The 60,948-nt window shown below is 41.0% G+C and overlaps 1 protein-coding gene across 4 annotated transcripts; it reads right to left on the bottom strand.

Moving 5' to 3' along the window:
• Positions 1–5,832: 5,832 nt before the first annotated feature.
• Positions 5,833–60,677, bottom strand: LOC118224347 (FERM and PDZ domain-containing protein 4-like). Of its 4 annotated transcripts, none has more exons than XM_035411795.1 (17): positions 60,186–60,677; positions 35,840–35,956; positions 27,614–27,774; positions 25,509–25,611; positions 23,569–23,614; positions 20,811–20,915; positions 19,594–19,701; positions 18,660–18,791; positions 17,548–17,667; positions 16,827–16,963; positions 15,786–15,912; positions 15,254–15,343; positions 13,864–14,046; positions 11,477–11,615; positions 10,204–11,247; positions 8,656–9,840; positions 5,833–7,800 (listed from the first exon to the last, which is right to left on the bottom strand). In XM_035411795.1, the coding sequence occupies exons 1-17, from the start codon at positions 60,224–60,226 to the stop codon at positions 6,521–6,523; spliced, it is 5,118 nt and encodes a 1,705-aa protein (XP_035267686.1). In that variant the 5' UTR covers positions 60,227–60,677; the 3' UTR covers positions 5,833–6,520. The 4 variants fall into 4 exon arrangements, with proteins under 4 accessions (XP_035267686.1, XP_035267690.1, XP_035267689.1 ...); XM_035411800.1 differs by having other exon boundaries at positions 7,669–7,805; XM_035411799.1 differs by lacking the exons at positions 35,840–35,956; positions 60,186–60,677 and adding an exon at positions 35,328–35,797.
• Between the last annotated feature and the right edge of the window lie 271 nt (positions 60,678–60,948).

Here is a 60,948-nt window from a genome sequence, read left to right on the forward strand (position 1 = left end):
CATTCGACTCAGTTTTCATGACAGAGACATGATGTCCTTCAATGTCAGGATGGGAGTTGGTCAGGGCTTCCAGTATGAAGTCCCATAGGATTGCAGTCCAGCTGGACAGAGCTGTTTGTATTCTGGCTACTTCTTGTCCATTTCAGGAATGTTAGTCAGTCTGGCAATTTACTCATTTTATAATCCCACTTAAAACATGAGAACGAAAAAAGGTAACCAATGCTATTTCAAGTCATATGTGAATTCTGATTCACATTTTAAAAGGTTAGTAACATGTGAAATGGTGAAGATTCTCAGTGTGACATATTTCCTCAGTGTGACATATTTTCATTTCACATGTGGAAATTTAATTTTTTAAATGTATGTATGTAATGCAATTTTCTCAGATATAATGTTACCAGAGACTAAAATACATATCTTTCAAAGGCCTTGATAGCTGCAACAGTTTGTGCAAATGGACTGAGACAATTCCTCATGATTACTGTTTGGAATCTAATGACTGTCACTCTTCTTCATTGGAGCAAACCGATTCCTGGGGAACAGTGACAAGATGTGTAGCTCTTGTATTTTCATTGTGCTCATTTCTCCATTTTGAATCACAGACCACAATCATTTATGAAGCGTGTACAGATCAGTAACTCATATACTGTATAAAATTTTCTATAAGACTAAGAAACATTCTGACATACATGCAATTTATGTTACTGATTGCATAAACTGACTTACGGCATTTATTTATTTCCCATGATATGATATGCATGATTGTTACCAACATAATTTTGTTTGTTAGTTTGTTAATGCAAATCATTTTTAATTCTTTCTCCATTAGTGGTGTTTCAATTTAAAACAAATTATTCCAAATTTACTATGTTGCATATGCCATTACCAGTCAAACAAAACTGTATTTTAGGATTTGAGGTGGTTATACTGTTGAGAAAAATTAGCCTATTGAGTTATTAAAGCAGTAGGCTACTCATAATGCAATGTGTATATTGCACTTGAGTCATATAATTTTGGCCTATTGTTCACTTGCTAGTGGACTGTCATTATTATGACTTCAATGGAAGATCATGTATAATCTCTAATTCAATATTTTACTGACACCTTGTGGACATGAGTGTAAAAGTACCACTATTATGTTGACATATTTCAAATTTCACATTTAAAACACTTACCATTATGTGCTTGCTGTTCTATATTCAAAGAAAATCCTTTGAAAAAAGGAACATATAATCTGATTAGTTGATACGGTTTGAATCACACATTCTCTTGTAAAGTATATAAAGTATATAAGCACAATGCAGATTTCTTTGTTTTTAAATTATGCCTTTATAGTACTAATAAACTCATTTCTTTGTCCACTGGGACACCAAACATGTCATGCAAGGAGCCATTGGAAGATCTCATTGTGCACCTGCAATCCCTTCTGGTCAGTTGGCTGGCCACAGTCTGCCTGAATATATTGCCTGAGAAGTGTCATTCTCCAAATGAATGTGATGGTAATCGTAAGTGGTGACTATTGTGCATTTTCATTACCACAATGCGTATATGGTGGAATACCAAGGGTTCTTAACATTGTATTAGCTTTTCCCAATGATGATGCAGTCAGCGTTCCTCCTTGTTTACCAGCTATGATTTGTGAGCAATATGTCTCTCTTCCAAGAAGTAGTAGCTCTCCTGTTGTAGTGTGTCGATTGTAGGATGTAAAATAGTCACTGGCTCTCCAGTAATACTGTGTGGTATTGTAGGGTGCAAAATAGTCATTGTTTCTCAAGTAGCGCTGTGTGGCCTCTCGGGTGTAAAATAATGGCTGGCTCTCTCATAATATTGTGTGGCCTGTAGGGTGTAAACGAGTCACCATTACTCTTGTAGTTCTGTGTGGATGTAACATTCAGTGGCTTTCTCCTATATTACTGTCTGTGTAGTCAATGTGGTGTAAAATAACCACTGGATCTCCTCTAATACCGTGTGGTCTCTATGATGTAAAATGGCCACTGGCTCTCATTTAGTACTGTGGGCCTGTGCTCTGTTAAATAGCCACAGACTGATGTGTAGGAGCACTGGATACACTTCAGTTGCGGTGCTCCTCATGTAGGTGAGAATTACAGGCTTGTGTGACGCAACTGACCGATCAAAATTATGGAGAACGTCCACTGTGACAGCAAACACATCATGCTTGCGGCCAATGGGACACCCATGTCTCACTGGGCAATAGCAACCACTTCTGGTTGTCAGTTGGGGTGTCCATAGCCTGCCTAAATGTAGTGCCTGGGCAGTGTCCTCCTCCAAATGAATGTGAGTGTAATCGTTACTGGTGGGTATCCCAAAACAGAAGAAGAATATGTTCTATTTGCACTAATTTCGGTCTCTGTTCTGTGATCACTTCTTACACCAACTCGTCCTTTATTGCATTCAGCCCACAGTAAGCCTCCTCCCACTCCATGTTTTCTCTGCAGATAAGATGGAAAATTTCAACAAGCTCTCCAAAGACGTATCTTTGGAACCATAATAAGATATTTTGGGATCAGTCTCAGACATTCTTGTTTGTGCCTATTTTTATCTTTGACTTGTGTCAGATTCATTTTCCCACAATAAGCAAGACCAGTGCAGGCTTTTAGATTAGAATATTTTATAAATATTTAACTTGACTCTTGACTCTGCTGTGTTAAATACAGGTTATATCTTAAACTTTGTTTCAACTGTTCACAATATTTGAGACAGTATCTTTTTGAGATGGAGGAATTATGAAGAAAGTTTTGTTGCACACCTCCCTGAGTTGATATCCACAGTTACACTGGAAATAAACAGCTTATAGTAATAAGGCAGAACATTGTCTGAAAAAAAGATTATTTTAAGATATTTTTTAAATATAGCTTAACAGTTATGGTTACATAACTTACTGACTGTAAAGGGTGACATTACCTTCATCCCTTCTGTTGAAACAAGTGCTTTCAGTCAATCTGCTGTCTTGTCTTGCTCCTGTAGCTTGTAAATCATTTAGTATGCTCTGATCGAAACTGAATAAATGATTCAAAATTATGGTTTGGTACTCAAAGTAATTGAGTGCTGCTGACCTTTTGTAACACTTCAAGCATATTGTCTACATTTGGAAAGACGTAAATTTTCCTTGTGTTGTTATTTCTAGAATATTCCTTTTGTCTCACTGTTTCTGGGTCTGGGTAAAAATGAGAAATAGATTATTAGAAAATTAGCCTGCTAATTTCTTTGCTTACATAGGTCATTTATACAAAAAACCAGGCACGGGTCCCAAAACAAATCCTTGAGGGACTCCACTTCCTGTGAAGCATCAGCAACATTCTCAAGAAAATAGGAGTAAAGTGTGCCAACTCACTTCAGAAAGTCCCAGTCCCAAAATAATGTATCACTGATGAGGCCTTAGGTCTCAAATGCACAACATTTCCAAATGAAAACATTAAGAGAAAAAAAGAGAAACCACTTGTTTATAGAAATGTAGGGCTTTATTTCCTACATCATGTTGAGTGGGACAACTGCAATGAATAAAGACATGCATTTTAACATTTGTTTTTAGCAGTAGTGCCTTACTCCTTGGGAGAGAATATAATGCAGACTGTTGGGAAAACTGCTCTCTACCCAGAAGCACTGTTGTCATTTTTGAAAATGTATAAATGCTATACTAGCTGGAACATTGTGCGTTTTGTTATTCTTTTACGTGGATGTTGTTCTCTGGTTGGAGTGTGTTCCTTCATCATCCCTCAGGGTGGTTGACCAGGCTACAGCGCATAACTCTGTCATTATAGATTTGTCATGTGAATCGGAATTGAAAGGGGGTTTTGCAACTCGAGGCCTGGAACTGAGCGATTGAGGACTCACTATTCCTTTTTCAGTTTGCTCAGTTCTTTTTTTGATGCAAACAATGCATACCGCAAGTCTGTAGTAGGATGGTAGGGCACAGAGCAGATGTGCTTCACTCCTGTAGACCTCAGGAATGTGGAAAACTCTACTGAGCAAAATTGAAGGTTGATGTCACTTATGAGGATGTGTGTAATTATGTTGCACCAGAACATGCCTTTCCACACCTATTTCATTTCAGCAGTCGTTGTACTGCAAATGAGGTGAACATCTGGTCTCTTGGAGTGAGGATCCACTGTTACCATGTACATTAGACTTCCAAACAAACCCTACAAGTCAATGTGAATCCTCTCCCAAGAACTCCCTGACCATATCTAGGGGTGGAGAGATGCTCTGTGTTCACTACCAAGTGTAAATTCTTGGTTCCCTGGCAACAGCCCTGTGAGGCAGTGCATTGTGTATTCCCACTGTCTCCTTAGCTAATTCTGCAGTGCCAAGGGAAGATATCACCCAAGGGTCTGGCCTCAGTCCAAGCAGAAGGCAGGAACTTAAGGAGATAGTTAACAGGAACCATTACATAATTGGTTTCCATCCAGACCAAACTTTCCTGATCCAGCACCATATCACTACAGGCCCAAGTTGTCAAGCTACATTTTCATCAGGTGCCTGAAGTTAGGTGAGAGACGATGAGAGACACAATGCTGGAAATGGAGGTTATTAAAGAATCAAACAATGAATGGTCCAGTCATATTGTGCTGGTGCCCAAGCCAAACAGAAGCATCTGTTTTTCATCTGATTTTCACAAACAAAATTAAGTATCCAAGTTTGACACATATCCAATGCCCAGGTTTGACAGACTGATCAAATGTCTGGGGAGAATGAGGTTCAAAGGTACTCTGAACCTCACCAAAGACTTATTAGCAGGTTTTCTCTCTGCCTTCCTCATACCTGAGGGCCTGCTCCAGTACACAGGTCTTCCTCCTGGCTTGCATGGGGCACTACTACCTTCCACAGACTCATGGACCCAATGCTACAGCCCCTCCATCAAAATGCTACTGCCAACCTTGATGGCGTGGTCGTCCATGGTGAAGATTTGGTGAGTCTCCAGGCCCGACTGATGTGCTTGGGGGCAGAGTGGGAAACGGGCAGGGCCACGCAGGTCAGTCTGGAGGCAAAGTCGTCACTCGCGATGCTCAGGTTCGAGAGCGAATAAATGAACCATAAGCCTTTGCATCTCATAGGCCTTCACCGGGGGTTAAAATGTTACATTTTACATATGTGTGTTTTTATTAACATAATTAATCAATACTAATTAATATTATCCATAGTTCATAATTACTAATATCGCAGTTTAGTTGGGAGGGGGGCCAGGCTCTCCTCTCTCTCTCTCTCCCTCTCTCTCTCTCTCTTTCTTTAAAACAGTAAATTTAACCTTATTTGGGAGACCACTGAACATAACAAATGACGATTTGTTAAGCTGAAGGTTTACACCAAGTCATGTGATATGGATGTGACTTAGAACATACATCTCGTTGTGCGAACAGACTCCCCTCCTGCACAATAAAGAATACGGACCATTTATAGCTCCTGCCTAATGGTTTTTCCTTGGAACCTAACAAGGGTAAACTGCAAATCCCTGCAGGTGCAAATTAGGATTTGGTCTGGCACCCAGCATGGCAACGTCAGTGCCCTGTCCAGGAGGGATACTGCGTGGGCTTTAATTGCACTCTCAGAATGTTACATGCCAATGGTAAGGCTGCAACCCGGGCAGGAATTTTTCCATCTGCTAATAAGCCTCTCTCTCTTTTCACATAAGAAGAAAAGCTCATTAGGTCGCCATTCGTGAATGAATAAATGTTTTGTTTCAATTAGCTCTGCAATAGCATACAAGTATGGCACAGTATGCTTTGTAATAATTTTCACACTGTGAACTCACTTTTGAAAGTTTAACTCTGCTACAATAAAATGAAGATCAAACAAAAAGACAAAATGAACTTGAGGTTGCAATTATTTAAATACTTTAATGAGTTTAAGTAGTTCTGAAAGAAACAATGACATTTGTGAACAAGTGCAACTAATCAAAAAACAATGTGGACTTGTAATAGTGTGGTCAGTGAAATGTATGAAAAAGTTGGCATCAACTAGATTTTTAAATCTATTTAGATTAATGTAGGGCTATTGAACATGAAAAAAAAGTTAAAAAAAAATATTATATTTTCAATTATTGTTGCTATTGTAAAATCTAATTTCCATATGCATATATTTGTATATATATATATATAATTTATCTCATCTGAATTGTTTAAAAATCAACATTTTAATTTCTGAATTAAAATATACAATATAAAGCAATATTGTATGAAGAAATATGAGACAGCATCTGCTCAGTCCAAGTTCTGTCTTTTGTGCGTTGCATTAGATAAAAGCATTATAATGAGGCAACATATGTGAATACACAAGGAAGGATTATATATTCTGCTTCATATGTGGACTTATCTTGCTCTCTAAAGAAGGGTGAAGACTTCATTTTTTACATATCTATAGTATTGTATAGAATTAAATTTTGTTTACATATAAAACAAAATATACAAGGGGCAAGAAGTATTACAGCAGTTCACATTGTGGGGGTAAGGTAAACCCACATGTCTGAGTATGGCTTTGCAAAAGTTCAAGAGAACAGCACAGCTTTTTAAACAGTTTTTTGTTTAGTGTTAAGGAGCGTCTTAAGGGAACGTGTCAACGCATTTACCATGGCGGGTATGGCGGTGGATTGGTGCGCCAGAGCTGCGTCGCCGCGGTCGCGGTCGCCGTCGCCGGGGTCGCTGGCCGAGGCCAGCTCGACAGCCTCCAGCAGGGAGATGTAGTTGGCGACGACCTGGTCCACCGTGGCGGCCACCTGTCGCTGCTGCTCCTCCGACCGCATCGCGCTCATCAGGCGCATGCAGGCATCGGTCAGACCGCAGAGCACCCCGAAGCTACCGGTCGCGGCCGCGAGCGTCTCCGCGGCGCCGGGGCGGGCCCCGGCCATCTTCCCGCAGGCGGCGCCCAGCTCTTTGGACCGCGCCGAGAGCAGCCGCTCGTGGGGGCTCGCGCCGGGCGGCTCGGGCGGGGCCGGCGCGACCTCGCCCACTCCGGAGCGCACCAGGGCCACGAGCTCGCTGGCGTCCCGCCGCAGGGCCGAGAGCTCGCCGGGAGAGGCGCACACCCCGCCCTTCAGCTCGCCCACGCGGGCCAGTCTGGAGGCGAAGCCGTCGCTCCCGACGCTCGGGTCCGAGGGCGAGGAACCGGAGGGGGCTCCCTCCTCCGCGTCTCTTTGGGGTTCACCGGCGGCAACCGGTAGCCGCGGTAACGGTTCCTCGTCCTCGTCTTCGTCTTCGGCGCTCCCGCCCGCGTTTCCGTGGAAGCAGCGGCCGAAGGGCCCGTGGCACTTCCAGGCGCCCGCGTCTCGTTTCGGCAAACCTCTGAGCCGCCCGGCACCCTTGGGCGCCGGTGGCACGGCGGAGGCTCTGCCGCGGTCCCGGCCGGCCGCCGGGCGGGTGGAGAAGGAGCTCTGGGAGCGGCTCTTGAGCAGCCTCTTCCCGACGGGCCTCTTTCGCGGCCTCGAGTCGGGCGAGCGCGGGGACCGCAAACACTTACCGCCGATGGCCGCCCTGGTCTTCTCCAGCAGGGCGTCGAAGCTCCTGGAACCCGCGGGCCTGCTGCTGGGACTCCGCCTCAGCCCCCTGCCTCTTTGGCTGGGGGGCCTCTGGCTGTCGGTCCCGGGGTTGCGGTGGGGAGGGAGGCTCGCGGGCGGCAGCGCGGCGCGGTTCTGCTCGGGGGGGTTGGAGGGCTCCCGCTTCGGCGCGCCAGGGGGATCTGCGCTGACGTCGGATGGCGGCGGCGATGGCGGTGGAGCGGCGTAGGCGGAGGGCTGCTGGGAAAAGGCCGAAGGCGTGCCTCCTCTTGGTGCTGAGCTGAGCTCTGTGCAAGCTACACTAGGGGTAGTAGAGAAAGAGAGAGAACCGTTAAGCATCTCCCTGAAAACACACTTTGATTCACGGTCCTGCTCACTGAGGGCCTCAATGCTTCCTCAGGGGGGAGTGGGGGGACACCCTTTCGTACCTAATTCTGTAAGCACTGATATGGGATCTTTTCAGCCAGGACTTATTCACCTACTGGACCAAAACAACCTTCATCTCTCATTTCTAGGTCGTATGTTGAGACTATACATAGATTTCAGAACAAGCAAATCCAACCTTCTCTTCAGTTTAATGGGCAGGCTGAACCCCTGGGTCAAATACATATTTGTTTTGGATTCAAATACTTTTCTACGCTTTACTGATCTTGTCTGGTTTATTGGAACCAATGAAATACTCTCAGAAAGTGCAAACCCCGCCTTCTGGTCATATTAGCAGGCTCAATAACACCAGGCAAGATCACAGAAAAGTATTTGAATCCAAAACAAATATGTATTTGACCCTGCTCTAGTAGGGTGGCAGAGTGCTATATTTCAGGACATTTCCTACTTTCAAGGCTGCGAAAGTGATCTTACGGTTCCTTTAGTTGCTTCCTAGGCCTGATGCATTTGATTCATGATTAGCCCCTTAAAGTATTTTTTCAAAATTCAGAATTCAAAAGTCAGTGTTCTAGAACTCCAGCAGTGATTGTTACATCAGCATTAGAAAGTTCAGGCAGGAACATTCTAATAACACATTTGTGATCTTAGACCTTAAAGGGTTAAGGAGTTGAACTGCCTGTACACCTCGCTCCCCTCCTTGGAGGTATTTTTAACACTAGCACACTTCACGCAGAGATGAGTGAAAAGATTACTCCATGTGGCTGTACCTGTGGTTTCTTTAATCTTCGGCTTCCGGTGACAGCCTTCCCTCACAGTGCCAAACGTGGGGTCGGAGCCGATGGCGTTGGAGTGCGCGTTTGGCAGCATTTTCCGGAGGAGGGCGGGGTCAGCGTTGGGGTGCAGGTCCCTAGTCGGGGGCCCGTGGCTGGGGGTGCCGGGGGCCTTGTCCTCGGGGAGCAGCGGGCGCTTGCCGGGCGTGTCCGGGGCACAGAGGGGCGAGTCCACGGGCGTGGCGCAGCTGCTGCTCCCCGTGCTGCAGCCGGCGTCCAGGGAGGAGCACTGGGAGCTCTGCAGGGAGTGGTGGCCCTCCGCCTGCATGCAGGAGACGCGCTTCACCAGGTGGTACTCGCACAGCCGCGCCGCGGACTGCGGCCTGGCCTGCTGCTGCTCGTCGCCCAGCAGCCCGCCCTGCCCGGGGACGGCCGACGGATCTTGGGTCGGGGGGGCGTTGGGACCCGGCCCCTGGTCCTCGCCCGGGCCACCGCGGCCGCGGGTGCCGGACTCCGACGCGGCGTCCCGGGCCTCCGTTCTGCCGCCGCGGCAGTCCTGAGCGCCCTCGGGCAGCGGCTGCCACCGCTGGCTCTTCTCCCGAAACGAGGTGCGCTCCAGGTCGAAGTGGTTCAGCCGGTGGGTTTCCCTGGCGCTGAAGGTGTTGTACTTGCCCGCCGCGCGCTGCTCCTCGGCGTTGGGGTACGGGGTCCTGCCGGCCTGCCTCCTGCCGGCGGCGATGGTGCCGCTCGCGTCGGCCTCGCCCGCCCTCCCCCGCCGCCTGCCGTCGCCCCCTGCCGCCGCCAGCGTGCCCATCTGCATCTTGCTGAAGTAGTCGGTCACGGACTTGGTTTCCATGGTTTCGGGCTCCATCTCGATGTCGTCCGAGTGGAGGATCTGTTTGGAAGGCACGGATGCGGGCGGGGTCCCGGCGTCTTGGCGGCCCGGGGCGCTGTGGGCCGTCTTGGGGACCAGGTCTCCCTCGCACAGGGAAACGGGAAACTCGGTTTTCTCCTCCAGAAGCGGCTGGTAGCCCTCGGAGGTGGTGACCAGCAGACGCATGGAGCCTTCGCAGAGCTTCTGAGCCGCAGCCAGCTCCGAGCTCTCCGTCATTTCCGAGGAGTTAGTCTCGTTCCCGGAGTCAGAAGAGGACTCTGGGCTGAAGGCCCGAGACAGTGCTACACCTATATGACAACAAAAACAGAATTAAGATTACCAACCAAAAGCACATCATATACACATTTGTTTAAAAAATTATGATTTTATTCATTAAATCTATCGAGGGGTTCTGAATTAAGTGATCTAAATTTCATAATAAAAAGTCCAAAAAACGTGTTCCAAAGGCTGTGTAAACCTCCAAGGACACTTTAAAAAAGTATAAAACAAATACATAATAATAGTATATCAAATAGATTTTTGAATTGGTGCAATCATTTGAAATCGTTTCAATAGCTGAAGCACTAAAAAATTGCAAAAAGGGTGTTTTTAATGGGAAACTAAGCCAGGTGGCATATTGTCAACCAAAAATGTTAAGATAGTGTGAGAACCTGAATTTGTATTAGACTGTGGGTGAGCGTGTTCCTCCGACGCTGCCAGGGCCTCCAGGGCCTGTAACGTGGAGACCACGGCGTCGTCCAGGGCCTTCTCCTGGCCTTCGCCTTGAGTGGGCACGGCGTCGATCAGAGACACGGGGATGTCCTCGCGTGGGCAGGGGCCCGTCTCCTCGGGCCCCCGGGGGCCGTGGTGCTCCTCCTCGTCGGAGCTGTCCCTGAAGCCGGGCGGCGGGGCGGCGATGGCCAGGTTGAGGGAGTCCAGGAGGACGTCGCTGTCCTCCTCGTCTCCCTCCGGCGGCGGGAGGGAGGTCAGGTCGATGATGTCGTCGCTGGAGCCCGAGAGCTTGAGGAAGGTGGATTTGGTCTTCTCCGCCTCCTCGTCCTCCTCTCCCGCGCCCGCCCCTCCCCCCACCGCCACCAGGTCCTCCTCACAGCTCCCTTCGTCCTCGTCCTCCGCGTCGTCCGTGGTCTCGGCGTAGCAGATGTCCCGCAGCAGAGGCTCCTCGATGCCCTCTGCCGTCCCAAAGATTTTGGCCTCCCCGATATTGCTGTAGATTGCATGGGGTGCGTACTGAAAGCCTTCCCCGTCCATAGATGGATCCATGGCCTTAAATTCCTCATTGTTCTGGAGGAAAATGGTTCTGTGCTCATCCAAGATCTCAGGACACTCATCCAACAGCCTGTGGTACCCAAGGTTCTGTGGGTTTACGCTATCTAAAGGGGGGTCTCCGAATATGAAGGACACCTTGGCGCTCCTGGGAGAGTCCTGGGGTTTGTGTCTGGGCAAAGACAAAAATGGCTGGGGGTGCATACTATGGCCTGCCCTGTTCGCCCATTCACCCATGTGCAAAGCATGCTGGGACTGCTGGACCTCTGTAAAATAAATGTTTTCATTTCCTGTGCAATCAGGGGACTCGTGCTCTTTGTGATACGGTTCTCTCATGCCCATTTGAACATTGGGGTTCTCACAACCACTAAATGAGGTGCTGTACGTCCACTCAATAGCTTGGTAGTTGTATTTGCTCTTGGGATCTTGGCCTGCAGTATAAAAGCAACAAAATAACTAGTACCAATATATGGTGTTCACATCAGGACATTATCACAGGTGTAGCAATAAAAAAAAACATGTTTGTACCAGTTAATCATACTGCACTACAACATACAAGTCCTAAAGATCACTGACGGTTATAGTCCAGCAATATAAAAAATGAATTCTACAGCATCACGACAGGGTGTGGATTGACTGTGCTTCAGAAATAACACCCACCCGTCTCCAGACTCCCTGCGCTGGTGCTGTTGGCCATGTTGAAGATGGAGCGACGGGAGTCCACCAGCAGTCTATAGTAGCCAGCGGTCAAACATGCCAGATTCATGGCGTCGCAGGACTCCATTATCAGGGTGATGGGCTGTAAAACAGCATTGAGAAGATGAGCATGCCACAGACATAGGGCATTCTGATTGGTGCTTGGTTATAAAAATGCACGTTAAAGAAGTGTGGTAACCAGGCTTGGTTCCCCCAGGCACTATGACAAGTTGAAGCTGTAAGGGCTTCCGGAACCTTACAGAAATGAAATATACAAATATAATGAAAATATATTGTAATAAGATGACCAAAATATTGTAGCACTTCACATACATACATATGGGAAAAATATATTGCTGTCAAGCCATGGAAAAAGGTGGACCCAAGTCCAGAGAAACACATGAGACAGAGGATAAACAGAAGACTTTTAATCAGGAGAACCAAAAATAACAAACAGGAGGGAACACAAAGTATTAAATACTAACACTGAAGGAAAAGTAATAATACAGGAAACCACTAGAGAAGAGCTAGCAAACACAAGAGATAATTTAACCAGGAAATACAAAGGACAGGTGCTAGAATTCAGGCTGAGGATACATGGGAAGGCAACAAAAATCGAGCAAAGAATGAACAAACACAGCAAACTTAAATACAGAGAACAATCAGGTGAGACTAATGACACACAGGAGAGGAAACCTAATCAACCAATAAATAGGAAGACTAACAAGGGAACAAGCAAAACAACCAGACACAAGGGAAACAGGTATGGACCACACAACAATGTAGTGGGGCTAAGTAGGGGAAAAGAAGAGCAGGGCTAGGATGGGGGACCAACAGGGATCCTGAAACTGTGATTATTGCTGCTAACAAAAAATACCTTGCTACATTTACACTTATCATTGTATTTTCAAAAAGTTTACATGCAGTACTTACAATGTGTTGCAGTACACCCTCTTTAAACCCAACGGAAAACAACTTTGGTATTTAATTTTGTACATAATACAAGTGTCTTGGGTGACAAAAATTGAAAATATTTTCAAAAACATGATTTATTTTTATTATTTTTATTGAATGTCCCTTTCAGTGTAGCTTTCAGCAGAGTAGTCGTGAGATAAACACCAGAGACTCATGTTCCCTATGGGGGACACAAATGTATGGCTAGGCCTTAGGAAGATATTGAATTTCCACAAGCGCATTACTGACACAGTCTTCATTAAAAGCAAGGGCTATAAAAACACAAGCCTCACAGAAAAACAGGCAATGTGATAACTAGCAGGAAGAAAGCAGCAGCATTATTATGGGAAATACGGCTGAACTATTTTAAATCCAGCTGGTGGAACATGCCGTGTCTGATTGAGTTATTTATATACTGCAAGCTTGCTAAGGAACGGCACAATCCATCAGACTTATCTGATCTCAGATAAAGGCTGCCATCTTGTTTGCTGAATCCTTAAGTCACTTAAAATTCCAGTCACAGAAAATGACTAACACAAACCTACAATTGTTATGCAAATAGCAAAATAATTATTGATTTCCTTAAACACATAGGTAAAGTAATACTACTTTTCCTATGTTAGCTATATACTGTATTTAGGGGTTCAAGATTTGAAGTTTCTGGAACCCCTTGTTTTTGTCAGGATTTTTGTTTTCTCCCCTTTCACCTCAAATAACTGTGAGCTGGTGTGGATGAGAATCACCAAACTCGGTATGTTTGTTTGGATGGCTGAACTCTTGGATACTTAAAATCATGGTGCAGATTGAACATCTGGTGGTGCTGTAGAGCATGTGACAATAGTTTGACATTCGTAAGCCCAGGCCTCTTGCTACACTTACTCTAGAGTCACCAAATTTGGTGCACTGTCCCTCTCCTTATTAGGCACAAATTTGCCTCAAGTTCTGTGTATTGATAGTCGAATCAAGACTCGAGCCATAAAGGCTTAGCCCAATCCAACCACATGGAGGTGCTACAGAAATAAAAATATGAATAAATATTTGTAAAGACAGGTCCCTAAGTCTCCCTGAGATCTTGAGATTTCCTTACAATTCGGGAACAGCACGTACTGCTGCTGCTATTGCATGGCTACCTTCACCTTACACCACCCCCCCCCCCCCCCCCCCGCCCCACACACACACACTGTGTTGATGTGATCAGTTACAGAACACTGCCTACATCCTGAAAGTTTGGCAGGTATATCACTGAACTGCACTGCTTTCACCAGGCTCACAGTAAAAATGCTGGAGTGCTCAATCTAAAGCTATTTGCAATTATTGCTAATTATATAATTGTTGTCCAGGGCTGAAGTTTGGGTCTCGTCCTGGCATCTTCCCCCAAAAATCCCCCCAAGACTCACCTTTACATCTAGGACATGTAGCTCCACCCGGACGTTCTTCTCGTCCTCGGTGTACATCTCGATGCGGTTGACGTGGCTGAAGTCGGCCAGCAGGGCCACCAGGTTGGTCTTGGTGTTGATGACGTGGCTGATGCCGTACCTGGGGCCCAGGAGCAGGGTCACCTCCGTGCGTTTCTCCCCTTGCTGCAGGTTAGCGGGACATTAGCAACACTTCTACATGTTCTCCCTCACATAGCTCATTTTCCATCTACAGAGACCTCACATATTGGTATAAGAAGCCTAACTTTATGTTCTTCCTTAAACAGCTATTGTTTTCATCTATCCATATGTCCACATTCTTCCTTTGTCTTTATTGTGATGATGGAAAGATCTGATAATATTTCAGATAATATTTCAGCATTTAACTACACCAAAGATGTAACACTGACTCACATGTGAAATAACAAACCTGTTACCTGAAATGTACAATATATTGGAATTTTATTTGAGAAATAAGTTGAGTAATGCATATAGATATATTTCAGCATTTACAAATTATTGCCACTTTAGTTTCAGTGGGATGTACTGTACCTGAAAAAAGCCACTACAATGCATGATTATGCACAAGGGACAATATACTGGTATACATTGGAAAATATATTTGTAATTACACCATATACTGTATTCAATTGTTTTAGTCAATGTATTACAGTATATTTAAAATAGGCCACAAGAGACCAGGGTGACACAGGAAAAGCATTAGCCGCACATCAGAGGTTTATTTTTATACAGCTGCACAGCCCAGAGTAGTTTATTCTGCTTATTCACCATGGCTACGGTGTAATCCAACACTCAAATTCAATTCAACAAATGAGTTTTGCTGAATTACTGCTGTCAACTTGTTTTTTCTTTTGCAGTTGTTTTCTGTTACGGTTCAAAGGAAACAAAATGTTGAATGGGCTTGTGTATAATTTTAGAACAGTGATAAGGTTACTTTTGCTTGAACTACTTGACAGCTGTGAAGTGTAATATTTCTGCATGCAGGGTTATAGGAAAATAATCAGAACCTTCCTGACCAATCAGAATCAAGCATTTAATGAATCCCTGTATAGTGAAAGTAATCTGTCACAAAAAAACTAACTGGCTGCTTAGGCAGTAACATAACTAGAAAAATTTTTTAAAAAGCCTAAATGACTGTACCAAGGAAAGGAAAAAAAATCAGTAGAGTAACCACTTGTATTAATTTGAAATTAAATGTCACATTTAAATTATTCTTAAGGCTAATATTCAGACAGTACATGAGGTGCAAGAATGAAGTCACACATATATAAAGATTTAGAGCAGCACAGACAGTTCTATATTGTGCATAAATTAATTATATTATGCTAGAGCAACGGTAATATATATTTACCAGCAAAGTTGATTTGAACACTCTTCCCCCATATAATCTCAAATCACTGAGATACTTCAAGTAGTGAACCTTTGCTTGTAGAGCAGTTAACTGGAAGAGAAATTGGACAGAAGATGGGCTTTAAATAAAATAACATATTATGAAAAAGAATTGTGTACATTGTGGTACATGAATAAACCAATTAAACTAATGGATTCTTAATTTTGCCATAAACTAATATATTCTAAAATGTAAATAGTAAATGTGTACGTGCACATATGCTTACACCTACAGTAGCCACTAGGGGGCAGACTTGTCAAATATACCCATGCTGAATATGATTTGAAAATGTTGCCATCTAGAGACAGACTATTAAAATACTAATTAGTATCACAGTGGCGGAACATGAAAAATAAAATTAGACAGAACTAGGAATGGAAAAAAGCCATGTATTCCAGTGGTCAAATCTTTTAGATTTCAGTTGAACAAAATGATGCAAATTAGTTGCGTCGAGAGGTAGAGAGAGACAATAATATAATATGTAAATGTATACCTTTTTTCCTGGTGGCACTAGATTCTGGTTTGTTTTGAGAATGTGGTTCAAGGCTTTCTTGATGTTCTTCTCCTTCATACTGGACAGCACAGCTGGGGGGAGGAAAACTGCCAAGCCCCATTCTTTCCTGCAGAGACAACCACCAAAACAGCTGCATTGCCTACTGGCTGACCATTTTTAAGCTGCAATGCACATTGGGTGGCTATTTAAAGCAAGTACACCTCGTACTGTAGAGCATTGATCCCTCTACAGTATTTGTCATCACCAGAATCATAAATCTCACCCATAGGGGAAAAACATTGATGTATTTTTTTTTTGTAGGACAGTAAACTCAGTGGTTATATTGAATGAAGCCTGTTATCTTTATGCTGACCCAAAAATATACCCCAAGGGATAGAACTCATCCATTTTAAAAGCACCAGTCAAATTCATACACTGCTAATTAATAGCCATCACTGAGGACAATGTAGTGAAATACATCTTTATATACCAATGACCTCACATAAACATGGGACACTTCATTAACTGCAGTATGAAATGGAAAGGACCAGTTAAGTACCACTTACTTTATGCAGTAACAGCATAAAGACTTTTATATTTTCAAGCACTAGTGAGGGCCATTGTGCTGTACAGTATGTAGGAATTCAGGTTCCACTGTTGTGAACACTGATTCTGAACACATAAGATTGTGAAGGGCACAATGAGGCTGAAAGGAAATTTAAAGTCACACCTTACAATGATGAGAAATGTTTAATCAGAGGGCTTGATTCTGTCATAAGAACATGCACGCACACATGCACATACACAGGCACATACACAAACACACACATGCACACGCAAACACACACATCAGAGCTATTTCACTCAAAAGGTTCATAGTAGAAGAGTAATTTCAGTTATGAATCCAGTGGTGGTCTCAGAGATATGTACAGTAGGATTTCCTGTTGAGTCAGTAAAAAGCACATTCCTGCTGGTGTAAGCCTCTATGGGAGGGTTATCACATGGATGTGAATGGCACAGATGTGGATGGACTGGACTCACTCAATGTACTTGAGCGAGACCTTCTGAGTCTGTTTGGTGGAGACTGTGAGGATGTACATCTGCAGGGCAGCCAGACGCAGTGCCATGTCATACTTCAACTCCGAACCAAAACGCTCCAGCACCACGTCATTACAGCTCTGGAGAGAGAGAGAGAGAGAGAGAGAGAGAGAGAGAGAGAGAGAGAGAGAGAGAGAGAGAGAGAGAGAGAGAGAGAGAGAGAGAGAGAGAGAGAGAGAGAGAGAGAGAGAGAGAGAGAGAGAGAGAGAGAGAGAGAGAGAGAGAGAGAGAGAGAGAGAGAGAGAGAGAGAGAGAGAGAGAGAGAGAGAGATACTTGTAATGTAGTAATACAGTATCATTGGATTTCCTTTGGATTTCTATTCTTAGTCTATTTACGCTCTTCTATTTCTTTTCTTTTACTGCCTACTATTGCTACTACTGCTACTACACACTAAAATGTCCACTGTTAATTTAACTCAAACAGAGTACACATGGGCTCAATAGGGACTCTGTAAGATTGATTTAATACTGAACTGTTGTGCGCGCAATGAATTCACATTTGATGTACTGTAGTACAACTTTGAGAAAAGAGGTAACAGGGTTCCTTCCACTGGTGCAATTTTCAGTAAAAAAAAAAAAAAAAAGATGTCAACCAATTACTGGCCTAGGTATGAATAGGGTAATTATTCTTCTCTAAAGAGAACAATGCATATAATATCCATACCTGAACATAGAGGTATTCAAAAGCCACTGCATCTCTCCTGAGCAGATCAACTGGGTCCTTTGGAACAAAGGTAATTCTGAAAAAGCACTTCATATTGTGCAGTCCTGGCCTTTGGGTCACCTGGTGGGGAAGCCAGGAGACAAGCCTTACGTCACCTTAATGAGCTATTAGCACAAAGCAGTTTCATGAGAAATCGGCAAAAGAAATAGGACAGTGCAGATTATCATCTCGACTGCAAGACACTGGTCAATAACTTGTCATGATGCTGGGGAATGGCACTTAGATATCCTGCATAAAATACGCAAAACATTTGAAAATGATCACTCACAAAGAACCAAGGACAGGCTACAGTACGTCCCTGAAAATTGATAAATGTTTTTAATCTATGACATTCATTTCAGTCATCAAATCGCCCTGTGCCTTGGCTTATTTAAGGGACCACTGAAAAAAAAAGCATAATATGAGAGATGTATCCATAACATGAACAGCTAATGTGTTTTTTCTTCCTGAAGTTGATTAATGACATTCAGAAACTGATACTAGTGAAGAAGGCTAGAATTAAATGGGAAACCAAGCAATAGTACATTTATGATATCTATTGCTTAATTCCTATTTCAAAATGCTTAGCCTTTTTTGTGCTAGTGAGCACTGACTGTTTTCAGCATCCAGGGATATGGCTTAAAAGGTCGTAAATTGGCTTGGATGTATCCACATTCAGCGGAATGTGTTCAATTCAAACCACTCAGTGACTAATAAATCCAAACTCCTGGACAAAGAACAGTCCGCTTCAGAAAGTAAGACTCTGGAGCCTAGCAAGCCAGCAATCGTATAGTGGAGTGCTCCATTGTGTTTATGAACAAATACCTTAACCTTTTAAAGCGTGAGAAAATTTATTTTTTTTAAACTTTGAAAAGGGACATTTATTCTTAATTTACCATTCTCGCTATTTTGGGTTCATGTACTGCTCATTTTCCCCCACTGGAGGTTCTCTTTTAAGCTACAGTAGGGTCTTTCAGGGACATCAATACTGTACGGCTGTGTACTGTCACACCGCCAACAGTCTATTCCCAAGTGTTCTCGTGCTATACCCTCTGCCTCTCTGAAGAGCTCACCTGAGATAGCATTTCTTGCTCGTGGAGGAGCAGCAGCTTGGTGGCACAGCCGTCCGCACGCTGCTCCAGGATCAGCGAGAAGTGCTCGATGCTTTTGATTGACAGCTTCTCTTGCAGAGTCAGGATAACATCCTTTGACATAGAAACATGACAGTATTATACTTTGTGCACTTAAAATGCATCACATGACTACTCCACATTAATTGCATTCATGCTAGGATCTTTATTTGTTGGCATACATGCCACCATTATTGTACATCACATTTAAAGATATAACAGATGGATACTCTTTAAGCTGCAGGTAAATTATGTGATGATGAGTATAGAAGGACAGAATGGCTTTTTCTATTCTCATGTTCTTATAAAAGCACAATGAAGGGAAAAAAAATATCACAGCCAATATAAAACAAACCCACATATACAGTTATGTCTATACTGTACTTATTCTTTGATATTCTGATAGCCATATCAGCCGCATAAAAACAATACATGATTAAAAATTTCAGGAATGTTACCACTATTGTGCATGTGCTAACTGTATTTTATGTACAGAAAACAGGCAATTCTGCAATTACAAAATCAGGAATACACATTTTTCAAATATTTCTAAAACTGCAAAGATATTTAGGGCCAGCATTCCCTCATACACTTTGGCCAGCCTCATGGCTAAACTGGAGCTTAATTTGGATCAAAGCATTCTAATTGCAGGATTATGATTTCCATGCTTTGGCACCCACTGGACTTTACTGCTAATGCATCAAAACATAAAAGGAAAGAGGAATTTATAGAACTGTACAGCCAACCACGATGAGGCTAGAGGGAGTGAACATTTTTCATTGTCGTTTCATTGACTTTCCTTGCCTCTCCTAATGATCAACATTGCTGTCTTTTAGTTGTCTTTGTGCAATGAGCACTGATCAAACACTTAACTTACCTTGATGGAAGTACTGCTGTCAAAACGGAAGGACTTTGTCTGTCCATTTTCTAGGTAGACTTTCAGAACGTTTGGCATGAAAAGCAGCGAGTTATCCTTCACAGTGTCCTGGGAAGGAATGAATACCTGACATTACGACTCCACAAAAAGGTTTCCTTTCAGGATAACTATTACTGATAAAAGTCTGACTGTTTTTTTTTTCTGTTTCCTGCAGTGATACTCAATCCTGGTCCTGGAAAGCCACAGAGTCTGAGTTTTACTTTTTTTCCTTAAGGTCAGTGACCAATTCAGACCCAAGAAACCAGGTGATCTGAGTTAACTGTATAATCAAAATTGCTGTGCAACTAAATTTCTGAGTAACAATGAAAGCCAGCAGACACTGTGACTTTCCATGACCAGGAGTGAAACCCACTAGCTCAAAAATATGCTTTTCATAGCATTTAAACTTCCATCCATGTTCACTTTCCTTCCTGATTCTCTCCATATTAGATCAACTAATTATTCATAAAAGTCTCTATTAGAAACACAGTTGTATGATTAGTCGCTTGACTGTGCAGTTGGAGAGCCTCTGGGGACCTCAGGAGGAAATACAAGCTTAAATACCAGCAGGTTACATGGTGGAGACAAACTGGTGGCCCTAATTATAGAGACTAAACCTGTACCTTAAAATCAGTGGTAACCAACCCTAAAATCAGAGGTAACTTCCTGGATATCTACCACCCTGTAGGTTTTCATTTCAACCCTAATTTGACATACCTGGCCCTAGTAATTAGCAACTCAACAAGATCTCTAGCTATTTTCTGAGGTGTGCTTTGTTAGGGTTAGACTGAAAATCTATAGGACAGTGGATCTCCAGGAACAGGGGCTGGTTACCACTACTGTAATGATCAAAGGTGCACTTCTCCTTTTTTTAATGTGATTGATTGCTTAAACACTTAATTCGGAATGAAAACTTAAATGTAGCTTACTGAGTGTGGCATTCACATTGCATTAGAGATACATTGATTAGATATGGTGGAAAGGCATGATATAAATAGAATTCCCTAAAATGTAACATCAATTACATTTTATAGTTTCTTCCCTGTTTTACATGCAAATATGTGGGCAAGCATTTCAAGGACACAGCAGACAATCTTTCCGCACAGATCATAAACACAGTTATATTTAACACATTTCCATGTAAGTTACTACAAGGCACAGCATGATTGGTTACTTACTGGAACCTGACCATTTATAATGACCTCTTCAGCAAAGCGCACTTTGACTGGGTTTGACTTTAACTTGGCCTTTTTTGCAGCGCTGATGAAGGCAGATTTAGGAGACTGAAAAGAACACAGAGAACACAATTTGCAGATAATCTGACCTATCAGGAAAGCCAAGAGCATTTCCTCTGGTCTCTTCAGTGACCCCACCCCCAGCCCACCCACCATCAACCGCCAACCCTCAACCCCCAGCCCACCCACCATCAACCGCCAACCCTCAACCCCCAACACCCCTCCTCCCCCATCAGCATCCCTCCTCACAAGCCTTAGGGGAAGATGTGTCATGGTTCAGTGTAGTATGAAAATGCATGAGCTTTAAGCAATGACATGTGACAGGAAGTAGCAGCCCACTGTGGGTACGGAGTGTTGCGTGATTGACATTGAGGGCTTCTTATTGTAAGTCTGCTTCACTTTGCCGTGACTGCCCTGACATTTAGCAATGTGGCCTGTGGAAAGAGGACTACCGCTCTGCCCTCCCACTCCCTGACACACACCGCCATAAAATAACCAACTGTGCTGAGCTCCCGCTGCTTTATCCTTTCACAATGGGCAATTCAGCTGTTCTGTTAAGACACTTCTACGGGATAAATATAAAAATGGTAAGCAGTTAAGCATGTGACTGTAATTTCAAATGTGGTTTGTGACGGGTTTGGCAGTGTGACACTGCATTTAGCGAACCAGCTAGGGCGGACACATCACGTAAGTGCATTCACTCAGTAAATATGTACCTGTATAAATGTTTAATGTGTAAAATGTAAGCTGTGTATGAGAACATCTGCTAAGCTGTTAGCTTATATATATACTGGATTCCAAGTCTATTTTGACTGGGCATATGTCCAATGCAACTGTTCAATAGAATCACTAGACGTGCGATAGCTTCAAGGTTGAAATAAAGGAATCTTCATTCAGCTTTTAATAGACTGTCTTTCCAGAAGCAAGGACTGATGAACCAGGGGCATATTTCACAAATCAGGATTACTGAGTTAGCTGGATACCTGCATTGATTAAAACCCGGGACAATTCATTTTACCCCAGTCCATGTTCCACATTTGGGAGGACTCTGGGTTTTACTCAGTGCAGTAATTCTGCTTCGTGAAACAGGGCCCAGGAAAAATCACCTGAACAAACAATGTCTACAGGAGACACCCCTGAATTTGCTAAACTAAAGGCTAACAAGTGCACTAGCATCGTATTACAAAAGCGGGGAATGTAAATAACTGTACACAGTAAAATTTATTTTTACAGTTATCTGGATAAAAAATTATAATAATAACAGAGGTGTTAAGTTGCTAAGTCAGAGTTGTTGTCAGAATATCCATTTCCCCACATTTTGATATCCTCTGCTGTACAGATACAAGTCCCAAAATATAGTATACAGGATTTTGTGCGTGGGTGGGTTCCTGCTTCCGAGAGACATTTGGTTTATGTTCATTATTACAACACATTAAGCACAATATCCTCTTTCAGAGTCTTATTAATGCAATTAGAATTTTATATACACATGAGGAGGAGGAGGAAACTCTCATTGCTTCTGTTACCAACCAGTCAGATTGGGTCAGCACTGCTTTGTCTGATAAATGGGAACAATTAGAGAGTTTATTAAGAGACTGGAGCTCTTTCTCCTGTTTCTTGTGGAATTAAGCAGTTCTTCTTTTTTCCACAAGAATGTTTTTTTTTCCTCTGAACTAGCTCCGGAGTGGAATAAATCTCAGAGGATCAAGCACTCCTCACTCTCCTGATGCCCCCAAGATGCTCAGAAACATTAGAGCAAATAACTGTGAATAAAAACGACTAATTTCAGGAACTGGTGGGCAAAGTAGTGTGAGCTAAAGGATTCAATTTACAAAAGAAGGCGGGTTGCTCCCTTACATAGTGTTATGCAGAACCTAATGATTGAGCTAACCTTGGACTGGGTAATACATAGAAACATGACAGATGCTTTATAGCGCCAAATTCAATAAACCATCTTGGCATTTCATCTTCATCATAAGACGTTTATACCCTCATTAAATTTATTTCATGCTGATGAATGTCAGTTACAGTTGTCTGTCTCAGTCATGGCTGTCAGATATCCTCCTCCACCAGTGGCGGTCAGAAATTTGAATACATTTATTTGAAATGTATTACATTACGCGTGTATGTATATGCATTTCATATTGGCTGTTCTTCCCACTTCTGTTTGGTTTACACCCAGTGCCATGTGCAAAGCAGCCAATGGCTCCGCCATTTTGGTTGTAGTTTATGGTTATGGATTAATTTTGGGAGTGATTCCTGTTTTGGAACATACCACAATGTGTGCATGTTTACCCATTTCCTGTGCTCTGTTGCATTCTCAGCTTGGAGCTGTCCGTGGTGCTGAGACAGAGGGTCGACCCCAGTCTCACGTTGGCACAATGCTCCTGCATTCACTGTTTTAATGAAGGTGGCAGCGCACTTGGTGGCATTTCACACCATCTGGATCAACATGTTTTCTGTGAAATCTGAAGCTGGAGCCAGCGCCGTGTCATCCAGACAGCCCAGGAATCATTAGGGAGTGCGGTTGCCAATGGAAACAGGTGGATACTACGGCACTACGCTTCTCAGATTCAAACACACGTAATGTTGTAGGCAATGTCTGCAATCAATCCGACATAGATACCGCTCTGCCTTGGGTTCTCTCTGCAAGATCCAAGAAGCTGGTCTGAATAAATTCCTCAAAGGTAGGAGCACTTACTGGGTAAGGTTGAATGACCGTCAACACGATTGATTCCTTGCAGCTTCTAAGAGGGAGAAAACAAACACGTTTTATTCAAGGTGAAACCTGACACATGAGCATTCAGTACACACAACAGCAGCATTATGCACAGTTGCAGCAGATGTGACGACTCTCTGCAAGCTGACACCGACCTTCAAGCCCATAGACACAATAATGGATGCAAACTATATAATCTTATATAAATTTTAATACATAGGAACTGTCACCCATTTCAAGAACCACAAAGCTAACAGGAAAAAAAATGCAGTTCCTGCAGGGGTACAGTTTTTCTCTCTTGAACACTGTGACGAGCCGACCATGGCATTCTGGTTCCCAGGCTTAGCTGGGTTCCTGTCAGCATGTGTGGCCATTTGCCACTTGGCTCAGTGTTGTACAACGTGGGTAACTTGGAAACTGTGCAAGCTGTAAAATCACACACTGATACAGATGAACGTCCGCACAATGACTTGAAAGATGTACCCTTATCCATTTGCTGCTGAATTGTCAAAACGGTACAGTACTGCATTGTAGCACTCGAGGGCTGCTGTCATTTACTCAATACTTCCGATTTTTCACATTTGGTTACAACAGATTTTGAATAAACATAAGCAAATGCACACACAGACACATGCACAAATGCACACACCTACCGCTCATACATACAACCAATATTTACTCTACACAACTAAATTTGGGAATACAAACCATTGTAGTTCATGAGCACCCCAGTCTCTGTACAATCTTTTACAAAATGTTCAGCTGTCACAATCAAGATGAAGAGGGCTCTTGTAATTCTCAAAACACTTATAACAGTCTTTGCCTTTCATACCCAAAATGTGAAACTCAATGGAAGAGAATCAGAACCAATTCTTCATTCATATCTAGTTAATCTCAACTTGTAAGAAGGACACAAATGCCCTGGAAAATAAATATCAATAACATTACTGTCATGCCCCATTTTACAGGTCTTGCTGCTTTTTGGTATGTCTTAAAATGTCATCTGACCAGATGTGAATAAGTCAGCGCATGTTTCATTTGACATTTATAAGAAATCAATGTTCATTTCATTTTATTCTAATGCTTTATGCCATTTAATAAAAAGGTTAAAACAGGCTATTGTGTTGTGAAAAGTATAAACTACGATCAATATTTTCTTTCTAATTAAAATTATGAAAAAAGGCATGGCATGAGAAAAGGGTATAAATATTTAGTTTTATTATAGACACTTAAATCAAATGATTGCTTAGAATCAAAGGTTTAGAAATCAAGCCTCATATATTTTCATGAAGTTTAAAGAGAGAAATGATTCATAATGCAAGGCAAAAATATTTAATGTTTATTCACATAGTTTTGCCACTTTGATGTTGAAATAAGTGATAATTTACGCGTTTCAAGTGTTATCTCCGAGTGCTGTCTTATGATAATCCTCGTGTGAAATTTTTGGAGTGCTTTACATTTTTTTCTGTGGGGAGCTTGCTACACTGCATCAAATAAAAATCACTGAGCCTCAAGAGCTTTGCTGGGGCTTGGTAGGAAGGCTTGCCGTCAATGGAATAAAGGCTGTGTACATTTAATTCCAAACAATTTAAGCTTGTGTATGTGTATGTGTGTGTGTGTGTGTGTGTGTGTGTGTGCGTGTATGCGTGCGTGCGTGTGTGTACATGGAAGTGGCTATGGGGCAACAGAATGCAGCAAATATTCTGCTCTCCATTTTAATTCCTAAATGGATGCCCTGCTCACGTAGACGGGAGAGAATCACATCACACCCTGCCTGTCCAAATAGACGGTTTTCCCAGGACATGTTCCACACGTGTCCAGAGGGGTAAGCACCACTCAGCCCCTGCCTCTGACAGCTGAAAGCCAGCACAAGCGAGCTGGTATTATTCGACCGCACTTTGACCACGACTCGACCGCCTTACCTGACGAGGTCGATGACCCGCTCCCTGGCTGCTGTGCTGACGGCCTCCTCGTTTATCATGACGATCTGGTCCCCCGGGATGAGCTTGCCCTCTGAAGGACCCCCTATGGGTCACACACAAAGCAGAGTGACAAATGCCCCTTCTAACTGGCATGTGCCAATAAGGTCAAATATTACTCAACAGCTTCAACAACACAACGGCTTTACAGCTTACTGTAGCTCTTCGGTTTCACGGTACTCACAAGTAGATTCGCTTCAAACACTGCATGCACTACATGAGATTTTAAAACCAAATAATATTTGCTCATGCGCTATGACAGATTCATATTTGCTGTTTAAATGCATCTTTTCGCTGAATGATGAATAGAGAGTATTTCCACTCCCCACATGCAGTGAAATAATCACTAATCGATTCAGTTCATTTAGGTAGAGCATTTTCTGTTTACAAGTTGACTTTTTGGAAAATGTGACTAATCAAAAATAACTGACCTTCATTCCATCGGTAATATGTGCTATAACAGGACTATGTCAGCTCATTTCTGTCATTAGAGTTCCGATTCACACCATTTATCTCTGTGCACTGCCCAAGACTCTTGTTCATATTTATGGTGCGCCAGGCTGCCAACTTTCTATTCTTCCTTGTTATTGAGGAGCACAGGAAAAAAATTTGCCATTTTATTTTTAATATATGCATGGATTTCCAATGCAGTAATTATGTTCTCAGGAAGCCTGTTTGCCTGTGATAATGCAATACTCAGAGTAGCCACCTCTTTCTGCAGAGTAGAGGAGAGGCAAGGATAGGTGGCAGACATTTATAAATTACTGTAATTTATATCATTATAAATTGACACTGAAGGGTACTAATTTTTAGATGAATAAAGATTTTTTTTTCCAGTTAATCTGGATTGTGTGTGTAAAAAAATGGGCCTGCTGGTTTTTGTTTTCACCACACAATCAGATACTGGTTCAGACCAAATGAAACAAGATGATTTGAGTCTACTATGTAATCAGCTGCTTTTAATTGAACAATTCAATCAAGTGCTGAGTAACAATGGAAACCAGCAGACCCTGTGGGTTTCTGGTGGCCTTCCTCACTCTGGTGTTATAAAAATTAAAATTAAAATAAAAATTAATTTTTTTAAATGTGGACCTTAATGATGGAGGAAAATATTTTTTTGAGTCTTCAAAATTTGAGCCTGCTGTGTGACTATATTCTTAATAATAGGCTACAAAGGTTACTGCTCTTCTTTCCACTTTAGTTTTTTGGTTTTTTGGTGTGGAAAACACTGTAGATGAACTGGATGGGCATAGACCATAGTAAATAGATGTAATTTAGCTGCTAGTGAAGAAGTAAGCTCTGAAACAACAAATACTAAACATGTCTGATTGATCACCTGCAACAAACAGCAATATACAGATTTTCTTTTTACAATGACATTTTATTCATGTTATTTATCAATGCTGAACAATTATAATGTGTTTTATTGAGGAATCTAAAACCCATTTTACCACTTCTTTGCTGGAAATATAATGTTAAATAATGTCTATGTCTTGTTTCTATCAGTTCTTGTAAAAAATTGCAAGAGGAACTCTAGCCAAAAATCATAATTCAATACTTCAAAGCATGGGCCTTACATTAAGAATAATGGAGTTCTCACCACATATGGTAGTACTTTAGATCACAAAGAACATGTTGAGCCCCAACCCAATCAATGATGTCACCGAGGCATGATCTATTCTCTTGCCTCTCTTGTAAAGAGTGGTTTCAGAAATTTAGTTGAGGCTGCCGTTCAGATAATACAAAAAAAAAAGACTCCAAACCCTTGTTTACAATGGAAATGTTGTGGTTGTGTCATCAAAGATATAAAGAAAACAATCGATGTGTTGCTATTACACAGTATTCACCAGTCCACACACTTCAGTGAGTTAATGGAGGTTGTTGTGGTGATATTATCACTTCAAAATGTTCTTTGGCAGGCATAGGCGAACAATTTGGCTTTGAAATACAGGCCACACACACATATTATTCTGAGAATAGGACATAATGCACCAAATAATGTTTTTTGGGTGGAGTACTACTTTAAGAGACAGAGGTCACATGGTTACCTGGTGTGACTGAGCGGACCACCACTGGTTTCTCGCTTCCCGCTACAAAGCCAAACCCCAGAACAGGGTCCCGCCTCATCTCCACCTTGCGTGGAGCCGGGGGTATGAACTGGACCCCATCTAACCTGACCTCCTCCAGGGAGCTGCTCTTGGGCACGTGGCTGTGGGAGAAAACATATACTGTAGGCTTCATTTCACTCAATGATGATATCTCTCCCCTCAGTGATAAGTGCTCAGACAATTGGAACCAATGGAGGCACAAAATTACTGAAAAACACACAGGCGCAAACCTACAATCAAGTGCACAAGCACACACGCGCATGCATCCACACACACACACACACACACACACACACACACACGCACGCACACGCACACACAACCACAAATAAACACACACATCACACATTCTTCTATAATGCTTCATTTAGAATTGAGGTCAATTTATGCAATGGTCTTTATAATATGAAAGTGGGAACACCATTTGCACCAGGGGTGCCTAATCAGGTTCCTGGAGATCTACCCTAGGTATTCACTCCAACCTTAGCAAAGAACACCTCATTCAACAGCTAGAGGTCTCATTGAGCTGCCAGTTAGTGAAATCAGGTCTGCCAAATTAGGGTTAGAACGAAAAACTACAGGAAAGTAGAACTCCAGGATAAGGGTTAGCCACTCCTGATTTAGACTTTATGATTCACCCAGGACTTGAAAGAACCTAATGACAACCCACTAACTACTGAATGTGGAGAGGCCATGTCTATCAAACAATGTAAATGAAATGGCCTATTCACATCTCATTTGCACTAGTCATATTTTTTAGAATTGTACATACAATGTTATTATATATCACTGAGACTTGTCTACATGAGTAAAATGCTTGTTAGATTTGAGTGTAGACACTTGTATTGAGCTCTGTATTGAAATTAGAATCAATTATTTATAATCTTTCAAAAGGAGTTTGATTAAAACTTATAAATATTTAAAAAATCACGTATTGGGAATTAAAGCCCAGAGATGTCTTGCTAAAATCCATTAGGTGCATACGGTTGCCAGACAAATTAACAGAATGACCACCCAAACATTCTTGGGTTAAATATGAGAGCAGCATATTTTGAACAGCATTGTGTGTAACGGAGTTCAGGGACACATTCCAGAACGTGACAGCAGGACTGGAGAAGCGATAAGAGTGTGAACAGTTCCCCTCTCTGGGCACCATGGTTTTTAGCTCTGAGGGCTAATTAAAGCTCTTGTGTAAAGCCTCATAGCAGAGCCACTGCTGGTACACATTATCTTTAAAACAATAAAAGCTTATTACGGCATTATTAGTGCATTATCCAAAGAGTCAGACTCCAGGGTCTGTTGGCTGGCTCATTTGGTTAAGTCACCACACTGTGTTGCATGGATGAGCCTCATGGCCTCAAACCAAATCAGGACCGTGCCAGTGCCCGTTGTGGTGATTGCATCACCAAGGGAATGGGAGGGTTCAGCTGGATAGGGTTCCGCAGACTAGTAGCCCCTCCTGGTCCATTGAGTGCCTGTATATTGCAGTCAAACCTGCATATGAAAAGTCTTCCTCTGACTCTGCTGTTTGACAGCTTAACTGTAGCCTCCAGTGTGTAAGAAGCAGCTGGCGACGCCACATGTTTTGGAGAAACATGGATGTCTACACTCTCCCAGACAGGCGGTGGAGTTTGTGCATGTATGCAAGTGTGGATGATTGGCCATTCAAAATTTTTAAAGAGTGAAACTCTTCATTGGCTGAGAAAGAAAATCTTTAAAATCTTAAAAGAAAACTTAAAAAAAGAAACATTACTTTTGGTTGAAAATATGAATTCCTTTTTTAAGACAGTTTTAAAAAGCATGCGGTGCACAAGAAACAGAATTACATATTCTGGTATGGTGTTCAGAAAATTTGTTCAAACCATTAAAAACTACTGCACCATACATTTGACATAAGCATAGTCTGCTACATGCAGAGGAGTACTACGTTAAGAGACAGAGGTCACATGGTTACCTGGTGTGACTGAGCGGACCACCACTGGTTTCTCGCTTCCCGCTACAAAGCCAAACCCCAGAACAGGGTCCCGCTGGTCCCCCTGGTCTAATGTTAATGGCATTATGGTCTGAAGTCAAGCATTTGATGCAAGCAAATTATGAAACATGATAGACTGTAAAATGAGCACCACATTATGAAGTTAATTTACCCAGTGAGTACATGTAGTAAAAATGTCATTATAAAAGCATATTAAATAGTCAACTTGATCAATGCACTTACAAGCTCAAGTCACGATTTTACCCTTTTCTCTCAAAAACATGACCCTAACAGAACAAAAAAATGTAATTCTGATTTGACTCATATATACTGTATGAAAGGGATAGGTACAAAATTCAGACAAAAAATATTTATTTTCTATTATTAACTAAGTGAAATCCAGAACCAACATGAACCCTTATCATTCGATAACAATGCACGATGATGATCCTTCGTAGGGATGGTGAGGAATGCAATGCCATATTCGGCAACACTCGAATACTGCGATCTCTCTGAATGTTTTCTCCTCCTGAATTTGGCCAATATTATTCGGATTCAGATCGTTTTTTCTCACTTTTTTGATGTGATTCACTCAGAGGTCGGCACCAAGCTTCTCAATTAGACACATACACACACACACACACACACACACACACACACCTGCAGAGAGACAACACGTGAGAGTAGCCCTTAACACTAGATAGACCAGAGTGATGCAATCATGCTTTGTGGACTTGAAATTACTCCAGTGCCGTAAATGCTATTTCCTCCTCCTTCCACGACATTCGTAAGTGTCTGGGCTTAAATAAAAAAAAAAAAATTGAGTATAGAAACACAGGCAGTTTGTGCTATTGAGAAGAATTTCCTAATAAAGTGCTACCGAAACGACTTTTTACACATATAATCATACAAAATGAATTCACTGCAATCATGTGATGAAGCTGATAAAGCCTTTCGGGTGGGGATGAATAACTGTGGTTGCTGTAGTTATAAAAATGTTAGAGTTAGAACACCGCAGAGATAATGCCACCAATATTTTCAGGTTTTCTCTGAAACTGAGACTTTGAAGAAACTGAAAAGAGCAGTTACAAGACAGCTGCATAAAATGTAACCGATTTGTGTGTGTGTGGTCCCAGCAAACCACCCAAGCTGTGTGTTCTTTGTGGAATTAATAAGAAGAAAGTGACGGTGCATTGGCTATGTAAAAGCACACTCCAAGGAGAAGAGAGGGAGAAATGTGCTGAATTCATTTTGACCAAAGAAATTACTTTTTTTTTTTTTATATTGCACTTTGTATTTCTTTAACTACTTTTCTTGTTCTGTGTTTTGTCATGCACCTTTTAGCCCTTTTTCCCTCAGCCAAACAAAACCGCTATAATTTAGAAATACAAAGGTAATTGATTCAGTTGTGTCCTTTATCATTCAGTTTATAATTGGCTTAAGTGTCCCTTAGGTAGGGGCGGTGGTGGGGTTTCATGCAGTTCATAGTATGCAGTTCAGGTTGAGTAACTATATTTTGATGTTAAAAACATTTTGCCTATGTTTGAAACTTGATTTGGCTGTTTACCTCAGTGTTATAAAAGCCTATTATGGCTATATAGCATATGGGTCATTATTTGTTAAGCACAGCTTTAAAAAGCAAATTACCTGTTGTTAAACTGGATTATTATTGATGTCATTGTAAAACCATGACTGTAATGCTTTAATATCTCAACAATAGCAGAGCCAGTGATTATAATAGTAAAAATGAGGAATGTTTGGCTTTTTATACATCTCTGGGCTAAACTCCACATACTTCCTCTTTTTAGTCCATGCCAACTTCCGGTTTTTATCTAAGTACAAATAATTTTGTTGGTTGAACAAATACAGATCAAATACAAATAGCGGCATCTCCCTCTACCCCTACTCCTTAGTCAGGTTCGCACCTGTGGTGAGTAATTGATGCCGGAGTTTGAGCATGAAATTGCTCCTTTTATCATGTCATTTTCTCGATACTAAATATTGGCAAAAGGCTGTCTTGCCAGGCCTCCTATGTTCTCTCCCATTGTACTGCTATTAACAAGCTCTCACACTCACATAACAGGCTGCAAAAATAATTTGCCTCCTCAGAAGTACTTCCAGGGTTTTTCTTTCCGTGGCATTTTTTCCTCCTATTTTCCTTTCTCCTTTCAAAGGCAGATCTCATCGTTGCCCACACTGCTCACTAATTAAAGCAGTGGGCCCATGGAGACAGTGTGCAATTCACCATCGTTCCTGACACATGTTCCACCTCGCAATGAAAAGGCACAATTAATCTTTCAAGACACTGCTAAGGAGAGCAACGCTCTGCTATCCAGGGTAGACATTCCCACTGCAAGCCAAGAGGCAGGCATGTTTGATAACATACAAGTCGAGTAAAAACATGCGAAGTGGAGGCAAATACATTTTTTTAAACAAAAACAGAATGCATATAAATATATATTTTTTTCAGAGCCCATAGTCTTAGCTAGGTTATGAAAGCAGTCCCCCTCGGGTGCTTTTTTCCAGGTTTACCAGAAAAAAAGATGTTGTGGAATTTGAGATACGTGGTATGCCCTTCCAGCACGTTTTGTATAAGCCTTCTCAGAATGTTGGGCAGATTGTCTATTCATTTCGGTTTTGGTTGCAACTTGACAATGCCATGGCAGATTGCGTGCGGTGAAAAAAGCATATGGCTCTCCGTGTCCAGGAAGTGAACCGTCTCATCTCCAGAGAAGGCCACCTGCTATAGATGGCCCCCCTCCCAATGTGATGACAGCCTTGCATCTTATACTTACTAATCATCACCATTAGCCGTTAATGGCTCCCCAATTTGAAGTAATTTCCCGCAGCCACTGACACTTTCATTGTCACTGTTATCAAACCATGTTGGTGCTGCTGGGCACGCATTGCCAAGCTGGATTAATTCTGTGGTGATTATTTCAAATTTGATAAATTGTTTAAAGAATTCTGAACTGTTTCTGACAGGGCCATTTCTTTGCTTAATCATAATTTTAAAAGTATGTGGCTGCACCAGCAATGAAGCTACCCATTGCATGATAACAAGGTTTGAGTCATTGTCGTTCAACAGCTTTATCCCTGTTTACATAAATGTCTGTCAATAATTTTTCTAGTCCTGCATTCCGGGTTTACATTTTATTAAGTCAATACAAATACTGTTAGTGGATGTCACTTATTCACATCATATAGAAGCTATGGAGAAACACTAATAACTACTTTAGATTCAAATATTTGTGGCTGTGATAGGAATAATATTTATAATTTTGGCTAGTATTAACCTGCACATGATTTCAACTTTCCTTGTTAGGGTGAATGTATTTTCTAGGCAGAGTGACTGTAGAACATACTACAAGCGAAGATCCACTGACCTACTGTTGGGGGCTTCCATATTTTCTCTTCCATATTTAGTGTACATCCCTTTGGATGAGAGCATCTGCTAAGTGACTGTAATGTAATGCAATGTAATTTATGTAGATTCAGTTAGCTGAGATAACAAGCTTATTCATCTTCAGAACATTATGGGAAAGGATCCCATGCTTACCAAGTAATGCTCACTCCTGTGTCTCAAATTAAGCTCAGCAGATTCAGCTCAGAAGGTATTGTAGGTGAGGCTAAACCTTCTGCTATAGTCAAGATGACTTCCAGAGTCATTTTTCTCACCTGTCCCATTATAACCATAGTGCCCCACAGTGATCAATTTACAATTCTTCCATGGTTTTCCATTACTTTTCACCTCAGGAAGACAGTCTGTCATCTTCATCATACTTATCTGAACTTCATTTCACAGCATTCAGTCTTTCTCTACCTTGGATGCTCTCTGGAGGAGTGACCCTCCCCCAGTCCAATTAAGGCTCAGATGAATCCTACACAACCTTTCTTCAGATCAAAAATAGTCTTCAGTCAGAATGTGCTAAATTACCCTATCATATCTGGAAGGACTTGGTATTATGCACTTCACACAATATACCAGCACACCAAGGTGAGGCTATTGATACATGGCCAGTCATTTAGACTGTACACAATGAGTTTCTTGCCCAGGAATAGCCACTCTTGCTATCAGACAGAACATCAATCATGTCAAAGTAAGTTATAAGCAATATTAATATTTAAATGTTTCAGTAGCTAATTGTATCTTTCTGGGCCCAAGCAATGCCATGGTTTAAAAAAAAATGTTTACAAATCTGCTTTGAGTTATATATCTGTGTTGATTAATTGACTCAGTAACAGCCATATAGTGATATGACAGTCTGTCCAATCAATAACTGGACAGATGAAACGCATAATGCATACATGAGGACGGAGTGTAGCACAGTGGGTAAGGAACTGGGCTTGTAACCGAAAGGTCGCAGGTAGGACACTGCCGTTGTACTCTTGAGCAAGGTACTTAACCGAAATTGCTTCAGTATATATCCAGCTGTATAAATGGATGCAATGTGAATGCTGTGTAAAAAGTTGTGTAAGTCGCTCTGGATAAGAGCGTCTGCTAAATGCCTGTAATGTAATGTAATACATGCATAGGGGGGGAAAAAAAGCAACAACTGCCAATTGTATTTGTAATTCAGTGGCTGTTGTCTTGGCATCATTTCCCTCCTGTATTATGACAGAGTCATGACCTTCATTCTTGAACTAGACCTCTGCTGAGATAAGATGTCAATATCCTGAAACCATGCATATCCTGATCAATACAGCATTTGTCTAATGGATGATCTACATGTACCATAAATATGCATGGAATGAATATGAACTGTTAAAAACGGGCTCTGTCTGCCTCATCCTGTTAAGGAGCTGTTCTGGTGCATGGATGGACCCCATGGTCAAGCTCATGCATCATCCATGACTTGGAGGGCTTCAGTGGGCCAGAGTTGTGCACCAGCAACCACTGCTGGTCAATTGTACGTCCATAGACACAAGACCACCTTTTCAGATACACATGCAATGTCTTCCTCTTACTCATATCCATCAGAGCCTGACTTGCGAACAGGAGTCCGATAAGATGGGGTGGCTTACATCACATTCTATAGAATCAATAGCAATGCTTTGCGGGTGGAAAGCATTCTATATACAGGAAGAATACAACCAAATATTATTGGAGTTTTACAGAGAAAACAGTTAAATATGCCTAAAAGGTCAAGTAATGACAGTCAAGAGTGTTGCTTGTTGCCAGATTTGAATGTTTTTGTTTGCTAGCCTGTATCTACTGATATGTTATGCAAAGCTAGTCCATTCCACACAGGCAGTTTTTCCTGTTAAACACCTGCAGACCCTACTAACACATGTCTGCCTTCTTCTACTGATCATTTACCACACTTGCCACATCTAAGCACAGCAGAAAATAAACTGAACAGTGCATTATCACAGTACTGGTATTGTTGCTATCTGTTATTTGAAATTTCTACTGCAGAAAAGAACATAAAACAGAGGAGCCTTTTTTGTGCCAACTAATATTTTTCAAATCAGAGTATACTGGTTTGGGCACACACACACACACACACACACACACACATACACACATAAAACACTGAAACAACATTTTCCTCTACCGCAACACCGCAATCACAGCTGAAGCAGTTGGCTGAGAGCTCACTTCTTACAAAGACTTCTCCTAAGCACACACATTGAATTAAGATGACGGAATTAAAAAAAAAAATGTAATTATTTTTTTACCTGGTTTTTGTCCCCTTTTCAGAAATTAGTCCTGCCTAACAGGATACTGCACTGAGATTTCCTCTCTACGACACCTCTGATGCGATTTAGTTCGAAGTGGTTCCTCGGTTGGTGACAGTAAAGCTGCTGCTCAGCACTCTTGTACTCTCCAGCACTGAGCTTGGCGAGTGTTCGCTTTTGTTTGTGTGTGTGTGTGTGTGTTTGTGCGTGCGTGTGGGTGTATGTATGTGTGTGAGTGTGGGTGTATGTGTGTGCGCATGCGTGTGTGCGTGCATGTGTGTATGTGTGTGAGCATGCATGTGCGCATGTGTGTGAATGTGTGTGCATGCGTGCGTTTGTGTGAGTGTGCCTGTACTAGTAGGGGATGCGGCTGTCTTGAGAAGCTTAAACAAAGGGAATCAGCATTCTAAGTGCACAGTAGAAGACAGTGGGAGCAGTGAAAGGTCTAGAATAAACACACGCACTGCAGGATACTCCGAACATCTGCAGGATCACGGCAGCTGTGCACTTACTTGATGAACAGGTCCCTCCCTTCTCTATTGGAAGCCATGTCCCATCCATATGGGGGTGCCTGCGATGCACTCCAGGTCCCTGAAGGGGACGGCCAACCTGGGGATTTCATCTTGTGGCTGAAATGGAAGAGAGAACGGACATCAGGGGACAGGACACGAAACATAAACATACTACTTTAGGGAAATGCATCAAATCTACCAGACAACTAGCAAACTATAAGTTTCAAGGCAAGCCTTTAACATTTCTCACGATGTAGAACATTTTTTGTACAGCATTACCCAGCCTTTGAATTGCATGTTTATTTTCAAAATAATGGAAACTAATATACATCCCAGAAAGACTTGCTGTATGATGGCTTAAGGGAATATGTGTATCTCAAATTGAGGAATTTAAATGTGGGATTGCAATATTTTATATAATAAAAAAATGTACATTTTAAAAACCCTTAATAATGTAAGAATCATGGGCCTATTTTCAAGCACTTAGTGTGGACAGCTAAGAATTTAATAAAAATTCAATATACAAATATAATGCAAAAATGTGCAACTGGTAAATTTTATGAATCCAGCAGTAGTCGAATTCAATTCTGGCACAGCTTCAAATCATGTGGAATGCTCTTTATTGCTGTGTGTGTCATATTGTGTCACATAAAATGGAAGATGACTTAACACAACCCAGAATCATGAAAGAAGATTGTTCACTTTCATTGTAAAACGTTATAAGCCAAATTCCTGAACCACAGTTTAATCACTCAAGGTAAATTCAATTAATTAAGCAATTCAAACCCCAAGGCATAATTGACATGCTTCATTCCAGTGCTTTTAGATGCATGAAATTAGTTTTAGGCTCAAATGTCTGTACATTCATAGAAAGCCTGATATCAAAACAGAAGATATAATTAAACAATTTCAAAAATGGGTCTAAGACACAAATGAAACTCAAGCTTTTTTTGTTTTTTATGAGTTGCTCTTGCCAGTACTCCCATTTGTAGAAATGAATCCAAACTGATTTAACACACACTGAAGCGGTAGAATGGCTACCTTGAGTGTTGTCATGATTTGTTTTTTTACCACTTGTGACTTGAAATGGAACCATTTATATTAAGGTGCACATTAACAGCAATTCTTTAGGCCAGGCATAAAATACATCCAGGAGTGGGGTGTGCAAAGTCATAAAATTAAAATATGGCAGTGTCCTTCAAATTTTTTTGGAGGGGAGAAAAAATACTCGCTTCTCATTAAGGACCTTTGTTTACTCCTTGGCTTCTTGGAGTCATGGTTTCTTACTTTTGCCATACATTATACCATAATTTGCACCGTATTGTTTGTATTGCATCAAAGTAATACGTAGGCATAATTCATAAATGATAGATTTGTAAACATGCACTATACCCAATCACTTTTAACTTTGAGCCAGAAGAAAAGAATCCCCATACACTGGCATAGTTAAAAAAAGAAAACTGACTGGCACAACAGTCTCTCCCCAACATGTAGGACTTTCTACTACCTGATTGGTTGTAATATGTTTGGCAGTAGCTAGAATCCCGTAGTTCTGCACACATTTTCTTTGAAAAGAAACTCACTGTATATCTAGTATAATTCAGCTGAGCAATGCAATTAAAAGTAATGCACTGAACCCAGCAGGTTAACTTAATATTTAATCCAGAACATTGGGCCAGCGAGAGTCAAATATGTCATGCACGCCTGATATGAAAATAAGCAGGTAGGTTATTTTTTAGTACTGATTTCTGAAAATTGTACACTGTGCGGCAGCTGGATCCCCTGTCCTCTATTATCCCAGCTAAAGCCATAGATCAATCGCCTAGGGCAGGTGTGCACGAAAAGGGCGGATTCTTTTCAGGATTTCATGCCAACCTCTGCCATTAATTATTAAATCAACCCAGTTGTGCATTTGATCTGGTAAGCTGGTAAGTCTGCAGCTGCCCAGAAGAAGCTGTCCTACGGCGGTCCAGAATGGGAGTGAAGCACCACTGGTGGGAATTTAATAACACGACGCCAGAATGAATGGCTGAATATACATCAACTCTGGAACTGAGTAGTGCACCCCTGACTTAGGTAATGAGCGGAGTGCCTTATAATGGACTGGTCTAATCGGAGATTGGTAGGAACAGGCAGGCCTGAACATCAAACAACTGTCATTACTAAAACCACTAAAGACATGGCATAATATAATTTCATGTGGCACTTGAAACACTTCAAGGCATCAGGCAGCTAGACTACCAGTTTTGGTACCTGTGCAACATTGTAATGAACAAATTAAAGTAATGCAATCATTTTGATGATGTTTTTAAACGATTTCTCAAATAATTTAAATAAATGCATCGAGGTACATTGCACAACAATTTCCTATTGGCCACGGATCATACAGATAGACAGCAACCAGGATTGAGTGCTGAATATCATGTACGGATTTTATTATAGGGTATTGTTTGGTAAATGCATGCATAATTAGCAAATGCTGAGCTGATAGCATAAACATTACTTGATTGAGTCTGGACTTTTACAGAGTCATCAGCCAAATAAGACTACCACAGCAACAGGATGCATCTGGCTTACTTCCACCTGGGTTTTGATGGGCTTAATCTGGCCAGGGTTCCTTCGCTTGCCAATGCATGAACACCCCTTAGCCTCTGTCTGGGAGCCTGCAGAGTGCCAGCTGTTGTCAGATATGTGTCACTCCTGTGACAAACACCATCTCTCCTCAATAGGCTGCATGTGCACACGTTCAATGCATAAAACTGTCACTGTGGCTCAAAGATGACTTCATTAAAGTTGTGATTTGATATTTAAAACAGGCATTAGCTCACAGGTCAGTATAGTAAAGGTTTGCCATGTGGCTTTTAGTGCACATAAAACAGTCACTAGCTCAGATTAGTATTATATAGAAGTGCTATGCGGTTTATAGTGTGTAAAACAGCTGCTAGCTCACAGCTGAGTACAATAAAGGTGTGCTGTGTGGTTTAAATATAGTTACTGGCTAACAGGTATGTATAATATGCATGCTAACAATTCCTGCTAACAGCATCTGGGATTATAAACTGGTTTAAGGTGGTTTAAGGCTGGTCATAGTTGGTCTGTGGCTTGTCAAAGGAGGTCTCTAGCTGGACAAAGCTGGTTAAGCTTGGTATAGTAAGGCTGGTCACCTGGTGAACTGCTGGTTGACACACTACAAGTGTGGAAAACACAGCTTAAACCAGCCAGACCAGCTCAGGCTGTGCTGTGGGTGTGCTGTGTTCTCACAGGTGAGTGGGTTGAAGATGTGCATGTGTTTTAGCAGCTGTGCTCACTGGGCAAGCCAGTTGGTATAGTGGCAAAGAAGGGCAATACAAATGGTACGATTTTATACGAATGGTGCTAAATAAGAAGAATGTCACGTCAAGACATTGCAGTGGGAAGAGATGGATGAAACGAGTAATTATGGCAAATTCATATGAAGATATTCACTAGCATTAAAACAGATCCTTCACCATGGAGACACCTAAAATAAGGACATTTATTTCTATATGAATTTATGAAGAGACTAAATTATCCCAAAATACCAGACATCTTTCTTGACCTTCATGCACATCATTAGCTAATGGCAATAAAGAAACATCTTATCTGCTCAAGATGTTTGATACCATCATTGGCTGTATCATACAGCAAGACAATGATTACAAACATACTGCTAAAGCAACAAATGGGTTTTCCAAAGCCAGATTCTTATTTTTTATTTTTTTAACTTAGATTATTAAGTTTTCTTTCAGCATATAAAAATGCATGTTCAATTTGATTCAAATTGGGAGAATGACTTGGCAAGATATTTTTGAACTGCAACAACTTCACATAAGCGCATGAAGAATGGAATTATTCAGTTACATTACTACATTTCTGTAGTATATAGAATAACCAGGCCAGTCTCTTGGGATGTACCAAAATAATCGTGCTCATTTGCTTTTTTTCTCAAATTAACTGCAGGTTGTCTTCGACCAGATACCTGCGGGCGGGTTGAAATGACAGATCATCTAAAAACACAAAACAGGGAATTTTAATAATTGAAATTCCCTGATATTCAGCACATATCAACATATATAACCCCTGAAACACATACTTTGAACCCAAATTTTAATGCTACGTAGCTTGCTTATTTAGCTTTCTCTGTTTTATTTAATCGTTCCCAAAATTTCCGCTTCACCTCCATGTAGTCCCAGCAACGTCTAATTTGACATTACGGCAACATCATACATTGCAAAAATAAAGGGGCAACAACATACCAACAACAGATCTGTGTTAGTAGGGTTGGTGCTAACCTTTGTATGGCAGGCACTATACAAAAATAACCAGGGTTGGTACTCCCCTTCAGTTTTGTCTTTATATTACCATGGCAATAAGCTCACCTGCACAATATGGTAGGCCACACTGTTACTCAACCACAAGAGCTTTATTGATGTGTATGATGCCCACTAGTCAGAGATTTTCGCAAATCTGGGTTTATTACAAAGTGCCTTAAACGCTTTGCCATTTCCGAGAAACACCTTAACTGGATTTTTTCGTGAGGGGTCGGCACTTTCTCAAAAGATTGCTATTTTACCGATGGTTGGCATGGTAGCTAGCCATTGGCTGACTAATATTCTGTGTGCCATCATGTTCGTATTCACTTGTGTTGTAACTATCCCTAGCTGCTTGTAATGTGCATCTAGTCATAGTAGGGATTGCATGGGTAGATGATGGACCTTGTCTCCCCAGTTTGTTTAAAGCTTCCCCGATCTGCCTAGTTTTAAGGGCATGCTGCTATCACAGTAACTGTATTGAGAATCATATTCTTACTCAGAGAAAGTTAGTAGCAACAGTTTTCAAATGGAAGCTCTTAAGCAAGATAAGGTGACACACTACAAACACTACTTTTTTTTTTTTTTTTTTAATTAAATTTGAAAACTTGATAAAGGCAAAAATTCACTGAAAATTGCCAAGGAAATGGGTGATGGTTGTTCCCAAATACGGTGAAACCAGCCTTGGTGGTCACCTTTGTGTCATGGACACCGGCACATGATGGCCCTTCTTCATTACTCCCCTGGGTTCCTCACCTTAGACAAGTTTCACTGTCTTATTGTTTCATTTTCATTTATTTTGAATCTCACGGTATATTAACATAACACACTGTTAAAGGGGCCCCTCGGATTCTTCATATTTGCTGGAAATGAAAATAAGTGACTGCAGTAAACTGCCTGGCAAATTCCAACCGAAGCCTCCCACATCATCCCTTAATCCCTCTCATCAAGCAGCAAACAAAATTGACACAGTTTTGCAGAATAAGAGGATTTGAAAGCAGAAATGTATGAAAATGCAGCTTGGTCTAGATTTTATGCTACTGAACTAGGCAAGGAGGGATATTCCTCAAAACGGTATGGACAATGTTCTGAACCATTCTCATACAGGATTTTAACCACAAAAACAGAATCAATAGCTTCACACAAACAATAGACCCTTGCTAAACCTTAAATGTAAATTAGCTTTTGCTCATTATATTATTGATAATGTTTGTAAATCAAATAAATCGCTTAGCTTTTCGGCTAAGATCAACACTGTTAGAGTTGAATTGGCACTGGACATTTTACTGTGTGCCCTCCTGCAATTTTCAAACACTATAGACTCTAGATGTAATAGAGAATGCGGTGAAAAAAAAAAAAAAAACATCCAGTGAGCAGCTGTTTAGTGGGTGAAAACACCATGTAAATGGTAGAGGTCAGAGGAGAATTGGCAGACTCGTTCAAGCTAACAGAAAGTCCACAAATGCTCAAATAGCAGCTATTTACAACAGTGGTGTGCAGAGGGACATTTGAATGCACAGTGCATTGAACCTTGAAGCGGTCAGGCTACAGCAGCAGAAGACCATGGCAGCTTCCACTCCTGTCAGCTAAGAACAGAAAGACATCAAGCCTGACAAATTGCGATTTCTGCTGTGACATGTGGATGGTAGAGTCAGAATTCAGTGTAAACAGCATGAATTAATGCATCCATCTTCCCTTGAGTCAACGGTGCAAGCTGCTGGTGGTGGTGTAATGATTCTTGGCACACATTAGACCCCTTCATGCCAGTTGCGCATCAATTTGAATGCCACATCATACCTCAGCACTGTTGCTGACCATGTGCATCCCTTTATAGTCACAGTCTACCCTTTTTTGAATGGATACTTCCAGCAGGATTATGCGCCATGTGACAAAATGCGCATCATCTCAAGTTGGTTCCACAAACCTGACTGTGACTTCAGTTTACTCCAATGGTTTTCACAGTCCTCACATCTCAATCCAATAGAGCTCGTTTAGGGTGAGGTGGAACAGGAGGTTGACAGCTTGAACGTGTGACCAAAAAATCTGCAGGAACAGCGTGATGCTATCGAGTCAGCATTGACCAAAATCCCCATGAGGAATTCAGCTGTCCTGGAGGCAAAAGGGAGTCTTACTCAATGATAGATAGGTTTACTTAATAAAATGTCCACTGAGTGAATATCTAATCATGAGATATATATAATACAGAGCCTGCATCCCCAGCCTGCGTGATTCACAGATTTGTGGGAAAGTAGACGCCCTGCTTGCTGCCTACCTTACAGTTCAGATAGTACTGTAAATATGAATCTTGCTAACTAACTTGCCCTGAGAGCCAGTAAACTCATTATATTGCTTGAGCATTTCCTGCAGAACACCTTCACAAATATAAGAGGAAAAAAAACATTGCACGTAAAATATCATTCCTGTGGTGGAAGTGCTGTTAAAATTCAAACAAAACTAAGAGTTATGCAAATTGATAAACCAAACAGGTATGGAACTGGGATAATAGGGATACGATATCAACTTATCACAATATCAACTTAGTTGAAAATAGATGAACTCCACCAATCATAGTATACATTTGTAACAAACTGAACAATACAAACAGTGATTGCATAAACTTCCAGGCTCACCATCAAATCACCATCATCGTTATTGGTGGAGCTCCATGTTTTACTGACATTACACACTGATTATTATTCAGAAATACCACTCATTGACCAATCATAATCGAGTATCCAGCAAAGTGGTGCTATAATTCTGTGTAATGAGTATTATTTTACACCAGATTATATCCTTGGCACTTTAAGTAGTCCGATCAGATTGCACTCTATCATGTTCTATCTAACATTACAGTTACGGGGAACAAGCTTGGGAAGAAGGAAATGATAAATGGGAAAGGCTGATCACAGTAAGGGGACAGCTAACCAAAAATGCCCCCATTACCATGACAACCATCACAGTAAATGTAAATGTCTGTAAATACTGTGAACTAGGCAAAATAAAAATGTCTAACTTGTTTGTGGTTACAAGGATGCAAAAAGCAATTGTTTATTGGAACTATTTTGTGGCAAGTTACTGTAGAAATGTACAATTTTGCAGATGTATACCTTCATTTTGAGCCAGATAATTAATTTATTTGGCAAGCAGCTGAGGCAAAAGTTGTGGCAATAATGTGCAGCTCATCAGTAGTTTCAAAATAAGACCTTTTAGGATTATTAAGATAGCAATCCGTGTCTGGGCTTATTTTCAGATGACTCATTTACTGCACATTATTCTTTATATTTATAATTTATATTTTGTTGTTTATTGTTATTGTTTTTTTTTTTTTTTGGTTTTGGTCATTGAACCAATGAACCATGTCAGGGCAATTCTATCATAGCTGCACTTCTCACACACATTCAGAGATAAACATAAAATCCATTAAGTGTAACCCCAACAGCAGGTACAGCGCAACAGAAAAATCTGTCCCCATTTTCCCCCAATAGGGAAAATACGATATAATCAGTAGCTCTTAAAACAAATGACAAACCACAGTCAAAAATCTCATTATAGTTGCCTTGCTGTCCTGTCCATTGCTATGGTAACCAATATGTTGCATATTCCTAATATTTACTGTAAACTATCCCTGCTACTGTTGAATCACAACATGTTCTGATTTGTTGGCTCTCTACAGATATTCATGAAGGGGCATGGCTGACCTTCACAGCTAGCATTATGTTGCCAGTTGGAGCATCCAACCAAGAAAAAAGAACTACACAGGATGACTACCCCATATGACTTGTTCTTGTTCTGGAGATATGCCCCAAATAAAGCTGACATGCTTAGCTGAAAAGAAGATACGCTGCGAGTAAACAATAGACTTTAGAAATTCTAACAGTGAAGACAACTGTTCCTTCAACACTGTTCAGAGGCAGTGCCAAGACTCACATCCGTTCCTCATTCAGTCAGTGAATAAAATCATACATAATGAAAACATATTTAAACAAGGCTAAATAAAAAAACCTGCATTATGTTTTTCAGGAGTAGCGAGTTAGTCTCTTGAATAGGTCGGTGGTGAAGCTCACCAGTGTAAGGAGAAAAAAAAAGTTTATTTTGACCCACTGTCCACATTATGCAGTGTAGTCACATCACAACAAAACTGTGACATTGACCACGTACATCAATTCAGGGTGATGAGCCATGGGTTGGTTGGTAATTGTTCAAACTCAAGAATTTTCTCATTGATATTGGTGATGTTAATTAATTTGAGAGGGGAGACAACAAAAGAAGCTAATTATACCTATGTGTTGAAAGGCTAGAGTATGAACAATTATTAACCAACCCACAGCTTATCAGCTATAATTGATTTGGTGAAGTTAATTACTTTAAGAGGACAGACGATAAAAAAAGGGTGAATTATACCAATGTTTTGAAGGAGGTTGAACAATTATTAACCAACCCACGGCACAATTCAGCCATATTAAAATTATTAATATCACCAATAGCCATGAAAATCACTGCTGGCTAAGCCAGGAACAGAACCTAAAACCCACTAGTAGGAGGACTGACAATGAATGTAAACTCTAAAAATACTCTCTGTGCCCTCATACAGCAACATCCAGCACTGGTGGATTATAATTAGTGTGTGGATCCGGTAAATACACCATCCATCAGACAAAGGGACAGGACGTGTTCTGCAAATCAAGTAGGCTCCTGATATACTATGTCAGATGTATTTAAAACAGAAAACAGGAAATGGAGATGCAGACATTTTATACAGTGTTAAGGCCAAATCAGATTATATTAACAATGTAAACATTGTACACATAAGAACACATAAGTCTGTAGTGCATACCTCTGGTGCTAGCTAGCATAGGGTACTCAGAAAAGAGAAATATCTGATCAAAAAAATACATTTACTATCAGGAATCATTCCTGCAGCAAAGATCACAGTTCAGGACCGTTCACACTTTCCTTCCATCTGCAATGGTACAGCATAGCTGCTAGTGTTCTTATGCAGCAGTCAGATATTTCCAGTGCTGCTTCGCTGTAACATACAGCTACAAAAAAAGCATTGCAGGCATTGACGCTTGTTTCTTATTTTACCACAACCCATCTACCAGGTGTGTGATACAGAAAACTGGACTGGATAGTACTACACTGTGAATGCTCAGGTAGAATACAATGCACTCAGATATATACTATAGAGTATATTGGATCTCTATTGGACTCTGCTACAGAGTCTGCTACCATGTATTTGAATTACAGTGCAGGAAACAAGTGAAATGTTGATGAACTAAGTACTCTTCTAGCCTTATCTGCCAACTGAGTGACTTATTGTACAATATAAGGAACATTATAGTGATGAGTGCTACCTGCTGTCTTTAACACATGTATCTCAGTCAATTCCAACAACCTTAGTAGACCAATTCTGCAACTGATGGATGACCAGACTTACTGCTTTACATCCTCAGAACTGTAAGTGCTCTTGGGGCTTTTCGAGGACTAGTTCTTCAAATGCTGCTACTGTCCATTTCCTATTGATGTCACAGATCCGTATCAAAGGCTTTCAAATCAGATTTCGAAGATCACACACCACAGCAGCAGCTCAGTTTTGCCATAGAATCTGATTGCATGCCCCTATATACTTATTTACCCAATGTCGGTAACAGTATGGGATGCTGCATGCCTGACCACTGCTTTGTCTTGCTAATGCTAATCATTGCAGCGCTTGTTTTCTTGCATGCGTGCCAAGGCTGAGAGTGAATGAGCCTTGACAGTGTACTGCGGCAGATCTCAGTGGAACAGCAGAATTTTCACAAAAAACCTGAAACACGGCCATGAAAACTGACAAGTTTACTGAATTCCTGACAGGGAAGCATTAGATGGTAGTTAATTTCTATTTTATTCAGAGTAGGTACACAAGTAAGTCATTGTGTGTTGATAATTATCTGTTTGCACGAGCAGAATGTCCGATATAAATATGCTACTCAAATTGTTGTTGGGCTAGTAGAATACGGGCAGATGGCACACAATTACTTATGTAATATTCTTATGGTGCTTTGTGAAACTGAGACATCAAGCCAATATAATGTTATGGACATAAATACAAATTCATTGATAGAATGACAGATGTACAACACAGATTTTGTTTACCTTCTTAGCCTTACATAAGTTCCTCGTTTGGGCTTAGCGTAGCAAGGACACTAAAGACAATTAAAGATTGATGAGCTTGCAAGGTCTGGATCATAATAACAATAATATTAGTAATTACATGCATTTAATGACAAGTATTAATATTGGATGTCACAAGACTTGGATACAATGCTATGAACCCTGTGAGAAATTCACCAAAAGCATATGGAAAAAAAGCTAAACAAAACTGCACAAACCCATGACAAAAGTGACGAAATATAGCAATAAATAAAAATAAAGTGTGTATCATTATAAATGTCAAGCAATAGTTCACATGTCTTGCCGTTTATCACATTAACATAACATTGTCTTGGGCTTAACAGTTGAAATGTACCTTTTGCCGGTTAAAAAAAAGCTAAATATTATACTCATTCTGCTTGATGTCTTTGTAAGGTTGATCCGGACCTAAAACAAACCTCTGTAATTCAGAGACTATGATTTATCAAAATAATTGGTATCAAACCACAGGAAGTATTTCCACTTTCTCCACATAATGTATATTATTTAACAGCCTTCAGAATAGAGACCACAGCCACAGTGATTCAGCATTACGGAGGTGCACTTGACATTAAGATCTTGCGTCTGCTGTGATTAAGTGCTGCTGAAACCCCCGCCGGTTTTGTCCTTCTTATAGCCGCCATTCATAGATGAGGGTTTGTGTACAACCAGCCGGGGCGTTGTCAAATGGCCCTGCTGGGACTTAATCTCATATCTCTGGCCCACTAGCCTCGCATGCCCGGCTTATGCCTCTCCACAATAATGCTAACGAAAGCAGCGCAGTTCACTGATAAACCTGCCCTGTGCAGGGACAGTAATTTGGGACTGATATTTTCTACCCAGCCACACAGCCTTAGTGACGGTGATCCTAAGGAGAAGGTGGCAATTCGAACAAAGTAAAGAACGGGCATAAAATTTTCAGCGATGTCCATTTTAAGCTGTATGTGATAAATGCTTTAGCATTGCTAGCTCTGCAGGGAGTACCGCTGCAGAGAGACACAGGGTACTATGAGATTCAAGGCTGTGGCTGAATAGCAATAAGAGCCATGTGTCAAAAGCATCACACATCCACAAGTCACCCACTGAGAGTCAGACCAATGTCTAAGCTGACACATCCCTGGTGTGGTCTATCACTGCTAAAGTGCTGCTCCCAGACGGTAAAACGTGTCTGTCTTGGTTTTGTGTGTTGCTCAAGATTTCCTGTCTGGGTTTAGAAACTACTGCAGTGATATCAGCTTATTATTTCCAACCACTCTAGCCATCACAAGGCCATTGCTAAGGAAAAACAGGCGGCAGACCCTGTATGATCAATTTTTTCAGTCACAATCAAGAAATCTCACAATATGTCCATGTGCAACCGAACCCATCCAGCCACCTGGCAGCATTAAACTATACTGAATGTTCAATTTATGTTTCTTCAACAGAATCAATGTTTGTACGATCGCATAAATCAATCAAAGTGGAATACAATTTGGCTGAAATTGTGGTCACAATCGGTTAACAACATCGACTTCACCAGCTGAAGTATCATGCACACTGAACGCAGCAACAGCACCACTAACCTGACACATTCAGGTCAGCAGGTTGATGAGCAAAAAGCAATACTTAACTGAACTGCATGCTGTTTATAATGTATTTCAATATGAAGTGTTCAGTATTACTGATAATAATACACTTTATCTCCCAATGAACAAAATTATCTGACAATAAGAATGGGTAGTCCAATGCTATTGAGCTGTCACGTTATATTTATAAGTATATAAATTATATTTACAGCACCTTTTAAATGTTTTTTTTTTAAATATGCTGTAAAATCACAAATGTTATAAGTAACACATTTATTATTGGGCAACAAATTCTCTAAATTGTACCACAGCAGTTTAAAGCTGTAACATGATAATATAAGAAAATATAATTCCAAAAATTTCTGTAAAAAAGAGAACAGTACTGTACATGCCTCTAGAAGAAGACGCACACCCAGAAAACACACATACTTACAGCTTCATACAATAAGAATGTGGTTCTAGCCATGCATTCACAATGGATTCACTGCTTCAAATCTGCCTTGGGGCAAGTTCTCTCCCACAACCATTATCACAAAGACTTCAAAGATAAAAGACAAGAAATAGCGTGGTCCACATGCAGTACAATGCTCTTACTACTCAGTGTTGGGGAGGTTAACCAGGATCCATAAACCTTTTTGACATGTAGGTCTTTACTCACTATGATCCAGTGTGCTTTTGCCTTTTTCTTCACTGCTGAGTCACAAATTGCAACTGCTTCTTTCTTTTTTTCTCCACATATCACAAAGAGCTCATGCTGATGGCATAAAGAAGCCATATTGAAATCAGTAAAAAAAAAATGCATTTGAAGTAAAAATAAAGAAAAACACATGGATACGGTTGGCCTAAGTTTGGATTGTTTGCTGAAGACAGGAAAAGGAAAGGATGCGTTAGGAAGTGTTTTTGTGCCGTGAGGTGTTTTGTAAGTATGTGAAGTGGGGTTGACTCAGTCGCTCCCCCTGGGAGGAAGGCATTCATCTCTTTCCCCCAGTGAACATGATGAGCATTAATCAAACTCCGCTCTGGAATCGCCCTCCAGGCACCACACTAATAAAAGAACATTCCTCACAGCATCTCTGTGTTCTTAAATAATAACGCGGAAAGCTTTGGGTAAATGAGCAGCTCCTGAGAAGCAGCTGTGTTAGTAAAGGTGCTCACTATGACTGCTGGCTAGGCCCTGTAGCGTGACGACATATGTCTGAGCTTGGCATTAACCCACCATGCCCAGGAGTTGGCAATGGGGCATGGTGGGTTAATGTACTCTACTGCCAGGTATAGGGTAGGTTCAAATGGGGTACCCCAGAAGATAGATAGACAGACAGATCTATAGACAGGTAGATGGACAGTTGGATAGATAGATAAATAGATAATTTCATGTTACGTCACCTGAAAATATCGGGGAAATTTAGAGGTGGCTGCAAGGTATGCCACCATAAAATATTGGAAAAATCTAGAGGAGGCTGCAGTTCAACTGGAACCAAAACGAGACTCCAAACCTAATAAGCGGTGCGCAAAGTAAGTTCTGTCAGGAAACTCAAAATTGTGGCCGACCAATCAGTTTCCATAATCAACCAACTGCATGCACACAACACTTTTCTCTTACCCATCCTATCACAGGCACACATCACCAAACGGAGCGTCTTTTTAAACCAACAATCACATCTCTCAGTGCTGCTGCTTGCCTGCGCTGCTTTGCATGCTTCACTGCTGTGCTCACTCTCCACCACCCCAGCACCGCCTGTTGTTTGGATCTTCTTCTAGATACTGGGGGGTTTTCTGATATTTCGACTGTTTAGTAGGGGCGATGTATAGTACTCCCTGTTAGACAGGGTAGTGCATGCAAACTTGTGCACTAATACCCGAAAAAAGATTTAGCACCAAACCAAAAATGTATTTACATATTCATGTAATTATTATTATTATTAATATTATTATTATTATTATTATTATTATTATTATTTTCCTTTATTTAAACAGGTAGCCTCATTGAGATCGAGATCTCTTTTTCAAGAGAGACCTGCATGTACATGTAAAACACATATAAAACACATTCAACAGACAAGTGCATAAAATATATGAGTTGTTCTGACTGAAATATTTTTCCTTAAATATTGCAATTGTGACCTCAATAAAAAGATTGCTCACTATTACACAATATTCTTTAATTACAAAGATACTTACTTCTTGACTAAGAAGATAAATTACATTTTCACAAATGGGAGACTTGAGAATTATATTAATGCAATGGAAGGCATAATGTTTAATAAATTCTGTCACGTCTTTTATAATTAATTATGTGTTCTGGCTTTTAAATACCAATGAAATTCCAATGGACATGGACAAAAGCAATGCTCGTTTTCTAACAGACAAAGAAAAATAAAAAGACAAATGCCGAACCATGTTTAATTTCTGCATTTATTCCAGAAGATACAGGCTTGTTATTCAGCTTGTTATTCTTTTCTATTTGTTTTTTCTTTTGTTTTTTTGCTGTGAGACCAACTTGACTCGATATGGTTTCTTGTTTTTTTGAATCTCTCATGAGTACTGGGAATTTACCGGAAAATTTTGTTTGGAGTCTTATTTTAAAGCCCTTGATCAGTTCTGCCTCTTTACCTCTGCAGCACACCACCCATTTTATATGAGCATCTGTTGTCTGAGCAGAATGCAAAGGAGGTCCATAGCTGTTCTCTGTGATATGGAACCTAGTGTGCAAGGATTACTATGGTCCCAGGGGCTGACGTAACCCTATCTGTCAGAAATCCAATAGTAGCCTTCTGTTTTTGGCATGCTTTTACTCTGAGCTGAGGCCATCAGTCAAATCTGATGGTAGTACCTTTATAATATCAAACTGCAGGTCTTTCTATATGGTGCGCATCCATTTTAAAGAGACCCCTCTCAAGGTTTAAGGGAGTGATGAATTAAATATGCTATTCTGTGCTTTAAACTTCATAGATTTTATATAACAGATCATTATGCATAATGTAGAATGTAGTGGAACAACACTGTGTACAGGTTTAGCACTTCAAATGTTGTATACATTTTAGAAGGTGGTTAGAAGAGTTACAAGAACGAAAAATTCCAGATAGCAAGAATATAGCTTTGCAAAAAGTTTAAATGCTATATTTACTCACGCAAACCCACAACCATGTCAAAGTGTGATTTACTGCTTAATACTGCTTAACTGCTCAACAAGACATGTTTTCTAACTGCAAGAAAAAGCCAAAAAAAAGTACATTATGTGAATCCCAAGGAAATGATTTTGCAATATTTAGGACAGAACTTCTGTAAATGAACTTATTTAGTTCACAGTAATACCAAGCCTGTTCCTGAAATATAACATTCTCCAGTGAGTGATTCATATTCTCAGCCGTGTGCTAGCTTAACCATTGAACCTTTATCAGTTGACAGCAGCAGGAGTGCATCAATGTTGAATAAATTATGACCAGTTGCCAAGCTATTCCAGTTTAGCTAAATCTGAGCCGAGGGGAATCGAGAGCTCGAATCAGTTTCATTCAAGACTTCAATTTCAGCATCTACATACATGCTGATCCAAACGCTGAAATCCCATGAGTAAACCACATACACACACACGACAATGGAATGGTATGTATCATCTCTGAAACTTTCAGAATCAGCTTTGTGTTTCTGAGTCATGTCTTTCTGAGCAAAAATGAAAGGTTTAGAAACAATGTGGAAATATGATTCCTCAAATCTCTTAACAGTTGCCAGCTTTTAGTTTACATCATATAAAGGTCTCTATTTCTTATTTAAACAGAAAACTGAGGTGGAATATTTCTGTTCAAATCATTTACCCTCCTACTTGACGTAATTGGTTGAATCCACATTCCCTTTGAGAAAAGATCATGAAAACCAACCACAAATAAAGCTGTTTTCACAGCAGCCACAAGACAAGTGAAGAGGGAGATAATTTGAGTAGCACTTAAAGTAAGACACGACACTTGCAGTAAAAAAACAAAAAATGTTTTGATGGTGAACCACAGTGATTCACCCAAGGGCTTTAAATTCAGAGCCATCCTAGTGGATCACAATCCTAACAGCCTGCTTCCCTCACAGGATGCAAAGCCAGGGTTTTTGATATTCAGGTTTCACCACATGGCTGGAAGCAGATTTAAGTGGTGATAGATCTGAGTGGATGACTTCCAGTGGACTTCCATACAGGAAGACAGAACAACTGAAACACCTGTGGATTCTTGGCAAGGCACACACAGTTCTCTTACTTTTTGACCCGCCACGGTCAGGTTCCAAAGCTGATTTTCTGGCAGTGAACGTTTTGATTTTCCCCAAGAATAATAAATTACCCGGGAGTAAAGATACCTTAATTGTGCAGCTACTTAACTGTAGAGATGGGAGAGTGTCTTTTTCAGAGGTTTCAAACCCCAAGACTGGTAGCATTACAGTGAGATGCCAATAAATTACTTTTTTGAACAATCAAACTGTTTTACTCTCCACACAAACTTGAGCAATCAGTTCTAATTAATGACTCACTGATGTCAAATGGTAGTCCTTCTTCATTTTAGTTTCATGAAATGTTATTCTCCCATCCTGCTTAATTGAGTTCTAGTACGCTAATGAAGTTGATCCACAGTGTACAGTAAATCTGCCCACTACAGGTCGGGGAAAGCAGAACACCCCGTGATTGACACCCGTCATGGATATTAAAGCTGAACGTCTCTTCAGAATCAGTACCACCACTCTTCCCATAACTTAATGCAAATTGCACAGCCTACGCTGGAGTAAGAGTTTCATGAAAGTGCTCGTTGATTAAAGAAAATAGATATCTGTTGTGATGCTACAGTTTTGCAAGTTGTCTTTCTTCTGTAATGCCCAAAACCGTTCTGATTTCAGGACAGCAGAGTCTGTCACCAGTCAGTCAGCCTCCAGAGGAGACACCTCTCCATACTTCACCTCAGCTGATCATGCTCAGATGTGCCCTGATCTGAACTGGGTCACACTAGACCCTCTCATTTACATCTAGACATTTAGTAGATGATGTAATTCAAAGCAACTTACAAAAGTGCACACACAAAGATTTAGGCAAAGTTGCATCTGATTATAAGTCAGTTCACTGACCTACAACATAATGTGCCAAATTAGTACTATAGCAGGTGGAAAGAGAAGATTGAATATGTGCTGAAGAAGCAAATTGGTATGAGGGTAATGTTTTAGATGTACTGATAGCCAGCACCTAGTTATTAGGATTGTGATTTACAATTACATGGCTTTAGTCTCACTTGCATAAGGTGACTCCATGCTGCCTTGAAAATAGTTGGATTATAGACAGTACAATATTCAGTGCTGTATTCATTGTTGTAGCTGTTTATTTTACCCAAATATAGTCCATTATAGTTAAATTAACACTTAACATTTCACTGTGTAGAGGTATTGTACTTGTTTACAGTAGAGTCTACACTGTAATTTGTAATGTGCCTGTAAGCAACCAAGTATAAGAGGGCAGGCAAAACAAATGTATAATAGCATAATTCTCACTTATCTACTTAAATGAAAACAATCTGAACATATCTGAAAATAATCCGATAGGGATGTTTTTTTTTCTTTTTTTTCTAACAGCACAGTGCTAAATGTTTATCGGTTCTCATAGTACAAAGCTGGCAAATGTGGCTAAGAAATAGATAACAGAAAGTCCTCTGTTCTACAGCTTTAAGAGTAGTGTGGTTTAAGACCTGGATGTCTTATCAGAACATTTATGATTTTAATTCTACGAACACAAGGGCGGGCGAGGAGGGTCAAATCCATTTCCCGAATTCATGCCACCTACTGCCCTTCAATATTTAATTAGGCTAATTGCATGCATGATCTGACATTTTAGTTAAATTTATTGCTGAACTCCTGAATGACAGCAGATAACGTTCTGTGTTACTGTGGTCCAATCTACGAGTGAGCTAGTGCTGGGATATAAAGATAATTGGTTTATTAAGCCCGGGCAGCGGTGGAAACAAACACAAACATACCCACTGACCCTGCAGGAATTTTAATTGGCCGCCCTGCTATAAAAAAAGTTACCTCATCAAAAATCCTCTGTAAGTCCCTCCTTAGAAAGAATGTCTGCTGAGCAAACAAATAATGGAACAGAATAAAACATGAGTAGGGGAAGCAACAATCAGTGGATATCTGTTGCTTGGAAAGTCAGCTAAGTTATAGTAATGTAGCTTTAAAAAGGAGGTCAGCAACCCTGACCCTAAAGAGCTGCAAGGACGTTTATTATTATTTATTTATTTATCTCAGATGAATTAACAGTAGGCATAATTGATCAATTTGGTTATGTGAGTTATAAAACCAATAGACTTGTGTGACTCTGGAGCCACGGTTTCAGGCCATTGCATTATACCAACAGTACAATACACTGAAGCTGGACCCAGATCATTAAAGGGATGACAGAAATCCTGAAATGACTCAGTGGGGGTTAACAGAAACACAAACATCATTTGAGGGCACATGTACTGTAAAATAAATATATAAATAAATCTGCCCAGGCTATGGATTGACACGTACCAACTTCTCTGCTGAGGTCAAGGGTAACTGTGTCGTTCCTATTTACTGGAATAAGAATACCATCTTCAATAACCCAGGCCTATTCTGCAACCTCTTTGACATATCTATCATCCCACTTTGACGTGTCTGACACTGAAAATTATATGCTGTACTACTATAATAGATTTTGTCAAGTCGCATGAATGGCTGAGTTGATTTGACATGGGAATTGTCAAAATGTACCACTAAGACGGTTAAAAGGCATTTGACACTCATGTCATTTAACATAAATGTTAATGTCATATTGACCTGCAAGGGGATAACTGAACCAATATCCACCGGAAAATAATATTTAAGAATTTTCATGTCCAGCACACAGAGATCATGTTGCCATCATCTTAGGCATACATATTCATATAAAGTGCTAAAAACATAACCTGTCACCATTCATTGGTAAAATGCAGAGCAAAAAGTATTAGTTAATGAAGAAAGTGGTGCTTGTTCTGTTGTATCCATGTTACTTGGATACACAGCAAAAGGGATAGTGTTAAAAACTTGTAGCTCCAATGTAGTTCTACACAAATACGGCGTACTTCAAAACAGTCAGCTGCAATTAGTCACATGCATGAGTCAACTCCAGCCCACATGACCACACCTCTAACTGGGTTTCAGCGTTAGATTACAAACCTTCTCTTGGGCTCACCATGGAGGGCATCGTAAAACATAACATCTGTGCTCAGACTAGGTGGCTATAAATATTATGCAGGAATTTATAGTGACAGCCAGAAGTAACAGCAATATTCCACCCCCTGGGATCCAACCGAAACCAGATACTGCCAATATGCTAGTGTGAATCAATTAGCATGCATTAAGTCATTCCTTATGAAATTAATTACAATTTATCATGAAGCCTGGACCAACACTGACTTAACTTTATTAATTTCTGCTTAATTGATTAAAATTCACTGTGAGTATGTTATAATGTTTGGAACAAAGACATATTTTTTCTTGATTTAGCTCTGTACTCCACAATTTTAGATTTGTAATTAAACAATTCACATGTTAAACACGTCCCACACATGTATTATTAAAAATCAGGCCTGCTCCTTATTTCTAAGCGTACTGAATAACAATAAATATATTTTGAGAATGTATTCAAATGCTCACCAATATAAAATTGGGTAAAGTTTTTCATTGAACATGCACTCTGCTGCATAGTCAAAGCAGTTTTCACTGTCCTCCTGAGAAATATTCACTTAGATGAGTGATTTGTTCCAAGGCCTTCAAATTTTGAGTTTTCAGTTTAGACTTATAAATAAATTTTGGTAGAAGAACAGGAACCTTTTAAGGCATAAAACATATGGTTTGTTTATGCAGGATAAACAATGTGTCCTTCCCTGCATATATATATATGTATATATATATATATATATATATATATATATATATATATTAGGGGTGGAAAGAGATGCCACTATTTGTATTTGTTCAACCAACATTTCGATAACTACAGCTCCACAATTATTCATCTCCACCCTAAACGCTTCATCAACTTCATCACACAATTGCAGTGAATTAAATTTGTGATCATATGTGTGAAATTCGTTTCAATATCGGTTAGAGTAGACAGCGACACATTCACACCTGGGTAAAAGCACCTGTGGTCTGTTGTCGAGGGGTTGCGAAAAAAGAACTGCCTGTATTTCTTTAGTGAGTCAATTTTTGTCTCATTTTTTTAAACGCAGTTAGTTTAAGCTCAAATATTTAGGAACGTCACGGAAGCATTTACAGCATTGGAGTAATTTTAATTATGAAGTCCCAAAAGCGCGCTGGCATTGCTCTGGCCTATCTAGTGCTAAGGGAAGCTCTCCCTCACTGTCTCTCTGCAGGTGAGTGTGTCTAATGGAGAAACTCAGAGTACTGAACTCTGAAAGAATCGCATCAAAGAGGTGGGAAAAAGATCCGAGTACGAATAATATTGGTCAAATTCGGGAAGAGAAAATATTTGAGGAGAATGCATATGTATTTGTATTCGGCATGGTCCCTCATATACACACACACACACACACACTATATATGTGTGTGTGTGTGTGTGTGTGTGCAAGGATATACTGTAAGGAAATGCTTCAGGTAGTTGTGTTTTTCACAAAATACCCATTTTAAATGACTAGATTTTGAGGTTTTAAGCCATTCAGGAAAATTGCTCAAGGGTGAAGCAGCTATCACTATAAATCGAACATATTAGTTCTCTGCTATCATACATTTACAATAAGGTGTCAAGAGACTTGTAGACTTACATAAAAGTAATTTATAACACATCAAACATAAATAATATACACAAACAAGACAATGAAAAATAATACTCTAAACTAATGCAGTGTCTGACCATATGCCTCTAGCACCTACTTCCTGGTTAAAGTTTGCATAGAAATGAGCATAGTTAGTATCTTAGTCTTCATTCCTTTTTTATATCAAGTCATACACACACACACACACACACACACACGCACACAGGTGCGCTAAAATCTTTCAGTTGCATCACAGCACAGATTAACAGAAAACATAGGAGAAACTATTAGCTGTGAGAGTACCTCTCTGCTCCTCACACGTAGTAGTAAACAAAGACAGACTCAAGCAGCTTATTGCTCACTGGGGATGTTATGAAACTATGGGTCGCTGACTCGCTACCAATACTCTGCTGCAGCATGGAGCTCTTGGACAGAAGCACCTGCTACAGTATCTGAATTAATCATGTGAAATTCTCTAGCTGAAATCCAGTGTACCTTTAAAACCTTTTTTTTTTTTAATAAACTGTTCTTTTCTGGCCCTGTGGATAGAGGATGGGGGGTGTTCGTTCAATGTGGCACGGTAGTGCGTCATACGTAGCCCATTTTATCATTTTCTATTGTGAATATATTGACTTGTGCTCACAGCTTTAAAAAGGAATTGAATGAGCTGTGGGTTGCTGACCTGAGCACCTTTGTGTGGGGGCAGGAGGCTGCGGATATTCCTGCTTATTCGATTGCAATTCAGCGAGCGAGCGCCAGCTCCCTCATCAGGCCATTTGTGAAGAAAAAGCTGACAGTGGCCTGCAATCTGTGACTATGCCTTTCCATGTGTCCTCTCCCCTCATAACCATAGAAGAAGAGAGAGGTGGAAATTATATATGGGAAGGCCTGAAGATCTGGACAACACCTTGCAGTGCCTCTGAGATGGATATCAGGAACAAGCCTTCATCCAACAGCAGTTGACATCCGTGAATTGTTTTGTTTTGATGTCTAAAATTTCTCTGCCTGCAAGTATGAGTGAACCCTTTCTATACCTGTCCATCATCTGATCCTAATGGGAAATTATCTTGTGTCCTTACTAACAAAGTATGAGACCCAACAAGAAGCTCTGTATTATGTTATCACTGCCATTTCACTGCTTAGTTTACATAGATATTTTCAGTTATAAACCTGTGCAATGAGATCTATTATTTTAGAGTAATAGGCATAATGCAGCACCATACAGTGTGTGCCAGCCGGTATACTAGTTAAGTAGAAAACATACCCTTGTAGCAAAGCAAAACAAAAATAGAATCACACATGCAGTAAATATTCTATGCATGTGCATAGTAATTATGCTGGGAAAGGTCTGTCTAATGCACAAAATGTGACATGTACCGGAAGTTTGTTTAAGCGAGGTCATTAATATTTTACACGTTTGCTGTTTAAAAATGCACGGCCGCGCTGTGGCCGCAATGCAACCTCTCGCTAAAAAACAGAACTGTTTTCGTCCGCTTTGTTTGGGTCTCACATTAGGCCCAGTTTCACTGATCTGTGTGCAAACAGATGAGCGTGTGCTCGTTGTTTGCATTTGGAATGTGGGAAAGGCCTTTTCCGACAGATGTTCCGGGCCGTGTGAGGTAGCGGCTCCAGCGAGCCTGTCCCCAGCGTCCCGCAGCACTCAACCTGACTGCCGCTGGAGCCCTGCCAAGGTGGGAGGCGCTGCCTCAAGGTACGTGTGTAATTGGCCTGTCCTCCACTTAATCCTTCTTGAGCCGGATGAAGATGAGGTAATAGCATACCTACTGTCAGGTACGCCCACCCATCCAGCATCCATTAGCGCACGCTAAATGAAAATAGCAACCTTTCAGAATGAATTTGACATTTTTGAGCCGCTTTGATTTGAAATTTGTAAGTGCTTGTTTGAAATGCTGTATTACATATTCTGGTCATTTGTTTCAACCCAAAACATTTAATTAAGTGTTCCCGATGCTCTGTGGACTGTTAGTTTCACATTACAAATGCAAACCCAATTCATGATATCATCATGTGACTGGTACGGCCGCAAGAAATTGATGAACTCAGCGCTTAGTTAATGCAAATGGAAAATGCTGCCCCAGACATCATTCAGGGTTCAGCTCTGAGGAAGGCTTTAACTGAGAAGGCTCCTCAAACCACTGGGTGACTATTCATACTCTATGGTTGCTCATACTCTCATACTCTCTTTTGGTCATTTTCAAAAACATGCTCCTCTCTGCAGGAAAGAAATGTTTTGACATAGGATGAAGAAGACCAAAAAGTACCATTAAGTCAATACTGACATCCATCTTGTCCTCTAACGTTATGAGTGCACCAAAACTACGACTGGAAAATGGACCTCACACCATTGGAGAACCCCAGAACTCTTTAAAGCTAAAGAAACAACTGTTTCAACTTCCATTGTCCAGTGCATTTAATTTAATATAATAGCAATAATAATTATACCATGACATGTCTGTTAAAATTGTGCCTTTCAAAGTTGCAGGGATGTGCAAATGTCTTAGCTGAGCTTGGTTTAGTTCACAGTGTGTCTGCTGTTTGAACTACCCAAGCAATAATGTACACCATGACACAGTTTGATCTCTGCCTTCAAGGGCTCTGGTGAACAAGAGAAAAGAACTGAAGGAGGCCTCCACCATTTACAAATGAAAAACAACTGCCTTTCAGCAAAATCATGTATTTATAGAAGAGGTGGTTCAAATCGGTGAACAGAAAAAGAGCTGGTATATAGCATGCTCAAAACTGGCTTGATATTGATCTTTCCACCCACAAGCAACCCACCAATTCCTTGGATCATTTTTTGGCCTTCTTTTTCGAAATTGAAATTGGACAAAATTTTCATGCACAGCATCACTGACTTTTGAAACAAACAAAACTTCCAAGCCTGTTGGAGATAATGGATAATGTCCAAGAATCACCAAAAATGAATTTTCAAATGATCACAGTATTTTTTAAAAAGCCATGAGATTCATCACCAGCAAAGACACCTGAAACTAGGCTGCTATGTATATGCGTGGAAAATGAATTATCAAGAGATTTTTGCTCATAAAGATTTGTGCAATAAACACCAAGTACTGTGACTTCTTCAGTCACCAAGAAGACACCTTACACCAAGTATCTCCCTTTCTGCTTCATTTCTTTTACATCTTTTTCTACCACTCTTTCCATCGCCCTCTCATAGCGCCTGTGTGAACATACGCAAGTATATGTGCATGTTACACTGTTCCAGAACTCCCAAGACCACATATGACAGCTCACAAGTAATACATTATTTGCAATGCCATACACTTAACCCATCCAACTGTGGTTTTTACAGATCCCAGTCCAGCTCCTGTCTTATTTTGCCTTGTGCAAGTGTCCCCCGCAACCCTCCCAAATTCCTGCCACTGCCAGACAGAACGTTACCCATCATGCAAACGGCATGCAAGGCACAAAACAGCTATTCACCGCACACCCAGAGCACACTCACCCTGTCAGCTTTGCCATCTTCACAAAGCTAAACACATCCATGCGTGCGAACAACTGCAGCTCAGGCTGGAGCTGGAGCGCGTGTGTGTGTGTGTGTGTGAGTGAGTGTGTGTGTGTGCGTGTGTGCGGAAGCTATTTTACTCCTGCTCCATGGCATCAATCTCTACTGACGCAAAAAAAATGATTCGGCAAAGCGGAGCAGGGGGAGGGGGGTGGAAAAAAAAAAAAGCAGAAGCGGATGGAGGTGTCCGGTGGAGAGATCAACCCCCGCGCTGGAGCTCGCGCATGGCTCGGCGACCCGCCGCGTCCGCCCCTCGAGCGCAGGAATCCCGCGGCTCCCCTCCGGAACGGGATCTGGGAGAGCGGCTGCAAGGGGCTACATCCTCGAAACAGCGAGAGCCTCTCCGTCAGCTGCTCTGAGCCGTCTTCATTTGATTTCCATTGCGGTGGAATGATGTGCAGCGTCCGCGCAGGAACAACAGCTTTGAAAAGAGAGAGAGCGCAAGAGAGAGAGAGAGAGAGAGAAGGGGGGAGGGAGAGAGAGAGGGGGGGGAGGTGGAGGGAAGGGGAGGGGGGCGAAGAGTAGGGGGGTGATGCAAATCACTGCTGATGGATGCTCCTAGCTTCATGGCTTCTCTCCCCACCGCTGCAAAGGACAGAATCATCAATTCCCTCTCTTTATTCAGCTTTCTTTTCAGAAAAAAAGAGGGGGGGGGGGCAGCAGTGCTGTCCAGGAGGAGAGATGCGTTGCAAAGTGAGATAGA

Source organism: Anguilla anguilla, chromosome 3 (assembly GCF_013347855.1).
Source record: "Anguilla anguilla isolate fAngAng1 chromosome 3, fAngAng1.pri, whole genome shotgun sequence".
NCBI lineage: Eukaryota > Metazoa > Chordata > Actinopteri > Anguilliformes > Anguillidae > Anguilla > Anguilla anguilla.

What these genes read in the sequence shown, in the direction of transcription:
- LOC118224347 (XM_035411795.1), bottom strand. Translation starts at nt 60,226, where the DNA reads ATGGATGTGTTTAGCTTTGTGAAGATGGCAAAGCTGACAGG. An exon ending in TTGAATACCTCTATGTTCAG is followed by an intron (nt 16,964 to 17,547) that starts GTATGGATATTA and finishes CTCTCTCTCCAG; the next exon opens with AGCTGTAATGACGTGGTGCT. An exon ending in GAAGATTAAAGAAACCACAG is followed by an intron (nt 7,801 to 8,655) that starts GTACAGCCACAT and finishes CCCCTAGTGTAG; the next exon opens with CTTGCACAGAGCTCAGCTCA.